The following is a 71,627-nucleotide window of genomic DNA, read 5'->3' as shown; positions in this document are numbered from 1 at the left end:
AAAGTAGTTGAATGGGGTTTTTAATGAGTGTACGGTTAGTTGGAAGTTTGTATTTTTTTCGCTCTCTATACCCCTTTTTCCATTTTGTATCACAAAGTACAGAATAATGGCATTCTCTATAGTCCAGTTGGGGGCGATAATGCAACATATTGGATGCCAACCGTCTAAACCCAATAGAAGAAGAGCGTCAGGTTGAGATTGACAGAGTTTGAGGGAGGCAGAAAGTTTCCAATGCTGAGGCAGTGAAGAGAGTAGAGGATAGTCCGAGGGGGAGTGAGTCGACTGAGAGGCCCCCGGGTGTGACCTTTAACCAAAATGTGCAATACGACCTCCGACCTGCAGTACGCAACACAGCATCTAGTCTGCCCGAAAACCACATTAATAAGTACTCCGCTCATTGCTGCTGAGAAGACCAGCTCGTCAGCTAGCATTTTGATTGAATGACTGGCACCGCTTATTCTAGCTAGCTAATTCGTTTGGGAAGGAAAAAATGGAATGGCGTATCAACGAAAACAATGTAGCTCGCTCGTGTTGAATTAAGTTAGAACATATTTTACTTCCCAGGCAAGCTAGCTCGCTCGCTACAGTGGATTCCAAAAGCCACGCTAAGACTTGTCATGAATCATTAAATTGGCTAACGTTCGCTTGCTAGCAACCTCTCAAATTATGTTTTTCATTGCTACTGTAACGTAAGCTAATATTAGTTAGCAATGCCAGCAACAGCCATTTCACCAAATGCATGTACCGTTACCCAACTAGCTACCGCGGGGCAAAATGTGCTTTCTGTCCTCTAGTTGTTGTTGAGTGAGCGATTTATCAGGTGGGGTGTATTCATTACATCGATTCTGTTGCAAGACGTTTTGCAACAAACAGTTTACTCCAACGGAAAATGTTTTGCAATGAAAACGATAGTTTCTATTGGACAAATTCAGGTAAGTAGGTTCCTCACCGTTTCGTTTCGTTTGCTCTGTTTTCTTCCGTTTGGTTCTTAAACTGTAAACTTTTTCTGTTGCAAGACGTAATGAATACATCCCTTTTATCGATCCGCTATCGTCTATTTAAATATTCATTGGGTCGGATGGCTAGTCAAGTTACCTAGGACTGGCTTTCTGGATGTATGGCGTTTATCTTTGTAACTTAGTTAGCTAGCTAACTAAGTTATCTACTTGTTTATGTGTATGTATGATAACAAACTGCCAGCTATGGACTTGAAACGTAATTAAGTTAGCCTGCTAGACCTGCTTCTCCTTTTATGGGAACTCATTATGGGAACCTAGTGATGTCAGTGTTGATGGACTGCCTTCAATTACAAAGTTAACGTTAAAGTGATCTTTGACAAGTCTCATTTACAGTGCTATGTTTTTCATTGCCAATATTATGAGATTGTTAATGAAATATGGGGAGGAGAAAGAGAGCAGCAACTGCTTTGCGTGTATGATTTATTGTAAGAATTGGGAAAGTGCATACAAATTCAATGCATGCAGGACATCTGGAGGTCTAGTTAGTGCCTTCAGAAAGTATTCACACCCTTTGACTTTTGACATTATGTTGTTACAGCCTGAATTTCACATGGATTACATTGAGATTATGTGTGACTGGCCTACATGCTATACTCCATAATGTCAAAGTGGAATTGTTTTTAGACATTTTTACAAATTAATAAAAAATGTAAAGCTGAAATGTTTTGATTCAACTCCTTTGTTATGGCAAACTTAAATAAGTTCAGGAGTTAAACTTTGCTTAACAAGTCACATAAATTGTATGGACTCACTCTTGAATGACTACCGCATTTCTGTACCCCATACATACACAGATTCATACATACACAGATTCAACCACAAAGACCAGGGAGGATGTCCAGTGCCTTGTGAAGAAGGGCACCTATTGGTAGATGGGTAAAAAAAGCAGACATTTAATATTTTGAGCATGGTGAAGTTATTAATTACACTTTGGATGTTGTTTCAATACAAAGATACAGGCGTCCTTTCTAACTCAGTTGCTAGAAAGGAAGGAAACCGCTCAGGGATTTCATCATGAGGCCAATGGTGACTTTAAAACAATTGCAGAGTTTAATGGCTGTGATAGAAAAATGAGGATGGTTCAACATTGTAGTTACTCCACAATACGAATGTTATTGACAGAGTGAAAAGAAGGAAGCCTGTACAGAAGAAAAAATATATATATAAAAATGCATCCTGATTGCAACAAGGCACTAAAGTAATATTGCAAAACATGTGGGAAAACGATTAAACTTTTTGTCCTGAATACAGTGTTATGTTTGAGGCGAATCCAATACAACACATTAGTGAGTACAACTCTCCATATTTTCAGCCTACAGTGGTTCCTCCTTTAAAAGTTGCGTCATACTGTGGCACACCCTGCGTGCTGCCACAGCATTCTGTGGCACGTCATTTAATAATCAGCCATTTCTTCTGTTACTGCAAGTTAGTGCTAGTTTGACCACCAGAGGCAACTTTGAGAAGCATTTGATAGTCTCCCATATTAGCATTACTAGAGAATTTAAAACCTTTTTTGTAATAACATAGCACATGGGATTGATTTTAAGAAATGTGGCTTAATTTGATTAATATAATGCTGTTTCTATTCCCGAGGAAAAACAAAACCCTCTGGGTTTCCGTTAGGATGGAATGGAAAATATTGCGCTGTATAACGTGACGGTCGGGAGTAGGCTACAGCATAAGATGATTGGAGGATTCTAAATTAATATCTAAGGGACATAATATTTCCACACCCTAAATATAGTGTAACCAATACTCATTTCGCCTATGGTAGGCCTACAGTATATCTAAAAATATTTTTTTCAATGATGTGACTCCGTCAATAATTACATTTATAAGATTGGAGTATTTTAAATTATTATCTAAGGAGGATTTTCCGTTAGGATCTGTGAGGGGCTTTTATATAAATACATTTTATTATAATAATCTATTTTTATAAAGTAACTATTTTGGAGATTTAATTTTCATTTAGTGAGTGTGTGAGGAAAAAGGCAATTCTTGAACATGGGCTGAGACATTCTCACTAATTTGTAAATAAAGCCAGTTCGTTATTTAGAATGATTTATTTCTGTTTTTAGAGGGAGAAAAAACTAAAACCTACAGTCATCTCATGGGTTTCTCAGTCGTGGCCAGCATCTGTAGCAGTGCAAGCTGTGTTGCTATGCAGTGTCTTAGACCGTTGCGACACTCAGGCGCTGTACAACGTGACCGGTCGGGAGTGGCCTACAGTAAGTTCAAAATAAAATAATAAAACCCTTAGTCTAACAACATTTTCAGTAAGTAATACTGAAGTCGTGCACAATTATCAGTTTCTATATAGGATTATGTTGCCCATTCATTGTCAGTTAGAGACACAGTAGGACCCAAAAGCATAATCAGTGCTCTAACTCTCCCTTACGCTGGTCTGGAGCAATGAAGTGGTGATGCAGGGTACTGTACTAAACCACAAATTACCTCTAAATCCCGCAGCATAATCACAAAACTTTTAGTGGAGCAACCACTGTAGTGGTGGATGCATCATGTTCTGGGTTTGCTTGTAATAGTTAAGGACTCGGGAGTTTTTCACGATAAAGAAACACTAAGCACAGGCAACATCCTGAGAGGAAAACCTGGTTCAGTCTCCATTCCACCAGACACTAGGAGACAAATTCACCTTTAAGCAGGAGAATAACCTAAAACACAAGGCCAAATCTACACTGGAGTTGCTTACCAAGAAGACGGTGAATGTTCCTGAGTGGCGGAGTTACAATTTTGACTTAAATCTACTTGAAAATCTATGGGAAGACCTAAAAATGGTTGTCTAGCAATGATCAACAACAAATTTGACAGAATTTTGAAAATAACAATGGGCAATTGTTGCACAATCCAGGTGTGGAAAGCTCTTAGACTTGCCCAGTAAGAATCACAGCTGTAATTGCTGCCAAAGTTGCTTGTTTTCACTCAGGGGTGTGAACACTTACACTTCATGACCAAAAGTATCAAAATCATGGGCATTAATATGGAGGTGGTCCCCCCCCTTGCTGCTATTAAAGCGTCCAGTTTCTGGGAAGGCTTTCCCCTAAATGTTGGAACATCGCTTCTGGGACTTGTTTCCATTCAGCCACGAGCATTAGTGAGGTCGGGCACTGACGTTAGGAGATTAGGCTCGCAGTCGGCGTTTCAATTCATCTCAAAGGTGTTAGATGGGTTTGAGGTCAGGGCTCTGTACAGGCCAGTCAAGTTCTTCCACACCGATCTCGACAAACCATTTCTGTATGGACCTCGCTTTGTGCACTGAGTTATTGTTATGCTGAAACATGAAATGGCCTTCCCCAACTGTTGCCACAAAGTTGGAAGCACAGAATTGTCTAGAATGTCATTGTGTGCTGTAGGGTTAAGATTAGAGGTCGACCGATTATGATTTTTCAACGCCGATACCGATTATTGGAGAACCAAAAAAAGCCGATACCAATTAATCGGGCGATTTTTATTTATTTGTAATAATGATAATTACAACAATACTGAATGAACACTTATTTTAACTTAATATAATACATCAATAAAATCAATTTAGCCTCAAATAAATAATGAAACATGTTCAATTTGGTTTAAATAATGCAAAAACAAAGTGTTGGAGAAGAAAGTAAAAGTGCAATATGTGCCATGTAAGAAAGCTAACGTTTAAGTTCCTTGCTCAGAACATGAGAACATGAAAGCTGGTGGTTCCTTTTAACATGAGTCTTCAATATTCCCAGGTAAGAAGTTTTAGGTTGTAGTTATTATAGGAATTATAGGACTATTTCTCTCTATATGATTGGATGTTCTTATAGGCACTTTAGTATTGCCAGTGTAACAGTATAGCTTTCGTCCCTCTCCTCGCTCCTACCTGGGCTCGAACCAGGAACACATCGACAACAGCCACCCTCGAAGCAGCGTTACCCATGTAGAGCAAGGGGAACAACTACTCCAAGTCTCAGAGCGAGTGATGTTTGAAATGCTATTAGCATGCACCCGGCTAACTAGCTAGCCATTTCACATCGGTTACACCAGCCTAATCTCGGGAGTTGATAGGCTTGAAGTCATAAACAGCGCAATGAAGAGCACAGTGAAGAGCACAGCGAAGAGCTGCTGGCAAAACGCACGAAAGTGCTGTTTGAATGAATGCTTACGAGCCTGCTGCTGGCTACCACCGCTCAGTCCGACTTCTCTATCAAATCATAGACTTAATTATAACATAATAACACACAGAAATACGAGGCTTAGGTCATTAATATGGTCGAATCCGGAAACTATCATCTGAAAAACAAAACGTTTTTCCTTTCAGTGAAATACGGAACCGTTCCGTATTTTATCTAACGGATGGCACCCCTAAGTCTAAATATTGCTGTTACATTGCACAACCTTCAATGTTATGTCATAATAACGTAAAAATCTGGCAAATTAGTTCGCAACGAGCCAGGCGGCCCAAACTGTTGCATATACCCTGACTCTGCGTACAATGAACGCAAGAGAAGTGACACAATTTCACCTGGTTAATATTGCCTACTAACCTGGATTTCTTTTAGCTAAATATGCAGGTTTAAAAATATATACTTCTGTGTATTGATTTTAAGAAAGGCATTGATGTTTATGGTTAGGTACAGTCGTGCAACGATTGTGCTTTTTTCGCAAATGCGCTTTTGTTAAATCATCCCACGTTTGGCGAAGTCTGCTGTCTTTGTTAGGAAGAAATAGTCTTCACAGTTCGCAACGAGCCAGGTGGTCCAAACTGCTGCATATACCCTGACTCTGTTGCAAGAGAAGTGACACATTTTCCCTAGTTAAATGAAATTCATGTTAGCAGGCAATGTTAACTGTTGGGGCTAGGGGGCAGTATTTGCACGGCCGGATAAAAAACGTACCCGATTTAATCTGGTTACTACTCCTGCCCAGTAACTAGAATATGCATATCATTAGTATATTTGGATAGAAAACACTCTAAAGTTTCCAAAACTGTTTGAATGGTGTCTGTGAGTATAACAGAACTCATATGGCAGGCCAAAACCTGAGAAGATTCCATGCAGGAAGTGGAAATCTGATTTGTGGAATCACCTTCAACACTTTGCCTATGAAACACACCGTGAGTTAGGATTCATTTAGCACTTCCTAAGGCTTCCACTAGTCTTTACAAAGTGGTTTGAGTCTTCTCCGGTAAAAACTGACAGAACGAGAGGCCTGGAAAGTTGGCCATAGGGGGAGGGCCTTTACTACTATGACGCGGGCGCCCGTGGGTACCCTCTCGTTCCGAAACGTTTAGTAAGACAATGCAATCGTCCGCCTTGAATATTATTGAAGCTCTGATTGAAAAAGGCCCTAAAGATTTATGTTATTTGCACATTCGTGACGACAAGTCCCGCGCGCCTCGTACATTATGAGTGGCCTTCGGAACGCGCTAACAAGAAGGAGCTATTGGGACATAAATTATTCACTTTTTCGAACAAAACTACATTTGTTGTGGACCTGGGATTCCTGGAAGTGCCTTCTGATGAAGATAATCAAAGGTAAGGGAATATTTACAATAGTATATTTGATTTTAGATGGTTCCAAGATGGCGCTAACCTGTATCGCCTAGCCTATTTTTCTGAGCATAGCACCTCGTTTATTGCAAAGTGTGATTTCCCAGTAAAGTTATTTTTAAATCTGGCAATGCGGTTGCATTCACGAGATGTTAATCTATAATTCTTTGAATGACAATATTACATTATAACAATGTTTTCGAATAGTAATTTTGTAAATTGTAGTGCTGATTCACCGGAAGCATTTGAAGGAAAATATTTTCTGAACGTCACGCGCCGATGTAAAATGCTGTTTTTATACACTGCTCAAAAAAATAAAGGGAACACTTAAACAACACATCCTAGATCTGAATGAAAGAAATAATCTTATTAAATTCTTTTTTCTTTACATAGTTGAATGTGCTGACAACAAAATCACACAAAAATAATCAATGGAAATCCAATTTATCAACCCATGGAGGTCTGGATTTGGAGTCACACTCAAAATTAAAGTGGAAAACCACACTATAGGCTGATCCAACTTTGATGTAATGTCCTTAAAACAAGTCAAAATGAGGCTCAGTAGTGTGTGTGGCCTCCACTTGCCTGTATGACCTCCCTACAACGCCTGGGCATGCTCCTGATGAGGTGGCGGATGGTCTCCTGAGGGATCTCCTCCCAGACCTGGACTAAAGCATCCGCCAACTCCTGGACAGTCTGTGGTGCAACGTGGCGTTGGTGATTGGAGCGAGACATGATGTCCCAGATGTGCTCAATTGGATTCAGGTCTGGAGAACGGGCGGGCCAGTCCATAGCATCAATGCCTTCCTCTTGCAGGAACTGCTGACACACTCCAGCCACATGAGGTCTAGCCTTGTCTTGCATTAGGAGGAACCCAGGGCCAACCGCACCAGCATATGGTCTCACAAGGGGTCTGAGGATCTCATCTCGGTACCTAATGACAGTCAGGCTACCGCTGGTGAGCATATGGAGGGCTGTGCGGCCCCCCAAAGAAATGCCACCCCACACCATGACTGACCCACCGCCAAACCGGTCATGCTGGAGGATGTTGCAGGCAGCAGAACGTTCTCCACGGCGTCTCCAGACTCTGTCACGTCTGTCACGTGCTCAGTGTGAACCTGCTTTCATCTGTGAAGAGCACAGGGCGCCAGTGGCGAATTTGCCAATCTTGGTGTTCTCTGGCAAATGCCAAACGTCCTGCACGGTGTTGGGCTGTAAGCACAACCCCCACCTGTGGACGTCGGACCCTCATACCACCCTCGTGGAGTCTGTTTCTGACCGTTTGAGCAGACACATGCACATTTGTGGCCTGCTGGAGGTCATTTTGCAGGGCTCTGGCAGTGCTCCTCCTGCTCCTCCTTGCACAAAGGCGGAGGTAGTGGTCCTGCTGCTGGGTTGTTGCCCTCCTACGGCCTCCTCCACGTCTCCTGATGTACTGGCCTGTCTCCTGGTAGCGCCTCCATGCTCTGGACACTACGCTGACAGACACAGCAAACCTTCTTGCCACAGCTCGCATTGATGTGCCATCCTGGATGAGCTGCACTACCTGAGCCACTTGTGTGGGTTGTAGACACCGTCTCATGCTACCACTAGAGTGAAAGCACCGCCAGCATTCAAAAGTGACCAAAACATCAGCCAGGAAGCATAACAACTGAGAAGTGGTCTGTGGTCACCACCTGCCGAACCACTCCTTTATTGGGGGTGTCTTGCTAATTGCCTATAATTTTCACCTGTTGTCTATTCCATTTGCACAACAGCATGTGAAATGTATTGTCAATCAGTGTTGCTTCCTAAGTGGACAGTTTGATTTCACAGAAGTGTGATTGACTTGGAGTTACATTGTGTTGTTTAAGTGTTCCCTTTATTTTTTTGAGCTGTGTATATTTTAGGTTCTTCAAATAAGTGCATCGACGACGTCGTCCCCACAGTGACCGTACGTACATATCCCAACCAGAAGCCATGGATAACAGGCAACATCCGTACTGAGCTAAAGGCTAGAAGCCTGGAGTTTTATTTTTCTAGGCATAAAGATATTTCAGCTAGTCCAAGCAATAATAGGCTACACTGATAACTAGAGCTTGGTTCCCAAGTTTCTAAACCATCTCTGGTATAGTGTCGCCATAATATTTGAATTGAGAATGTGTGATCATAATCATTAGGATATTTTAGCAATCTGCAGTAAATGTGAGCTAAACAGCACACTTGCACTTGATATGCGTTGTTAGGCTATGAATGAGAAAGTGTATGTGTCATTTACGAATGTTTAGCTCAGTTTTATGCTGCTTTGCAATCTATTAACAGCAAGTGTTGCATTAAATGGGTGCACAATTTTTTTATGATGGATTTGGAGATGTTCAATTAATTCGCGCAAAATGTATAAACATAAGTATTCGCTGTGAAAGTTAATCTTGAGCATCTGATCCCGTTAGCGGGATCAAAATCCAGCGAAAAATCATATCGCCAATTAGCATTAAAAAATTATCATAATTTTTTACAAAAATTAAAAATATTTTTTTTTTTTATAGATACACCTCTCCTGAATCGACCCACGTCGTCCGATTTCAAAAAGGTTTTACAGGAAAAGCAAATCATTAGATTATATTAGATGAGTCCATCGTAAAAAGCAGCTTCATAGCCATTTTCCGACCAACCACTTCCATCACATATTATCAATAAACAGCTAAATGTAGCACTAACCTTTTACAAACTTCATCAGATGGCACCCCTAGGACATCATGTTATACAATGCATGCATTCTTTTGTTCAATAAAGGTCATATTTATATATAAAAACAGCATTTTACATCTCTGTCTGACGTTGACTACCTAATTTCCCCTCAAAAGCGTCCCGGTAAACAATGCTACGTTTCAATAAATTGCTATACTATAACGATTTTTTAAATGTATATTGTCAATCTAACATTTATAGATGAATATCTCTTGAGAACACCCGTCATACCAGATTTTAAATTAACTTTACTGGGTAATCACACTTTGCGATAAAAGGAGATGCGATACTCAGAAAATCAGCTAATATACAGTGCTCGGCGCCATCTTGGATGCAACAGTATGAACCATCTCATCTTCAATAATATTGTCAATAATCGCCTACCTTTAGTTGTCTTCATCAGAAAGCATCCCAGGTCCACAACAGATGTATTTTCGGTCAAAAAGTCCATACTTCACGTTCCATTAGCCTGATGTTGGTAGCGCGTCCTATGGCTCTCTCCAAACGCAGCTCTGCACTTCATACTGAAAGCAATCCTCGCGCATGTAGGTTCGTTCAAACATGTCAAACGTTGTATAAAATAAATGTTCAGGGCCACTAACACCAAGAGAGCCAATAAGATTCGAGGGGGATGATTTCACTGCCTTTAAAACCGTTTCCAAAGGTGGGGGCAGACATGGCCGCCGGCGTCATAATGGTGATGGCCCATCCCCTGTGACCAATTTCAAACTCCTGTCATTCACTGAGTTTTGACTCTATAAGGCTCAAACCACTGTGAAAGGACTGGCGACATCTAGTGGAAGCAATAGGAAGTGCCAAAATATTCCTAAACCCCTGTGTTTTTCAATGGGATAGGTTAGAACTCAATACAACACATCAGGTATCCACTTCCTGTCAGAAAATGTCTCAGGGTTTTGCCTGCCAAATGAGTTCTGTTATACTCACAGACACCATTCAAACAGTTTTAGAAACTTTAGAGTGTTTTCTATCCATATATAATAAGTATATGCATGCCCTATCTTCTGAGTTTGATTAGTAGGCCGTTGAAAATGGGAACGATTTTTTTTCAAAATGCGCTGTGGCGCCCCCTATCCTAGGGTATCCTCAAGAGGTTAATACATGTAGGCCCTTCATATATAGGCTATGCGCAGCAGTTCAGTTGATCAAATCAGTTATTGTTTGCTTGATCAGTCTCCTGAGGGGGAATAGGCTTTGTCGCGTCCTCTTCATGACTGTCTTGGTGTGTTTGGACCATGTTAGTTTGTTGGTGATGTGGACACCAAGGAACTTGAAGATCTCAACCTACTCCACTACAGCCCCGTCGATGAGAATGGGGGCGTGCTCGATCCTCCTTTTTCCTGTTGTCCACAATCATCTCCTTTGTCTTGATCACGTTGAGGGAGAGGTCGGTATCCTGGCAAAACACGACCAGGTCTCTGACATCGTCTCATCGTTGTCGGTGATCAGGCCTACCACTGTTGTGTCATCGGCAAACTTAATGATGGTGTTGGAGTCATGCATGGCAATGCAGTCATGAGTGACCAGGGAGTACAGGAGGGGACTGAGCACGCATCCCCTGAAGAGCCCCCGTGTTGAGGATTGATGTGGCGGATGTGTTGTTACCTACCCTTACCACCTGGGGGCGGCCTGCCAGAAAGTCCATGATCCAGTTGCAGAGGGAGGTCTTTAGTCCCAGGGTCCTTAGCTTCGTGATGAGCTTTGAGGGCACTATGGTGTTGAATGCTGAGCTTTAGTCAATGAACAGCATTCTCACATAGGTGTTCCTTTTGTCCAGGTGGGAAAGGGCAGTGTAGAGTGCAACAGAGATTGCATCATCTGTGGATCTGTTGAGGCGGTATGCAAATTGGAGTGGGTCTAGGGTTTCTGGGATAATGGTGTTGTGAGCCATGACCAGCCTTTCAAAGCATTTCATGGCTACAGACGTGAGTGTTATGGGTCGGTAGTCATTTAGGCAGGTTGCCGTAGTGTTTTTGGGCACAGAGACTATGGTGTTCTGCTTGAAACATGTTGGTATTGCAGACTCAGTCAGGGACAGGTTGAAAATGTCAGTGAAGACACTTGCCAGTTGGTCAGTGCATGCTTGGAGTACACATCCTGGTAATCAGTCTGGCCCTGTGGCCTTGTGAATGTTGACCTGTTCAAAGGTCTTACTTACATCGGCTACAGAGGGCGTGATCACACAGTCGTCCGGAACAGCTGATGCTCTCATGCATGCTGAGGCTCTCATGCATTTTTCATTGTTGCTTTGCCTCGAAGCGAGTATAGAAATAATTTAGCTCATCTGGTAGGCTTGTGTCACTGGGATGCTCGCGGCAGTGCTTCCCTTTGTAGTCTGTAATAGTTTGCAAGCCCTGCCAAATCCGACGAGCTTTGGAGCCGGTGTAGTACAATTCAATCTTAGTCCTGTACTGATGCTTTGCCTGTTTGATGGTTCGTCTGAGGTTATAGTGGGATTTTTATAAGCTTCCGGGTTAGAGTCCCGCTCTTTGAAAGCGGCAGCTCTACCCTTTAGCTCAGTACGAATGTTGCCTGTAATCCATGGCTTCTGGTTGGGGTATGTGCGTACAGTCACTGTGGGGACGACTCCTCAAATCCATCAGAAGAATCCAGGAACATATTCCAGTCTGTGCTAGCAAAACATTCCCATAGCTTAGCATCTGCATCATCTGACCACTTTTTTATTGACCGAGTAACTAGTGCTTCCTGCTTTAGTTTTTGCTCGTAAGCAGGAATCAGGAGGATAGAATTATGGTCAGAATTGCCATATGGAGGGTGAGGGAGAGCTTTATATGCGTCTCTGTGTGTGGAGTAAAGGTGGTCTAGAGTTTTTTTTCTTCCTCTGGTTGCACATTTAACATGCTGGTAGAAATGAGGTAAAACAGACTTATGTTTCCCTGCATTAAAGTCCCCGGGCCACTAGGAGCGCCACCACTAGATGAGCGTTTTCCTGTTTGCTTATGGCCGTATTGTCCCTAACCCTTCAGTGTTGGTAGATCTGAAGGGTCTGGATAGGTATAAGCAGTGTAGTGGAGGAGCTTCCATCATATTTCTTCCACCTTACAGATATGCTAACATTGAAGTGGGGAAGGTGTAGGGAATACATTTTGTCTGACTCTCCATCACGTTGCCCCTCTGGCCTTCATGCTCCCGATTTTTACTTCCCATCTCTCTCTCTCTCCTTCCTTCTCTTAGCTGGTGATGGAATATTGTTTGGGTTCGGCCTCCGACCTATTGGAAGGTGAGTAGAAAAAGCAGGGGGTTCAAGTTTACCATCAACATTTTTTGCAGAACATGTACTTTATGTATGTAACGTGATGTTTTTACATGTTGAGGAAGACTGGGGTGGTGGAAGTAAACCGTGGTTGTGTTCATTAGGCATGAAATGGTAGAAAATAGACTGAAACAGGGAGGGACTACCTGGAGTTGTCGGCCAATAAGAGATCATTTTCGTTCTCTGTTGCAAAATGTTTTCTGTTGTGTTCTTCAAAGAATTTGCGGTTGTTATGTAAACATAGTTATGTACAAGTTGTGCATGGTGTTGAATTCATATAACCACCCAAAAGAGGGATAATAAACAATGTTTTGTAATTTTCTCTGAATTCAAAAATAATGTGTATAACTGTTGACTTTTTCTCCCTCTGTGTGCGTAGTCCTCAAGAAGCCCCTCGAGGAACAGGAGATAGCAGCTATCACCCACGGTGTATTGCAGGGCCTGGTGTACCTTCATTCTCACAACATGATTCACAGGTGAGTCAAGAAGCCCCTCGAGGAACAGGAGATAGCAGCTATCACCCACGGTGTATTGCAGGGCCTGGTGTACCTTCATTCTCACAACATGATTCACAGGTGAGTCAAGAAGCCCCTCGAGGAACAGGAGATAGCAGCTATCACCCACGGTGTATTGCAGGGCCTGGTGTACCTTCATTCTCACAACATAATTCACAGGTGAGTGAACCTCTCTCCTCCACCACACTTTGGGAAGGGAAAGAAAGGAAATCTAAACAAAGGCTCTCATTGTTGAAGGAGAGGTATGTGTCATGGATGTTGTAAACCTCTTTCGAACTCTCTTTCTTTTGGTGTCCTCTTTTACTTTTACTCTTCCTCTTTTTCTATTTATCTCTTGCACTCTCTCTCTCCCTTACCTTCTCCCTGTTTCTCTCCTTTCCCTACCCCACCTCCCTCTTTCTGTCTCTCCCTTCAATTAAAAATGCTTTATTGATATAGAAAGTGTTATCACATACATTGCCAAAGCAAACATACAGAAACATATTGACAGAGATAAATAATTACCACAATACTCAATGAATAATCCCCCCCTCAAGGATGTGAAGGCTGGTAATATCTTGCTGACGGAGCCTGGCCAGGTGAAACTGGGCGATTTTGGCTCCGCCTCCCATCATTGCCCCGGCCAACTCGTTCGTGGGAACGCCCTACTGGTGAGACACTGATCTCCTCTGTTGTTTCTGTGGTCATTATTGTAAGATTGTCAACTCTATTGAGAACAACAGTTATATGATCCACAAGTAGGCCAAAGGCCCAAGGTTGTGTCCCAAATGGCACCCTATTCCCTATGTAGTGCACTACATTTGACCATCGGCCCTGGTCAAAAGTAGTGCGCAATATAGGGAATAGGGTGCCATTTGGTACGAACCCAAACTCAATTTGTTGGTAAACCTATCCTTTCCGGTAAGGCTGGGCGATATGTAAAATACATTTGTATTTATGTTTTAGCAATATTCCAAACGCCTGTATCATTGATCATTGAGAGTATCTCTACCGCTCCTGCTGTCTCTAGAGAGTTGAAAACAGCAGGTCTGGGACAGGTAGCACGTCTGGTGAACAGGTCAGGGTTCCATAGCCGCAGGCAGAACAGTTGAAACTGGAGCAGCAGCACGGCCATGTGGACTGGGGACAGCAAGGAGTCATCATGTCAGGTAGTCCTGAGGCATGGTCCTAGGGCTCAGGTCCTCCGAGAGAGAGAAAGAGAGAATTAGAGAGAGCATACTTAAATTCACACAGGACACCGGATAAGACAGGAGAAATACTCCAGATATAACAGACTGACCCTAGCCCCCTGACACAGCAACTACTGCAGCATTATATTCTCCTACATTAATTTCACATTTCCACAAACTTCAAAGTGTTTCCTTTCAAATGGTATCAGGAATATGCATATCCTTGCTTCAGGTCCTGAGCTACAGGCAGTTAGATTTGGGTATGTCATTTTAGGTGAAAAAACTAAACACAAAAAAAAGGGTCTGAACCTTAAGACATGAAGGTCAGTCAATGCAGAACATTTCAAGAAGTTTGAAAGTTCCTTCAAGTGCAGTTGCAAAAACCATCAAGTGCTATGATGAAACTGGCTCTCATGAAGGCCGCCACAGGAAAGAAAGACCCAGAGTTACCTCTGCTGCAGAGAATAAGTTCATTAGAGTTACCAGCCTCAGAAATTACAGTCCAAATAAATGCTTCACAGAGTTCAAGTAACAGACATCTCAACATCAACTGTTCAGAGGAGAATGCGTGAATCAGGCCTTCATGGTCGAATTGCTGCAAAGAAACCACTACTGAAGGACACCAATGAAAAGAAGAGACTTGCTTGGGCCAAGAAACATGAGCAATGGTCATTAGACCGGTGGAAATCTGTCCTTTGGTCTAATGAGTCCAAATTTGAGATGTTTGTTTCCATCCGCCGTGTCTTTGTGAGACGCAGACTAGGTGAACGGATGATTTTCGCATGTGTGGTTCCCATTGTGAAGCATGGAGGAGGAGGTGTGATGGTGTGGGGGTGCTTTGCTGGTGACACTGTCTGTGATTTATTTATAATTGAAGGCACACTTAACCAGCATGGCTACCACAGCATTCTGCAGCAATACGCCATCCCATCTGGTTTGCGCTTAGTGGGACTATCATTTGTTTTTCAACAGGACAATGACCCAACACACCTCCAGGCTGTGTAAGGCCTATTTGACCAAGAAGGAGAGTGATGGTGCTGCGTCAGATGACGTGGACTCCGCAATCACCCGACCTCATCCCAATTGAGATGGTTTGGGATGAGTTGGACCACAGAGTAAAGGAACACTGTTGTTCCTCATTAAGCTGGTTGAGAGAATGCCAAGAGTGTGCAAAGCTTTCATCAAGGCAATGGGAGGCTACTTTGACGTATCTCAAATATAAAATATATTTTGATTTGTGTAACACTTTTTTGGTTACTACATCATTCCATGTGTTATTTCATAGTTTTTATGTCTTCACTATTATTCTACAATGCAGAAAATAGTAAAAATAAAGAAAATCCCTTGAATGTGTAGGTGTGTCCAAACTTTTGACTGGTACTGTGTGTGTGTGTGTGTGCATATACATAAATATATATAATGTGTGTTTTTTTAAAACATTTTTACCCTACCTAATTAGAGTAAACTAATGGACAACAACTCTTAGGCTTCTAGTTCCAGCTTATAAATACTATACACATTTTACGGACACAATGTATTTTACAATAGTTCATCCCATCCTTTAGCTACCATCAAGACCATCCAGTTGTAATTTGCCGTATTTTTAACTGTGATCAGTGATTCTTTTTTTTGATGAAGATATACTGTATATCATGAATAGCCCATATAAGTAAAAAATAAATAATCTAGGTATTATTTTTAGGCCATATCATCCAGCCCTACCTACACGGACAGCTGACATAGAATAGAATGGCCATTGAGAAAAGGAATCAAAGGAAGATGCCTGCTAGTTTCGAACGCATTCCCAAATTACCCTCTATTCCGTATATAGTGCACTACTTTTTACCAGGGCCCATAAGGCTCAGTGCAATACTTTTGACCAATGTTGGGAATAAGGTGCCATTTGGGATACAGACAGTGTCTCATGCTCGCTCCATTTCATTTTTCCTTCGTACAGGATGGCTCCTGAGGTGATCCTGGCCATGGACGAGGGACAGTATGACGGCAAGGTGGATGTGTGGTCACTGGGCATTACTGCCATAGAGCTGGGTAATCTAAGCACAGCCCATATAATACACATTCATACAGGCTTTTAAGGTGTATGTATCCCTAGTCAGATATCATATTTTAGCCTTATATCCCTAGCAGACCGGAGTTCAAATAGTATTTTTTTCTGTGCTTGATTGAGCTTGCCTGGCACGATGGAACCAATGGCATAGTCCCACATGTTCCAAACCCGCCCATTTGGCACTCTGGTCAGGCTCAATCAAATGCTCAATGTATATATGTACAATACAGTGTCATGGTTGTTTTTATGTATTTTATGTTGGAAATCTGGTCTCGGCTCTATTTGATGATCTATGTCTCCTAAACTTTGTCTCTGTCTTTTTCTCTGTGCAGCGGAGAGGAAGCCGCCTCTGTTCAATATGAATGCAATGAGTGCCTTATACCACATTGCCCAGAACGAGAGTCCCGTTCTGCAGTCCAATCACTGGTGAGCAAGGGTCTGAACAAGAGGGACTTTTTTGTGTCAATATACTTTCTGGGTAACCTGGTCCCAGATATGTTTGCTTTGTATAGCCGACTATGACAATAGCCTTAGGACTTGGCTATACAGTGCACACAGATCTGGTACCAGGGTACTTTTTGGGGACATTTGACCTCCATTCTCGGCACCAGTTTTTCCCAATCCTGATCCTGCCCTAGCACTCACAAACCTGATATAAATCAAAGGCTTGATAATGAGTTGATTCAAGTGTGTGAGTGCTAGGGCAAAAACAAATATGTGCACCCCTTTGGATCCCCCTGACCAGGATTAAGAAACACTGATTTATTCTACAATGACCTATTCTACACCAATATGAGCCATTGGTGTAGAATAGATGGATAACTACCATAGTAAAGTGTGACTGTGAACAGTTTCTCATTGTTTGGTCTCAATGTCCTATCCAGGTCGGATTATTTCCATAACTTTGTGGACTCGTGTCTGCAGAAGATCCACCAGGACAGACCTTCCTCTGACGTGCTGCTGAAGGTAAAAGCTGTCCCTCTGTCCCCGTTCCCTCTGGGGAAATAAAGTATAAAGTACAACAGACAAACTGTTGTGTAGTGCCTCATTTAGAAACCAAGGAATGGTCATGCACTCTTTAGCCATGAATAATATTGGAGGTGGCCCAAAGAGGTGCTGTGTCCTTATTCTCATAATGGCAAAGAAGCATCTCTTCAATGGCTCCAGGTTAAAGTGAAGCTTAACTCGCAAATAGCTCCAAGCGGGACCATCTAGTTGAAATTATGTCCTTAACCAGATTACAACCAGAATTGGTATAATATATATTTTTTACCTTTATTTAAGTAGGCAAATCAGTTAATTAAGAACAAATTCTTATTTTCAATGACGGCCTAGGAACAGTGGGGTAACTGCCTTGCTCAAAACGACAGATTTTTACCTTGTCAGCTCGGGGATTCAATCTTGCAACCTTTCAGGTACTAGTCCAACGCTCTAACCACTAGGCTACCTGGCGCTACCTGTTGTAGTCTCGTTTCAAAGATGGTTAATGCATAAAAAAAGATGGCATTTGTTGACATGGCGTCATTACAACCAGAAACTGGGTAAAATTATGTAATTCCAATATCATTCTGACCAATTTTTCCTGCTGGGATAACCTTACCGCCCATTCTACCTTTCTCTCCCCCAGCACAATTTCCTATGCAGAGAGCGTCCCCACACAATGGTGATGGACCTGATTGCACGCACCAAGGTTGCAGTGCGGGAGCTTGACAACCTGCAGTACCGAAAAATGAAGAAAATCCTCTTCCACGAGGCCCTTAACGGGCCACAGCCCGATGGAGGGGAGGAGGAGACAGCGGTACGGACTGAAGGGGGGAGGGGGTATGAGGGAGAAGGGTGTTGATAAGAAGGGGGGAGGGAGGAGAGGAGGAGGTACGGACTGCAGGGGGGTAGTGGTAAGAGTTGGATGGAGGGGAGAAGGGGGGTGATGGGGGAGGTGGTAGAAAGAAGGGAGGAGAAGATAAAAGCAGATTGAGAGAAGAGAATGGGAGGAGAGGGAAGGAGGGAGGCAGGTGGAGGGAGGGAGGAGGAGAGAAATTGCATATAAAAAGGAGGTAACAAGGGAGAGGGAAGTAAGTGAACTGGGAGGAGAGGAGGTAGAAAGGGACGAATATGTGTGAGAAAATAGCAGTGGGGGAGCGATAAACTGGGGTGGACATGGAGAAGTTAAAGAGAGTCGAGAAAATGAGACGGCAGTATAGAGGAAGGGGGAGAGTAGTAGGAGTTGGCCACATGGAGTCGAGGATGATGTAGGACCAGAACCAAAATAAAAAAAGGAGATGAGTTGAGTGAGGAGGGGGAAGACAGAGACTAGAGAACGCACTGGCCTTCATTTAGAGGAAGAGGAGTGGGCCGTGCACCACTCACTTCAGGAAGACTGCTGGCATTAGCATCCATCCTGTCTTTGTATAGCACACATCACCACGGTGTAGTCCAACATTATGTGCCTCGACACATTGTGTGACTTCTCATCCCCTTCCTCCCAGTACAAAGGACTTTGATCCCTTCAGGATCTAATTGTGTTCCCCCAGTGCCTTGCATACGAATCAAAGGAATGCCTTGTTATGAATGCATTGTGTGACTGTTTAAAATGCATCTGAGAGATGTTGGTGTATTTGTTCTTTAGGTGTGCGTGTACATACACACACACACAAACCTTGAATGTGTACACACACACTTGGTATGTGTTTGTGTGTGTTTTGGTGTTGATGTGTATAGGTTTATATAAGTATTGATAACACTACCTAAGTGTATGTAGGCTAGCTATACATTTGTGTGTGTGTGTGCATACATTGTCAGTCAAAAGTTTGGACACACCTACTCATTCCAGGGTTTTTCTTTATTTGTACTATTTTCTACATTGTAGAATAATAGTGAATGCATCAAAATTATGAAATAACACATGCATTCATGTAGTAACCAAAAAAGTGTTAAACAAATCAAAATATATTTTATATTCCAGATATTTCAATGAAGCCACCCTTGATGACAGATTTGCACAATCTTGACATTCTCTCAACCAGCTTCATCTGGAATGCTTTTCCAACAGTCTTGAAGGAGTTCCCACATATGCTGAGCACTTGTTGGCTGCTTTTCGTTCACCCTGCAGTCCAACTCATCCCAAACCATCTCAATTTGGTTGAGGTCGGGTGATTGTGGAAGCCAGGTCATTTGATGCAGCACTCCATCACTCTCCTTCTTGGTAAAATAGCCCTTACACAGCCTGGAGGTGTGTTGTGTCATTGTCCTGTTGAAAAACAAATGATAGTCCCACTGAGCCCAAACCAGATGGGATGGCGTATCACTGCAGAATGCTGTGGTAGCCATGCTGGTTAATTGTGCATTGAATTCTAAATAAATTTGACAGTTTCACCAGCAAAGCACCCCCACACCACCACCTCCATGCTTCACGGTGGGAACCACACATGCTGAGATCATCCGTTCACCTAGTCTGCGTCTCACAAAGACACAGTGGTTGAAACCAGAAATCTCAAATGTCCATTGTTCGTGTTTCTTGGCCCAAGCAAGTCTCTTCTTATTGGTGTCCTTTAGTAGTGGTTTCTTTGCAGCGATTCACACAGTCTCTGAACAGTTGATGTTGAGATAAGTCTGTTACTTGAACTCTGTGAAGCATTTATTTGGGCTGCAGTTTCTGAGGCTGTTAACTCTAATGAACTTATCCTCTGCAGCAGAGGTAACTCTGGGTCTTCCTTTCCTGTGGCGGTCCTCATGAGAGCCAGTTTCATCATAGCACTTGATGGTTTTTGCGACTGCACTTGAAGGAACTTTCAAAGTTCTTGAAATGTTCCGTATTGACTGACCTTCATGTCTTAAAGTAATGATGGACTGTCATTTCTCTTTGCTTATTTGAGCTGTTCAGCAAGATAAAACAGCACACTCCAGTAAGGCAAGGGGGGGGGGGGGGTCTGTGCATATTTGTAAACAACAGCTGGTGCATGAAATCTAAGGATGTCTCTAGATTTTGCTCACCTGAAGTAGAGTATCTTGGATGCTGGCACTAAGACCGCACTCAGTCAGCTGTATAAGGACCTAAGCAAACAGGAAACCACTCACCCAGAGGCGGCACTCCTAGTGGCCAGAGACTTCAATGCAGGGAAACAAATCAGTTCTACCTACTTTCTATCAACATGTTAAATGTGCAACCAGAGGGAAATAAATTCTAGATCACCTGTACTCCACACACAGAGACGTGTACAAAGCTCTCCCTCACCCTCCATTTGGTAAATCCGACCACAATTCTATCCTCCTGATTCCTGCTTACAAGCAAAAATTAAAGCATGAAGCACCAGTGACTCGGTCTATAAAAAAATGGTCAGATGAAGTAGATGCTAAACTACAGGACTGTTTTTCAATCACAGACTGGAACATGTTCTGGGATTCTTCCAATGGCATTGAGGAGTACACCACATCAGTCACTGGCTTTATCAATAAATGCATCGAGGACGTCGTCCCCACAGTGACTACATCATACCCCACCCAGAAGCCATGGATTACAGGCAACATTCGCACTGAGCTAAAGGGTAGAGCTACCGCTTTCACGGTGCGGGACTCTAACCCGGAATCTTATAAGAAATCCTGCTATGCCCTCCGACAAACCATCAAACAGGCAAAGCGTTAATACAGGGCTAAGATTGAATCTTACTACACCGGCTCTGACGCTCATCTTATGTGGCAGGGTTTGCAAACTATTACAGACTACAAAGGAAAGCACAGCCACGAGCTGCCCAGTGACACAAGCCTACCAGACAAGCTAAATCACTTCTATGCTCGCTTCGAGGCAAGCAACACTGAGGCATGCATGAGAGCATCAGCTGTTCCAGACAACTGTGTGATCACGCTCTCCGTAGCCAATGTGAGTAAGACCTTTAAACAGGTAAACATTCACAAGGCCGCACAGCATTCCTTGTCCACAACCTCGAGGACCCCATACCAGTCAACAGTCTCATCTGGGAGGGGAAAGGAATTTGTTGAGAGCCAGGATCTAAATCGGCAAGTTTTCTGTACACTTTTCTGGTACACATATTTTAAAAATAACTTTGGTATCGCTTAACCTTAAGCATACAGATGTTGGATCTTAATTTGATCACCCTGTTGCAGGAAAACTTATCTGCAATGCAGGACATTTTTGACTTGTACAAACCGAGGTTTGAAGTTTGTAATTTCCACTTTGGAATTGATTTCCCCGACAAAAATGTAGATGTATTATAATCCACATAACAATTCACATTTCCTGTTACTGCAGGATTATTTTCCTGCTATAGCAAACTGACTCAAATTAAAAGCGGCGCAGGACCGTTATTTAATTGTTGAATCACAGATCTACAGTACATTTGAATAGTTATTTCAAATAAAATGGTACATACTATAATTCTGGTTGAATTGGCTTGTACTCCTTGGACTCCAGCCTTGTCAAACCCCTTTGACTGTGAAGCTGCAGGTTTGCCTAGATGTCGCAAAATTTGGCTGCTAACCTTGTGTGACAGCATAAGCCTTTTCTTTTTGGACAAAAATTGCAAGAATATGGAGAGTTATGAAAACTGGGTGTTTTGCAAATGTTGAATTTACAATATGGCTACTAATACTGGGAAAAGCTAAATCAAAGTCCAAGTATACAGATTTGACGTTATTTTTGCAGAAAAATGTAATGTATATGTAAATGTGTACTTCACGATTTGCCCAAATGTACTTGGGGGAATTCACACTAAATGTCATGTAGTTCGCTCACGGCCTTCCCTGTGGCTCAGTTGGTAGAGCATGGTGTGTGCAACGCCAGGGTTGTGTGGTTCGATTCCCACGGGGGGCCAGTACCAAAATAATAATAATAATAATAAAATAATGTATGAAATGTATGCATTCACTACTGTAAGTCGCTCTGGATAAGAGCTCTTGTGGACACCATCGGAATTACAACCAGAGTGATGACTAGATTAAGGACCTTTCTGTTGCATTTCAAAGATGGTGGTAGAAAGAAAATACAAAAAAATGGTTGGTATTTTCTTCTACCAGATCTATTGTGTTATATTTTCCTACCATCAATTCACATTTCCACAAACTTTAAAGTCTTTCCTTTCAAATGGTACCAAGAATATGCCTGGGATGGTTAGTGTTGGACTAGCAATCAAAAGGTTGCCAGATCAAATCCCTGAGGTGAAAATCTGTCGTTTTGCCCCTGAACAAAGCAGTTAACCCACTAGGCTGTCATTGAAAATAAGAATTTGTTCTTAACCGACTTGCCTAGTTAAAAAAGATCCTTGCTACAGGCAGTTAGATTTGGGTATATCATTTTAGGTGAAATTTGAAAAAAAAGGGGGCTATCCCTGTAACCACTAAAATTCACAGTTAGAGTTCTGGTTTCAAGGGCTGACATTTGATTTATAAAAACGCATGTGGTAGCTGTGCCATGTTGGTTTACATTGTTGATATTAAAGTTCTGGATCACTGGTAGAAGCTTGGAATAATGTGTACACTTGATTTTCCTTCTCTAAACCCTTATTTCTGTAAATGTTTAGATAAAACAGGTGGACATGGCAGAGTTCCATATATGGCCGTGGCTGCCAAGAAGGTGGTCATTGAAGTAGAGGGCATGCCAGCTGGGATAGAGTTTATAAAGCCCTCCCACTATGGCATGGACCAACTATCTACCATTTTGGAGGCAGGTCATGGCATCAAGTTCACAATAAGTAAGATGCAATGCACTCTACAATGTTTCAATGCAGAACTGTAATGTCTTGGTTATTGAGATGAACAACATTGACATGTACAGTACAGGCAGTGACTTGACCCATTACTTTAGACAATCAGGACATTCCTTTTTAACAGATACCCATTGCAGCCACTGCTCTCACTAAAGGTCAACGGTGGGCTTAACTTGTTATGGATAGGGGGCAGTATTTTCACGGCCGGATAAAAAAACGTACCCAATTTAATCTGGTTATTACTCCTGCCCAGAAACTAGAATATGCATATAATTAGTAGCTTTGGATAGAAAACACTAAAAAGTTTCTAAAACTGTTTGAATGGTGTCTGAGTATAACAGAACTCAAATGGCAGGCCAAAACCTGAAAAGATTCTGTACAGGAAGTACCCTGTCTGACCATTTCTTGGCCTTCTTTGTCATCTCTATCCAAAACAGAGGATCTCTGCTGTAACGTGACACTTTCTAAGGCTCCCATAGGCTCTCAGAAGGCGCCAGAACGTTGAATGATGACTCTGCAGTCTCTGGCTGAAAAACAGTAGCGCATTTGGATAGTGGTCGATCTGAGAACAATGAGACGGGCGTGCACGTGAAGAGGCCATTTTACATTTTCAGTCTTTGAACGAAAACAACGACTCCCGGTCGGAATATTATCGCTATTTTCCGAGAAAAATCGCATAAAAATTGATTTTAAACAGCGTTTGACATGCTTCGAAGTACGGTAATGGAATATTTTGAAATTTTTTGTCACGATACACGTCTGCGCGTCACCCTTCGTTACCCTTCGGATAGTGTCTTGAACGCACGAACAAAACGCCGCCATTTGGATATAACTATGGATTATTTGGAACCAAACCAACATTTGTTGTTGAAGTAGAAGTCCTGGGAGTGCATTCTGATGAAGAACAGCAAAGGTAATCCAATTTTTCTTATAGTAAATCTGAGTTTGTTGAGTACCAAAATTGGTGGTTGTCAAAATAGCTAGCCTGTGATGGCCGGGCTATCTACTCAGAATATTGCAAAATGTGCTTTCACCGAAAAGCTATTTTAAAATCGGACACCGCGATTGCATAAAGGAGTTCTGTATAATTCTTAAAAGTTTTAGGATTTCCGAGGAGTTTGTATTTCGCGCCACGCCCTTTCATTGGATATTGGAGCGGTGTTCCGCTAGCGGAACGTCTAGATGTAAGAGGTTAACTACAGCTGAAGTCGGAAGTTTACATACACCTTAGCCAAATACATTTAAAAACTTTTTCACAATTCCTGAAATTTAATCCTAGTAAAAATTCCCTGTCTCACCACTTTATTTTAAGAATGTGAAATGTCAGAATAATAGTAGAGAGTGATTTATTTCAGCTTTTATTTCTTTCATCACATTCCCAGTGGGTCAGAAGTTTACATACATTCAATTAGTATTTGGTAGCATTGCCTTTAAATTGTTTAACCTGGGTCAAACATTTTGGGTAGCCTTCCACAAGCTTTCCACAGTAAGTTGGGTGAAATTTTGGCCCATTCCTAATGAGAGCTGGAGTAACTGAGTCAGGTTTGTAGGCCTTGCTCGCACACGCTTTTTCAGTTCTGCCCACAAATATTCTATAGGATTGAGGTCAGGGCTTTGTGATGGCCACTCCAATACCTTGACTTTGTTGTCCTTAAGCCATTTTTCCACAACTTTGGATGTATGCTTGGGGTCATTTTCCATTTGGAAGACCCATTTGCAACCAAGCTTTAACTTCCTGACTGATGTCTTGAGATGTTTCTTCAATATATACACATCATTTTCCTCCCTCATGATGCCATCTATTTTGTGAAGTGCACCAGTCCCTCCTGCAGCAAAGCACCCCCACAACATGATGCTGCCACCCCCGTGCTTCATGGTTGGAATGGTGTTCTTCGGCTTGCAATGGCCAAACAGTTCTATTTTTGTTTCATCAGAACAGAGGACATTTCTCCAAAAAGTACGATCTTTGTCCCCATGTGCAGTTGCAAACCGTAGTTTGGCTTTTTTATTGCGGTTTTGGAACAGTGGCTTCTTCCTTGCTGAGCGGCCTTTCAGGTTATGTCGATATAGGACTCGTTTTACTGTGGATATAGATACTTTTGTACCCGTTTCCTCCAACATCTTCACAAGGTCCTTTGCTGTTGTTCTGGGATTGATTTGCACTTCTCGCACCAAAGTACGTTCATCTCTAGGAGACAGAACGCGTCTCCTTCCTGAGTGGTATGCTTGTGTACTATTGTTTGTACAGATGAACTTGGTACCTTCAGCTGTTTGGAAATTGCTCCCAAGGATGAATCAGACTTGTGGAGGTCTACAATTTTTTTTCTGAGGTCCTGGCTTATTTCCTTTGATTTTCCCATGATGTCAAGCTGATGCACTGAGTTTGAAGGTAAGCCTTGAAATACATCCACAGGCACACCTCCAATTGAATTAAATGATGTCAATTAGCCAATCAGAAGCTGCTAAATCCATGACATCATTTTCTGGAATTTTCCAAGCTGTTTAAAGGCACAGTCAACTTAGTGTATTTAAACTTCTGACCCACTGGAATTGTGATACAGTGAATTAAACTGTCTGTAAACAATTGTTGGAAAAATTACTTGTGTCATGCACAAAGTAGATGTCCTAATCGACTTGCCAAAACTATAGTTTGTTAACAAGACATTTGTGGAGTGGTTGAAAAACAAGTTTTAATGACTCCAACCTAAGTGTATGTAAACTTCCGACTTCAACTGTAGCTAGAAATGGCAATCATGTTAGCATATTTCGTTCTGAGATAACTGTTCTAAACCATGTTCTTGGGTTTAAAATAACCACACTGAAAATTTCAGATGAAGTTTGTGAGTGAATTAAACATGTTCAATTGCTTTCATGGGCTTATTCTCTCACTGCCCTGAGTGTAATACAAGGGTTTAGCCATATTGGAATTAAGAACAAATCCAATAACTTTATTTTCAAGAATCTAATTCCTTCCGAACTTTATGCTTAATGAGAAACATAACAAATAGCACTGCCAATAACCTTTTTGAGTTATAGAACTTTCTTCATAAGACTATAGTTTAAAAAAAATGGCAGTTAAGAAGAAATGTCTTAAGGTTTTGTGAATCTCGGCCCTGCTCTTTCCATGACTTTCAGTAGACTGACCAGGTGAAAGCTATGATCCCTTATGGACGTCACTTGTTAAATACATTTAAATCAGTGTAGTTGAAGGGGAGGAGACTGGTTAAAGGATTTATAAGCCTTGAGACAATTGAGACATGGATTGTGTGCCCTTCAGAAGGGTGAATGGGCAAGACAAATGATTTAAATGACTTTGAACGGGTTCTGGTAGTAGGTGCCAGGCGCACCGTTGTGTCAAGAACTGCAACGCTGCTGAGTTTTTCACACTCAACAGTTTCACATGCGTGTCAAGAATGGTCCACCACCCAAAGGACATCCACACAACTTCACACAACTGTGGGAAGCATTAGAGTCAACATGGGCCAGCATCCCAGTGGAACGCTTCGACACATTGTAGAGTCAAATCAAATTGTATTTGTCACATGCGCCGAATACAACAGGTGTAAACTTGACCATGAAATACTTACTTACAAGCCCTTATACAACAATGCAGTTAAGAAAATTGCATTTACTAAATAAAGTTTAAAAAAGTAACAATTAAATAATGATACAGAGGCTATATACAGGGGGTACCGGTACTGAGTCAATGTGTGGGGGTACAGGTCCATTACCTGACGATTTGAGGCTGTTCTGAAAAACAATTTTTAGAAATGGATATGAAAATCTTGAAGTTTGAAATCTTCCATATAGTTCAAAACACCTGGGTGAATGAGACATAGATAACAACAGCAGTGATATGCCAGGGTGTAATGCAGTGTTCAACAACACGGAATTGGCTGCCGTACCAGGCAACAGTAGAATGACCGCTCCAGGACCAGCCTATGGATTGTAGCCAGCAGACAGAGAGTCTTCGTAGTCTGCAGACTTTCCAAAATTGCTGCACAGTTTTGAAGAGACCAGCGTACAATCCGGTTTCTCTTCTCCATGGCCTTCAGACTTTTCTCCAGGCTGAAACGTGAACATTTATGTTAAAAGGTTTAAAGCCTATATCGACAAGCCCCAATACAGTGGGACAAATATGGAGACAACATCCTAAAAAAGCAATTTACTTTTCAAGCTGAGTAGTCAACTGAGCGTTCCCATCATCGGTGATTGCCAGTAGTACATCTATATATTTTTCTTTTTTGGGGGGGGTTAGGAGGATTACTTTATCCTATCCCAGGTATTCCTTAAAGAGGTGGGGTTTCAGGTGTCTACAGAAGGTGGTGATTGACTCCGCTGTCCTGGCGTCGTGAGGGAGCTTGTTCCACCATTGGGGTGCCAGAGCAGCGAACAGTTTTGACTGGGCTGAGCGGGAACTGTGCTTCTGCAGAGGTAGGGGGGCCAGCAGGCCAGAGGTGGATGATGGCAGTTCTTTTGTTTGGGTGTAGGGCCTGATCAGAGCATGAAGGTACGGAGGTGCCGTTCCCCTCACAGCTCCGTAGGCAAGCACCATGGTCTTGTAGCAGATGCGAGCTTCAACTGGACGTCACTTGGAGTGTGCGGAGGAGCGGGGTGACGTGAGAAAACTTGGGAAGGTTGAACACCAGACGGGCTGCGGCGTTCTGGATGAGTTGTAGGGGTTTAATGGCACAGGCAGGGAGCCCCGCCAACAGTGAGTTGCAGTAATCCAGACAGGAGATGACAAGTGTCTGTATTAGGACCTGCGCCGCTTCCTGTGTAAGGCAGGGTCGTACTCTGCGAATGTTGTAGAGCATGAACCTACAGGACCGGGTCACCGCCTTGATGTTAGCGGAGAACGACAGGGTGTTGTCCAGGGTCACGCCAAGGCTCTTAGCACTCTGGGAGGAGGACACAATGGAGTTGTCCACCGTGATGGCAAGATCATGGAAAGGGCAGTCCTTCCCCGGGAGGAAGAGCAGCTCCGTCTTGCCGAGGTTCAGCTTGAGGTGGTGATCCGTCATCCACACTGATATGTCTGCCAGACATGCAGAGATGCGATTCGCCACCTGGTTATCAGAAGGGGGAAAGGAGAAGATTAATTGTGTGTCGTCTGCGTAGCAATGATAGGAGAGACCATGTGAGGATATGACAGAGCCAAGTGACTTGGTGTATAGCGAGAATAGGAGAGGACCTAGAACTGAGCCCTGGGGGACACCAGTGGTGAGAGCACGTGGTGCAGAGACGGATTCTCGCCACGCCACCTGGTAGGAGCGACCTGTCAGGTAGGATGCAATCCAAGAGTGAGCAGCGCCGGAGATGCCCAACTCGGAGAGGGTGGAGAGGAGGATCTGATGGTTCACAGTATCAAAGGCAGCAGATAGGTCTAGAAGGATGAGAGCAGAGGAGAGAGAGTTAGCTTTAGCAGTGCGGAGAGCCTCCGTGACACAGAGAAGAGCAGTCTCAGTTGAATGACCAGCCTTGAAACCTGACTGATTTGGATCAAGAAGGTCATTCTGAGAGAGATAGCAAGAGAGCTGGCCCAGGACGGCACGTTCAAGAGTTTTGGAGAGAAAAGAAAGAAGGGATACTGGTCTGTAGTTGTTGACATTGGAGGGATCGAGTGTAGGTTTTTTGAGAAGGGGTGCAACTCTCACACTCTTGAAGACGGAAGGGACGTAGCCAGCGGTCAAGGATGAGTTGATGAGCGAGGTGAGGTAAGGGAGAAGGTCTCCGGAAATGGTCTGGAGAAGAGAGGAGGGGATAGGGTCAAGCGGGCAGGTTTTTGGGCGGCCAGCCATCACAAGACGCAAGATTTCATCTGGAGAGAGAGGGGAGAAAGAGGTCAAAGCATAGGGTAGGGCAATGTGAGCAGGACCAGCGGTGTCGTTTGACTTAACAAACGAGGATCGGATGTCGTCGACCTTCTTTTCAAAATGGTTGACAAAGTCATCCGCAGAGAGGGGGGGGGGGGGGAGAAGGTGGCAAAGAGCTTCCTAGGGTTAGAGGCAGATGCTTGGAAGTTAGAGTGGTAGAAAGTGGCTTTAGCAGCAGAAACAGAGGAGGAAAATGTAGAGAGGAGGGAGTGAAAAGATGCCAGGTCCGCAGGGAGGCTAGTTTTCCTCCATTTCCGCTCGGCTGCCCGGAGCCCTGTTCTGTGAGCTCGCAATGAGTCGTCAAGCCACGGAGCAGGAGGGGAGGACCGAGCCGGCCGGGAGGATAGGGGACATAGAGAGTCAAAGGATGCAGAAAGGGAGAAGAGGAGGGTTGAGGAGGCAGAATCAGGAGATTGGTTGGAGAAGGGTTGAGCAGAGGGAAGAGATGATAGGATGGAAGAGGAGAGAGTAGCAGGAGAGAGAGAGAGCGAAGGTTGCGACGGCGCAATACATCATGTCAGACCTTGAAAATATTATACAAATATATAAGTGACAATATAAACAGTATGAAAGCATCTCAACATAAAACTAACCAGTTAGAAAGGCAAAATCCATTTGAGTGTAGAGTGGATTATGCAGCGTGAAGTGTTGGTACTTCATGTACAATAGATTAAAGCATTACTCATGTTTCTGGGATATGTAGTGGAAAGGGTCAGGTGAAAGCAGGAGGTGGTGATAAGAGTATAAAGTAACAGGAAGTAGCTATGCAGATCCAAGAGATGGTGAGACTAGGACACAGAACACAGGAACATGGCAGTCATGACTGGTAGGGCTAAGCCAGACAGAAAGGGGTGTTTAGAGATGGGATAAAACCTTAGGTCAGAGATGTGGCAACTACTTACACGACTTACTGTTGTTCTGTGTGAGTTCCCATGCGTCTCTCCTGCCAGGTAAGGAACAACGTCCTCTTGGCTGTGAGAGTCTGCTTTATCTGACTGGTCCAAACTTCCACGTCCGACTTTGTGCTGCCTATGACATAATCAAGGGCCTAATTAAATATAATGCAGAACAAAATAAATCACACCGGCAGTTGTGCTGAGTCCTACATGTGCAATGCTCTCAGGTTAGAGATAAATATCTTATGGACAATGTTAGGAATTTTACTAAAATATCAAATTGTCAGTGAAACCACAACAAGGATTTCATCATCAAATCAAATGTATCAGCAATTGTAAAACAGCATCACAAAGTGCTTTACAGATACCCTGCCTAAAAACACCAAAGAGCAAGCAATGCAGAGTCAGAAGCACAATACAAGCAGTTCTTGGTGTGCATGCTTGTCAGACAGATGGATAATCAGAACGGCATAGAGCTGGTACTGGTCAGACACCGTGTTATGCGGTAAAGCGCACGGTGTCCCAAGTACGCGTGGAGAGCCCGGTGCGCTACATCTCAGCTCCTAACATCTGCCGGGGGAGGTTGGGCATCGAGCCGGGACGGGTTGTGCAGGCCGTGCGCTCAAGACCTCCAGTGCGTCTTCAGGACCCGGTCTATCCTGTGCCTGCGCCCAGGACTAGGCCTCCAGTGGGTCTCCCCATCCTGGTTAAGCCTGTGCCTCCTCCTCGGACCAGGCCTCCAGTGGGTCTCCCCATCCTGGTCTGTCCTGTGCCTGCTCCACGGACCAGGCCTCCAGTGGGTCTCCCCATCCTGGTCAGTCCTGTGCCTCCTCCTAGGACCAGGCCACCAGTGGGTCTCCCCATCCTGGACCATCCTGTGCCACCTCCCAGGACTAGGCCTCCAGTGGGTCTAGCCAGTCCGGAGCGGCCAGAGCCGCCCGCCAGTCTGGAGCCGCCCGCCAGTCAGGAGCCGCCCGCCAGTCCGGAGCCGCCCGCCAGTCCGGAGCCGCCCGCCAGTCCGGAGCCGCCAGAGCGGCCCGCCAGTCCGGAGCCGCCAGAGCGGCCCGCCAGTCCGGAGCCGCCAGAGCGGCCGCCAGTCCGGAGCCGCCAGAGCGGCCCGCCTGTCCGGATCTGCCAGAATGGCTGGCCAGCCAGCCGGGCGCAGCCAGGGTTGTCCGCCAGCCGGGCGCAGCCATCGCCGCCCGCCAGCCGGGCGAAGTCAGGGTCGTCTGCAACAAGGGTCGCCCGCTAGCCGGGCGAAAGTCAGGGTCGCCCGCTAGCCGGGCGAAGTCAGGTCGCCCACCAGACCTTCGGGCGTGGCCAGGTGCGCCACCTAAGAGGGCGATGCCAAGGGTGGAACAGAGGCCACGTCCCACACCTGAGCCGCCGCCGTAAGAAGGCCCACCCGGACCCTCCCCTTCAGTGTCAGGTTTTGCGGCCGGAGTCCGCACCTTGGGGGGGTGGGGTACTGTAACGTCCTGGCCATAGAGAGGGGTTTTTGTTCTTTATTTTGGTTAGGCCAGGGTGTTACATTGGGTGGGCGTTCTATGTTCTTTTTCTATGTTTTTGTATTTCTTTGTTTTGGGCCGTGTGTGGAGTCACACATAAGGAGGATGTGTTTCCTTTGGGTTTTGTGGGGGGATTGTTTCTGTTTAGTGTTTTGCACCTGACCGGACTGTTTGGCTGTCGGTTTCCTTGTTTTGTTTTTGTATAGTGTTCTTGCTTAATTAAATTCAAAGATGAACACTAACTCCGCTGCGTATTGGTCCACGTTCTCAGACGATGACTTCTCTGTTTCGTCTGACGAAGAAGACAGCCGTTACACAGACACCAGACCAGGCCCAGATTCCCATGATTCGCTGGAGAAGGAAACTGATAAGGGTGCCTTGTGAGGATCAGGCAATGAGTGGCTAATCTGCCCTTGCTTTCCGTCCTGCTAGCTAATATTCAATCGCTGGAAAATAAATGGGACGAGCTGAAAGCACGTATATCCTACCAACGCGAGATTAAAAACTGTAATATCTTATGTTTCACCGAGTCGTGGCTGAACAACGACATTAAGAACATACAGCTGGCGGGTTATACACTATTGGCAGGACAGACCAGCAGCCTCTGGTAAGACACGGGGCGGGGGCCTATGCATATATGTGAACAACAGCTGGTGGGCGATATCTAAGGAAGTCTCAAGGTTTTGCTCGCCTGAGGTAGAGTATCTCATGATAAGTTGTAGACCACACCATCTACCTGGAGTTTATCTGTATTTTTCGTAGCTGTCTACATACCACCACAGACCAATGCTGCCAGTAAAACTGCGCTCAATGAGCTGTATATGACCATAAGCAAGAGTGCCCAGAGTCGGCACTCCTAGTGGTCAGGGACTTTAATGCAGGGAAACACTAATGCAGGGAAACTTAACCTGTTATGGCTAGGGGGCAGTATTTTCACGGCTGGATAAAAAACGTACCCGATTTAATCTGGTTACTACTCCTGCCCAGTAACTAGAATATGCATATAATTATTGGCTTTGGATAGAAAACACCCTAACGTTTCTAAAACTGTTTGAATGGTGTCTGAGTATAACAGAACTCATATGGCAGGCAAAAACCTGAGAAGATTTCATGCAGGAAGTGGCCTGTCTGACAAGGTGTCGTTCTTCTTGTCTCTGTTTATTGAAGAGTGAGGATCTTAGCTGTCCCGTGACACTTCCTACGGCTGCCATAGGTTCTCAGAAGGCGGCAAAACGCTAAATCGTGGCTTTGCAGGCTCTGGCTGAAACAAAGTAGCGCGTTTGGGTAGTGGCTGGTTACAGTACTGTGAGACTCAGGCTCGTGCCCGCGTCGACCGAAAGCTTTGTTTTCTTTCCTCTGTTTAGCTAAATGGACATTCCTGGTCGGAATATTATCGCTTTTTTACGAGAAAAATGGCATAAAAATTGATTTTAAACAGCGGTTGACATGCTTCGAAGTACGGTAATGGAATATTTAGATTTTTTTTGTCACCAATTGCGCCATGCGCGCGACCCTTCTTTACCTTTCGGATAGTGTCTGGGACGCACGAACAAAACGCCGCTATTCGGATATAACGATGGATTATTTTGGACCAAACCAACATTTGTTATTGAAGTAGCAGTCCTGGGAGTGCATTCTGACGAAGACAACAAAAGGTAATCAAACTTTTATAATAGTAAATCTGATATTGGTGAGTGCTAAACTTGCCGGGTGTCTAAATAGCTAGCCCGTGATGCCTGGGCTATGTACTTAGAATATTGCAAAATGTGCCTTCACCAAAAAGCTATTTTAAAATCGGACATATCGAGTGCATAGAGGAGGTCTGTATCTATAATTCTTAAAATAATTGTTATGCTTTTTGTGAACGTTTATCGTGAGTAATTTAGTAAATTGTTAGCAAATTCACCGGAAGTTTGCGGGGGGTATGGTAGTTCTGAACGTCACATGCTAATGTAAAAAGCTGGTTTTTGATATAAATATGAACTTGATTGAACAAAACATGCATGTATTGTATAACATAATGTCCTAGGGTTGTCATCTGATGTGTTTACGTACAAAAGAGAGAGAAAATAAAAGCATGGGATCCCCTCGTGCACGAGCCTGAGTCTCATAGTACTGTGACTGGCCACTATCCAAACGCGCTACTGTTTTTCAATCAGGGGCTGCCTCGATATCATTCAGCTTTTTGCCGCCTTCTGAGAGCCCATGGGAGCCATAGGAAGTGTCACGTAACAGCAGAGATCCCCTGTATTGGATAGAGATAATCAAGAAGGCCAAGAAATTGTCAGACAGGGTACTTCCTGTACAGAATCTTCTCAGGTTTTGGCCTGCCAAATGAGTTCTGTTATACTCACAGACACCATTCAAACAGTTTTAGAAACTTTGGGGTGTTTTCTATCCAAAGCTAATAAGTATATGCATATTCTAGTTACTGGGCAGGAGTAGTAATCAGATTAAATTGGGTACGTTTTTTATCCGGCCGTGAAAATACTGCCCCCTAGCCATAACAGGTTAAAATCAATACACAAGTATATATTTTTAAACCTGCATAGTTAGTTAATATTGCCTCCTAACATGAATTTCTTTTAACTAGGAAAATCACTCTCTTGCAAACAGTCAGGGTATATGCAGCATTGCGCCTGGCTTGTGAAGCTATTTTCCTAACAAAGACAGCCAACTTCGCCAAACGGGGGATGATTTAACAAAAGCGCATTTGCGAAAAAAAAGCACAATCGTTGCACGACTGTACCTAACCATAAACATTAATGCCTTTCTTAAAATCAATACACAGAAGTATATATTTTTAAACCTGCATATTTAGCTAAAAGAAATCCAGGTTAGCAGGCAATATTAACCAGGTGCAATTGTGTCACTTTTCTTCCGTTCATTGCACGCAGAGTCAGGGTATATGCAACAGTTTGGGCCACCTGGCTCGTTGCGAACTAATTTGCCAGAATTTTACGTAATTATGACATAACATTGAAGGTTGTGTAATGTAACAGGAATATTTAGACTTATGGATGCCACCCGTTAGATAAAATACGGAACGGTTCCGTATTTCACTGAAAGAATAAACGTGATAGTTTCCGGATTCGACTATATTAATGACCTAAGGCTCGTGTTTCTGTGTGTTATTATGTTATAATTAAGTCTATGATTTGATAGAGCAGTCTGACTGAGCGATGGTAGGCACCAGCACGCTCGTAAGCATTCATTCAAAACATCACTTTTGTGCGTTTTGCCAGCTGCCCTTCTCAATGAATTGCGCTGTTTATGACTTCAAGCCTGTCAACTCCCAAGATTAGGCTGGTGTAACCGATGTGAAATGGCTAGCTAGTTAGCGGGTGTGCGCTAATAGCGTTTCAAACGTCACTCGCTCTGAGACTTGGAGTAGTTGTTTCTTTTGCTCTATATGGGTAACGCTGTTTCGAGGGTGGCTGTTGTCGATGTGTTCCTGGTTCGAGCCCAGGTAGGAGCGAGGAGAGGGACGGAAGCTATACTGTTACACTGGCAATACTAAAGTGCCTATAAGAACATCCAATAGTCACAAAGGTATATGAAATACAAATCATATAGAGAGAAATAGTCCTATAATTCCTATAATAACTACAACCTAAAACTTCTTACCTGGGAATATTGACGACTCATGTTAAAAGGAACCACCAGCTTTCATATGTTCTCATGTTCTGAGCAAGGAACTTAAACGTTAGCTTTCTTACATGGCACATAATGCCCTTTTACTTCTCCAACACTTTGTTTTTGCATTATTTAAACCAAATTGAACATGTTTCATTATTTATTTCAGGCTAAATTGATTTTATTGATGTATTATATTAAGTTAAAATAAGTGTTCATTCAGTATTGTTGTAATTGTCATTATTACAAATAAAAAAAATGTATATATATATTTAAAATCGGCGGATTAATCGGCATCGGCTTCTTTTGGGCCTCCAATAATCGGTATCATAATCGGCCGACCTCTACTTTCTAAGTACCCACTTTGGATATTGGTTCCTGGATATATGAATGACGTAAGCATTGGCTAGAGAGTTCAAATCCATGAGAGAAAGTGTACTAGTGCACAAAAAAAAAGTATGGAGATTTAAGACCGAGACAGGAGACGCAGCCATAGAAATTAGACCCAGCCTAGCACCGAAAACAGGAAATGACACCATGCTGCTGCTTCTTCAGTGGGGTTTCCTGTATCCCCTTCTCCCTCATACAAGATCTCAGCCTCTTTCTTTCCCCACACTGTAGCAATACTGTACATGCTCCACGGTCTCTGTTTCCTGGCAATAATCACACTTCCCTGTTGGATGCTTTCCTATAACATTTAAGGTCTTATTCAACTGGCTGTGTCCCACCCTTAATCTTGTAAAAATAACCTCTCTTCTGTCCCTTCCTGCCGTCCTCCTCTCCCTGACTTTCCTCTGTACTTGAAATAAATGCCCGCCTTTAGTATCTCTATTCCACTGCTCCTGCCATCTCTGCACCATCACTGTCCATATCAGGCTTTTTGCCTCTGCCTTGCTCATTGAAACCACAACCTCAACATCCCCACTACTAAGTGATTGTTTAGCCAGTACATTAACTGCCTCGTTCCCCTCCACCCCCACATGGACTGGGACCCAAGTAAATCTTATTTGTCTACTCCTGCAATGGGTTTGTAGCATCTCATAAAGCAGGACTTGTCTGCTACGTGATCTAAAGGACTGGAGACTGACTCAACAACACTACACATGAATCAGAGCAAATAACTACTTGTTTTGGCTTGACTTCCTCCACCCACTGCAAGGCCAACAATATGGCCATCAGCTCAGCCGTATATACAGCCAGATGATCTGTAATACGTTTCCTGACTTCCTCCACCCACTGCAAGGCCAACAGTATGGCCATTAGCTCAGCTGTATATACAGCCAGATGACCTGTAATACGTTTCCTGACTTCCTCCCCCCACTGCAAGACCAACAGTATGGCCATCAGCTCCGCCGTATATACAGCCAGATGACCTGTAATACGTTTCCTGATTGCCACCCCACATTCCTGCACTTCAAATACTGACCCAGTACATCCTGTCCTTGCATCTTTTGAACTATCTGTGTAAAAGGCCATAAAATCCTGATACACAGTATCCAGACGTCTCTTAAATAAATCAGATGGATCAACACCCTCCCTATCTTTCTGTAGTCTCTCCAACACTTCTAGATCAACTACTGGAGGCGGGAGTGGCCATAGTAGATTTACAGGAATAGCTACCGTTGGACTAAACTCCCTTTCATACAGTCCCATCTCCTTCGCCTGGGTATTACCCACCCACCCAAAGCTTGTGTTCCATAATCTTACATACGTGACATTAAAGCTATTGACCGATAGCTTGTTGGCCTCATTGTGTCCTTCCCTGGCTTCCGGAATGGTATCACTACTGCCTTCTTCCAGCTGCCTGGTAGTTTACCCCTCCTCCCACACTCTGTTGAACAACACCAATACCTTATCCAGTGCCTCATCATTAAGATGGGCCAACTTAACATAGCACACCTCATCTTTCCCAGGTGAAGTTAACCCAGCCTTAACTATTGTACTTTTCATCTCTGCCATGGTAGACGGTGCATTCAACGTATTACATCCAGGACTCCAGCATGCTCCTCTCTCATTCTCTTTCTCCCCCTCTGCCCCTCCTCTGACAAATTTGCAGAGCTATGCACTTGGACAAACACTTTGGCCATCATCTCTGCCTTCTCATCTGTTACTGCCACATCCCCTTCCCACTCGTCAACACTGGATAATCCCACTCCCTTCTGACCCCACTCATCCTCTTAATCATCCCCAACACTTCTCCCACAGGTGTCGCCCTTCCAATGGCGTCACAGAACCGACACCAACATGACCTCTTCGCCTGGTGGATAGTTCTCCCCACCAGGGCCTGCTGAATCAGACTGAGGGATAGTTCTCCCCACCAGGGCCTGCTGATACTGAATCAGACTGAGGGATAGTTCTCCTCACCAGGGCCTGGGCCTGCCGATAGTGAATCAGACTGACAGATAGTTCTCATCTCCAGGGCCTGGTTATACTGAATCAGACTGAGGGATAGTTCTCCTCACCAGGGCCTGCTGATACTGAACCAGACTGACAGATAGTTCTCCTCACCAGGGCCTGCTGATACTGTATCAGACTGACAGATAGTTCTCACAATGGGGCCTGTTTATACTGAATCAGATTGAGGGATAGTTCTCCTCACCAGGGCCTGCTGATACTGAATCAGACTGACGGATAGTTGTCCTCACCAGGGCCTGCTGATACTGAATCAGACTGAGGGATAATTCTCCTCACCAGAGCCTGCTGATACTGAATCAGACTGAGGGATAGTTCTCCTCACCAGGGCCTGCTGAAATTGAATCAGACTGAGGGATAGTTCTCCTCACCAGGGCCTGTTGATACTGAATCAGATTGAGGGATAGTTCTCCTCACCAGGGCCTGTTTATACTGAATAAGACTGAGGGATAGTTCTCCTCACCAGGGCCTGCTGATACTGAATCAGACTAACAGATAGTTCTCCTCACCAGGGCCTGCTGATACTGAATCAGACTGAGGGATAGTTCTCACCAGGGCCTGCTGATACTGAATCAGACTGAGGGATCGTTCTCCTCACCAGGGCCTGCTGATACTGAATCAGACTAACAGATAGTTCTCCTCACCAGGGCCTGCTGATACTGAATCAGACTGAGGGATAGTTCTCCTCACCAGTGCCTGCTGATACTGAATCAGACTAACAGATAGTTCTCCTCACCAGGGCCTGCTGATACTGAATCAGACTGAGGGATGGTTCTCACCAGGGCCTGCTGATACTGAATCAGACTGAGGGATCGTTCTCCTCACCAGGGCCTGCTGATACTGAATCAGACTAACAGATAGTTCTCCTCACCAGGGCCTGCTGATACTGAATCAGACTGAGGGATAGTTCTCCTCGCCAGGGCCTGCTGATACTGAATCAGATGTTGGAAGTTATGCGTCCTTTTCACTGCTCTAAATGACCTGTTTCTACTCCTCACCGCTGCCACACACGCCTCCATCCACCATGGGACTGCTTTCCTCCTCCTCCTCCCTGAACTCTTAGGTATCGCCTCAGTAACTGCCTCCACTAACGCTGTTCTCACCCAGTTATTCATAGTATCCACATCCCCTCTCCTATCCACCCTAGCCTTCACCTGCTCACTCAGCTCCTGAAACTGATCCCACTTTGCCCTTCCAAACACCCACCTGCCTACTCCATCAACCGACACCTCCTCCCCCCTCCGGCCTACTCTGCATAGTAGTGATCACTCCCTACTGTCGACTCCTCCCATACCTCCCACTCACAGATTCCTGCCTTTGCACTAGATACCAGAGTGAGGTCCAAGGCAGACTCTCTCCCTGTGGCTACATCAATCCTGGTCCCTCTGCCATCACTTATCCCAATGAGTCCAGGCGCTTTCTGTGGCTACATCAATCCTGGTCCCTCTGCCATCACTAGATCCCAGAGTGAGGTCCAAGGCAGACTCTTTCCCTGTGGCTACATCAATCCTGGTCCCTCGGGCCATCACTAGATTCCAGAGTGAGGTCCAAGGCAGACTCTTTCCCTGTGGCTACATCAATCCTGGTCCCTCGGGCCATCACTAGATCCCAGAGTGAGGTCCAAGGCAGACTCTCTCCCTGTGGCTACATCAATCCTAGTCCCTCGGGCCATCACTAGATTCCAGAGTGAGGTCCAAGGCAGACTCTCTCTCCCTGTGGCTACATCAATCCTGGTCCCTCGGGCCATCACTAGATCCCAGAGTGAGGTCCAAGGCAGACTCTCTCCCTGTGGCTACATCAATCCTGGTCCCTCTGCCATCACTAGATCCCAGAGTGAGGTCCAAGGCAGACTCTTTCCCTGTGGCTACATCAATCCTGGTCCCTCGGGCCATCACTAGATCCCAGAGTGAGGTCCAAGGCAGACTCTCTCCCTGTGGCTACATCAATCCTAGTCCCTCGGGCCATCACTAGATTCCAGAGTGAGGTCCAAGGCAGACTCTCTCCCTGTGGCTACATCAATCCTGGTCCCTCGGGCCATCACTAGATCCCAGAGTGAGGTACAAGGCAGACTCTCTCCCTGTGGCTACATCAATCCTGGTCCCTCTGCCATCACTAGATCCCAGAGTGAGGTCCAAGGCAGACTCTCTCCCTGTGGCTACATCAATCCTGGTCCCTCTGCCATCATTCAGGCACACCAGATCTGTCATTTCTATCAGATTTTCCATCACTTGCCACTCCACAGTCAATTTGAGCCATGTTTCCTGCACACAAATCACATCACGCTTAGGAGCCGTATTGCTATTATAAACTGGTTACCAATGTAATTATAGCAGTAAAACTAAATGTTTTGTCATATGATCTGATATACAATGGCCTTCAGCCAATCAGAATTCAGGGCTTAAACCACCCAGTTTATAATAACTAATTTATCATATGGTTACTTTATTTGGCAGTACCCAGTCCTTGAAGTGTAACAGAATAAACGGGCAATCTACCCTAACCCCACCCCTGTTGCTTGCAATCTTTGAACATTCTCTAGAACGCCTTTTCTCAAGTTGTCGCTTACCTCTTTAGTGCTAACACTCACAGGCACTCCTCTTATCACCCCTTTAATCCACTGTTTTCCTGCTTGATCAGTCCAGCTGCTCGACACCACCTAACACTTCCCTATTTGCTTCACTCAGAGCTTTTTCCCTTTGCGCATTGTCCTGACAGAACACCAACAAGCTCCCATCTCTTAACACTTTAGCGTTGACAATTTCCCCAATCAACTACTTTATCACAGCCGTCAACCTTATCGGACTCGTCGCCCTAACTCCCCCTTCCTCCCTAAAGTTCATCATCACTTTATGCTCCTCCTCACCTCCATGCTCCCCTCGCGATACATCTTGCCCTTCCTCTGCACTTTCTACCCCCGAACTGCCGCGGGTGTTGGAAACTATGTTGCTCTCTTCAAACTTCATTTTCTGCCTCCATACCTCTGGCTCCCCTTCAAACCCCTACTCACATTCTCTCCCCTTTATTTGTACCACTATGCTCCACTTTCTTCTCCAACACCTAACATCTCTGACCCAGTCACAGCAAAGCACAGCCGTGCCGAAACGAGTAAAGTTATTGTTTGTTTCTGTCATGACACCATGCCACCGCTCCCCGGAAATTTAAGCTGAAGAGACTGCTAATGCAAAATTGCACATCTTTTTAAATTGATTATATATTCGAATCGAATTGTACTCAAGAGATGTTCTTCCCTACTTATATATTCATATCGAATTGTTCTCAAGAAATGTTCTTCCCTGCTATGGGTCATATTAGCGGGCTATCACCGGGTCAAAGCACTTTTTAAAATCCATTACATTAGCTTTGTAAATCACAGTAAAAAAAAATTAACAAGAACGCGAATACGTACCTTTGGCGAAGGGAAAGGACGTCAGATCTTCTAGTTTAAATTACAGCACAATAAAATCTGTCATTACCGCCACCAACGTAATTACCGCCACCTGGGCACGAACCAGGGACTCTCTGCACACATCGACAACAGCCACCCTCGAAGCATCGCTCCACAAAAGCCGCGGCCCTTGCTGAACAAGTGACGTCACCGATTGAAACGCTGTTAGCGCGCACCACCACTAACTAGCCATTTCACATCCGTTACATATGGAGTGTTTTGTAAGAGCCCAAAGCATTATATATTTATACGTTAAACACTATCATTCTACTATTACTGCAGATATATTATGACATTATAATGCAACAATTCGACATAATGCTTCTTTAACACAGGCTTAGGATATCTTATTTGTTGTGTTTTATGAAATAATAGCAGTCAGTTTACATTAACTTTATGAGATGTATGTGTTTTTTATTATTATTACCAAACAACTTCCAACATGAAATAAAAGTGATGTTAGCTAATGAAGTTGATCTAATAGAACAAATACGATATCCTATATCTGTGTTTCCCACAGACCTTATTTTCGGTGTTTATCCAAAATCCTACAAATACGCCATTAATTTTCCTCATAGGCTTTGTCCAACGAACATGGCGGAGTTAGGGCCTACAAAAAGACTCCATTAATATTTCTCTCTATAGCAACGGCAGAGATCTATTTATGATGGTCTGAAAAATACTGTAGTGCAATATCTGTCGGCCAAAAACACGAGTAGGAGGGGGCAGAAGGGATATGCTCCAATGAGGGAGAGAGAAATTAAAGAGGGCGCCCAACGAATATAAATGATATCCCTTTAAGAGCAACTGGGACATAGCGGTGCAAGAAAAGGAGAGGAGGGGGAGAAGAAAGAGGATTTAAAAATAAAAGGAAGAAAGATACATGGAGGGAGGAGGGAGAGCGAGCAATAAAAAAAGAAAGATGACATCCTCGCAATTGAACAGCCGAGGTGGAGCGATAGGCTGCGTCCCGGCGCGATCGCTCTTAGCTAGGGTCAGGGCTTGAATCAAACAACGAGGCTTCGACAAACAAGCGATTGGCCTGTTGGAGGAAAATCGGAAGAATAGATTCATAAATTAAAATAATGAACTGCTACTCTTTCAAATGCGTTTATTGTAACACTGATAGTAGTTGTCATTGTGCGTAATGCATTACTTTTCATTTTAAGATCGAGCTATTACTATATGACTACGGCTTTATAAATAACATTGATTTTGTGCGTTCAGATATTTGGTTTCAAAGTCATTAATGCCAAGAGATATGCGTTCCTTATGCTTTGATAAAATTAAAGTTAGAAACCAAAGTCAAAGATAAATAGGCCACTATTGGAGCTGGCAATTCCACTCAGGCAGTCAGCCTAGTCGAAACGCCTGCGTGAATTTGAATAGCTTGAATACTCCTGTTAGATAAATATTTTTACAAAGTACATTTTTGATAGTTGCATGTCCCTTTCGGATGATCAATAGCATACTTTTCTTGCTGCATTTGAATACTGTCAACATAGATCTTCTCGCCACAATCATTAACAGTGCGATTAAATATTATGCCAACGGTTTACAGTCGAATCGCCATCAGGATAACTTAGCTGATTTTATACTCTTCATCGCTTTGGTGCAAAATGGATGCTGCTTGGAGCAATTTTCTCTTCCAGGTAAGTTTTAATTGACCTTCTTTCTAGTCGTGTGTGCGCTTTTCTGATGAATGGCTGTTGAATATTTTTTTTGTCTGCAGGGGCCTGGCCATTTAGGTAAACGAAGTAGCATTTACTCTAAACCAGTGGTTCCCAAACTTTTTATCGTCCCGTTACCCCTTCAAACATTCAACCTCCAGCTGCGTAACCCCTCTAGCACCAGGGTCAGCGCACTCTGAAACGTTGTTTTTTGCCATCATCGTAAGCCTGCCACACACACAACGCGTCTTTCTTTTCCCCAACGCAGTTAAGCCAGAACCACGCCCCGTTATTCGGAGAGGCGTTCTACAACGCTTTGAGCGCTCTCCAAGTCCGGAAGTGAATATCACCTAGCGCCAAATTTCAGTCACTGATTCATAACATTTGCCCTTATATTTCAAGATTGAAAAATATAATAACATAATGTGGACAGAGCTATCCATTAACGTCCTTTAATGCGCGAAGACAGATTCAATGGCTGTAGCATAGCGTAATTCGACTGAATGATTAGCTAACATATTTGAGAAATTATGAATAAGCATATGCTTTTACCTGATAATAGACTACTAATGATAATATAGCAACTTTAAATACTGACCTAGTAACGTTTAGTAGCCTAGGTTAACTTAGCTGACCTTCAATGGAGGGAATTCAGCAGAGTTCTGAGCTATTTTTACAAGTAATTGACACTAAAAATAAATACATGGGCAAATGTTACCAAACATGATAATAATAGTCCTGCATTATGGTAGGCAGCTAATTGATTAAATTACACTTTCCATCCTTACCTTGGAAGGCCACTGTCTTTGCGCTGATCGCCTGTGAGTGAGACAACGTTAGCTAGCCAATGGGAGCGTAGTAGAACGTCCCTCTAAATAATGGGGCGTAGTTTTGGCTTAACTGCATTGGGAAAAAGAAAGACACGTAAGATACATTTATTAAACATAAGAATGAGTGTGTTTTTGTCACAACCCGACTTGTGGGAAGTGACAAAGAGCTCTTATAGGACCAGGGCACAAATAATAATATTATAATAGTCAATCATTTTTCTCTTACATATACAACTTTTTGTTCCTCGAAGATTGTGAATAATTAAACACAGGGTAATGAGAAGGGTGTGCTTGAAAGGTTGCACATAACTCTGCAATGTTGGGTTGTATTGGAGAGAGTCTCAGTCTTAAATCATTTCCCACACAGTCTGTGCCTGTATTTAGTTTTCATGCTAGTGCGGGCATAGAATCCACTCTCGCATAGGTCCGTGGTTGGAAAGGGCGTCAGTGTCTTAAACGGCGCGATTTACCAAGGCAGGATACTCTGTGCGCAGCCCAATCCAGAAATCTGGCAGTGGCTTCTGATTCAATTCAATTTTCACAGAACCACTTGTTGCAATTTCGATGAGGCTCTCTTGTTCAGATATCGGTAAGTGGACTGGAGGCAGGGCATGAAAGGGATAAAGAATCCAGTTGTTTGTGCCATCCGTTTCGGGAAAGTACCTGCCTAATTGCGCACCCAACTCACTCAGGTACTTCGCTATATCTCATATGACATTGTCCGTAAGCTTGAGTTCATTTGCACACACAAAAATCATACAATGATGGAAAGACCTGTGTGTTGTCCTTGTTAATGCAGACAGAGAAGAGCTCCAACTTCTTAATCATAGCCTCAATTTTGTCCCGAGCATTGAATATAGTTGCGGAGAGTCCCTGTAATCCTAGATTCAGATCAGTCAGGTGAGAAAAACATCACCCAGGTAGGCCAGTCTTGTGAGGAACTCGTCATCATGCAAGCGGTCAGACAAGTGAAAATTATGGTCAGTGAAGAAAACTAAGCTCGTCTCTCAATAAAAAAAAAATGCGTGTCAATACTTTGCCCCTTGATAACCAGCGCACTTCTGTATGTTGTAAAAGCATAACATGGTCGCTGCCAATATCATTGCATAGTGCAGAAAATATACGGGAGTTCAGGGACTTTGCTTTAACAAAGTTAACCATTTTCACTGTAGTGTCCAAAACGTCTTTCAAGCTGTCAGGCATTCCTTTGGCAGCAAGAGTCTCTTGGTGGATGCTGCAGTGTACCCAAGTGGCGTCGGGAGCAACTGCTTGCACGCGCGTTACCACTCCACTATGTCTCCCTGTCATCGCTTTTGTGCAATCAGTACTGATACCAACACATCTTGACCACCAAAGTCTATTTGATGTCACAAAGCTGTCCAGTACTTTAAAAATATCCTCTCCTGTTGTTCTGGTTTCCAGTGGTTTGCAGAAGAGGATGTCTTCCTTAATTGACCCCCCATAAATGTGACGGACATATACCAGGAGCTGTGCCAGGCCCGCCACGTCTGTTGACTCATCCAGCTGTAACGCATAGAATTCACTGGCTTGTATACGAAGCAGTATTTGTTTCAAAACATCTCCCGCCATGTCACTGATGCGTCGTGAAACAGTGTTGTTTGATGGAGATTTTGTCTGTATAGTTATTTTGGCCTTTTCCCCCAGCATTGTCCCAGCCATATCCGCGGCAGTAGGAAGAATTAAGTCCCCCACAATAGTATGGGGCATGCCTATCCTAGCCACTTGGTAGCTTACCATATAAGATGCTTCTATCTCCTTATTAATGGTATCTGTTGCTTTTATACATGTCTTACTACTCGAAAGTTGGCTTAATTCTCGCTCCAAAAACTCCCGTGGCTTATTTTTCAAATTGGTCTGTTTTGTTTCTAAATGTCTGCTTAAGAGTGAATGTTTCATCGAGTTGTGAGATAGTACTTTTGCACATATAACACAATGTGGCTGAGGAAAGGCACTACTCCCAATATAAGTGAAACCCAATCAATGTAGTTCTCATCATATTTGCGCCTCTTCGATGGTCCAACGTCCCTGTCTGTTGTTCGGTGCTTTCCCGGGTAAGGGGGCAGTAGCTCTTCGGTTGCATCAGATTCATAACTGTCAGTTTCCATGCTAGTTGGCCTAACAACAAATGTAGAATTACTGATGCTAGCATTGGATGTGCTCATGGAAGCAGAACAACTTTTGTCATCGACAGGTGCAGGTGTAGTTCTGCTGGTAGTGGCAGTACTACCAGTAGAGCTGGTATGTGTCTCTATGGCCTTACTTTTTTTAACCATTTATCAATTTTTGAGCAAATGGAATGAGCAGCAGCTACGTACTGACCATTTGTGGAATTCCCACAAGAGTAACGGTTAATGTGATTGGATGTTAATTATTTGACTAGGCTAGCTGTATTTCACATTGTGTTGTTGTTTCGCTGAACACTAGATGGTTTAATTTTATTTTTGCAGTGAAACGAGGCTACTCAGTCGAGAAAAAAAACTCACCCAAATATATTGCCCCGTTGGAAAATATAAATGTTTTGAAAATGTGAAGAATGTTTTTTTATATATATATATTTTTTTAATTATAAAAAAAAAAAAAGTGAATCACATTTTTATTTGGTGTACCCCGACGGCATTGTGCGTACTCCTGGGGGTACCCCAGTTTGGGAATACCTGCCCTAGACAATGCAGTGACTTTCTGCTGATGGCTGTGTTTATTTCTCCAGACTACTCCCACCCAAAACCAAGTGGAGGGGACCCTCCAATCCGAACTCTTACCAGTCCATATGGCCTCTCCTCAGACCCCTCCCACAGAGCACATAGTCCATCCTCCTTCCACGGTGGACACTGCTGCCCTCAATGAAGAACCCTTACCTGGTGAGAGAATCATGGGTTGTGAAATACCATTGCTTCTTCAGCTGTTATCAGCAATTGAGTGGAAAAGGAAGTAATGTAGATTGCCAAACAAGTGGTCTGTTATCCTGTTATAAGCATAATGTGTTAGTCTTCATACTATTATATTTTGAATTGATAGGGATACTATTATTAATGTGCATTTCCTCTCTCTGTCTTCCTCTCTCATCCCCTCTCTTCTTCCGGTCTTCCGTCCTACAGTGAAGACGGTGTCCCGGCCTGCCCGTGTGCCCCACATCTGTGCCATATGCAGCAAGCAGTTCAAGAACAACTACAACCTGCGGCGGCACCAGTCGGTCCACACCGGGGTACGCATGAAGCGAGCAGGGGAGCAGGAGGAGGGGGCAAAGGAGGGTGGCAATGGTGCCGGCCCAGCGCAGGTGGTGTCGGGAGGTAGGACGGAGAGGTACACGGTCCCCCTCACCCTGCTCCACCTCTCCGTTCCTCCCCCTCTCCCCCCTCCCAGCGTGCTGGCGTCCCAGCAGCCAGCTGTGGGTAGTCAGGATGGCGAAGAGGTTGCCATGGCAAGCGTAGTGGCTAGCGTTAACCCCCATGCTCCTCCTGCAGCTGTTGACATGGGGGCGGGGGCGACAGTACAGGTGGGTCAGGGTGCTTCTGTAGGTTGTTGTTGTTGTCGTCCGTGAAAAGGAAAACTAGACTTTAGGTTTGTCTTGCATGGTCTTTATGGAAATTGTGGAAAAGCCTTATTTTCAATAGAGGGAATTCAGCATTTTATGCAATCGGTGCAGAGAAATGATCTAGGTGTAGCGAGCCATGTGTGTCTGCGTGGTTCGGAAAGACACAGAGAATCGACAATATGATATGTAAATAATCAACAAGGCATGTGTAATAGTCATGTCCGACAATGCATAAAAAACGATGTTTGTACTCCTCACAAACAATGTTTGTTCTCCTCACCCCCTCCCCCCCAGCGGCCATCGAACCCGAACCCTGTGCGGAAGAATCACGCTTGTGAAACGTGCGGGAAGGCCTTCCGAGACGTCTACCACCTTAACCGACACCGTCTCTCCCACTCGGATGAGAAACCCTTCTCCTGCCCCATCTGCCAGCAGAGGTTCAAGAGGAAGGACCGCATGAGCCACCACGTGCGCTCTCACCAAGGTGGTGTGGAGAAACCCTACGTGTGCCCCCACTGTGCCAAGGCTTTCTCCAGGTGAGAATGGCACGCTATAGGCCAGAGAGCAGGGTTGTGTTCATTAGGGCAGGCAACAGAAAAGGTTTTCACATATTGCCTCTCCCTCTCTCTGTATTTCAAGCCGCTTTCTTACGCTTTGTGTCTGTGATACACTCCAATGAGTTTGTCAGATGTTTTAGACCTCAAAAGTAGTCAAGAAGAGTCCACATCCCATGCCATTAGTTGTGTAGATGCAGCTGTAAGGCTCAACCCAAAATGAATGGAACATTTAAGCACCACAAATCTTTTATCTTTTTCATTCATATTGGGTTGTGGCATTTAGCTGTATCGACACAACACACGCCCTGGATCTCAAAAGACAGCTGACAAAGTTTTAATTTGGAAGTTCACATTTTCAGCAGGAGAAAGTGTATAACAAGGTATTGTGGTCTCAACCCTTCCTGTCTCCCTTCTTTCAGGCCCGACCATCTCAACAGTCATGTCAGACAAGTCCACTCTTCTGAACGACCCTTCAAGTGTCCGGTACTTGATGTTTGTGCTACTTTATATCCTTTTACACCACTCAAATCCCAGTACAGTCATTGTTAACCATGAATTTGCTTCTCTGTACCTTAAATCCTTCGTACCATAACTATCCATTGTAACAAAATTGGGGTTGGGATCAATTCCATTTAAATTCAGTCAATTCAGGAGGTGAATTGGAATTTGAGTTTACTTCCTTAATTGACTGAATTGAAATGGAATTGACTCCAACCCTGAATTAAATAAAATGAAAGATCGTTTTGCTATTAACCCTGAGCCTACAATTTCCGCTTCCCCGCGGAATGGTAATTAACATAATACAAAAATCACCATCAAAATCCATCTGTTTAAGCTAAAAAAAATGTTTTGCGTGGGCTGTGCATCCGCTGATATCGCCCTTCCGCATCTACGGTGGTGGCAGAGCTAGAGCGGTGTTTGTCAGACCATGAGACATCCCAAAATTGCTGTTGTCATAAAAAAGTCCGACCGGTTTGGCCGACAAAGTATTAAGACCAATCTGTTGAAAGATGACTCTCACGAACGTGGTGGTGTTCTCCCTCATTATGGGGTATAAATTGATGCTGAAAAAAAATGTATTGTGTACATTTTAGAATAAGGCTGTAACATAACAAAATGTGGAAAAAGTGAAAGGGTCTGAATACTTTCTGAATGCACTGTATTTATTGAGATAGTTTAGTGCCTAAAATAAGGGGTTAAATATATGTTACATTTTTTTTTTAAGTTTGCTGATCTTCCTTATCTCTCAGATATAGGAGAGATGCTTCAGAACAAACTTCCTTTAGATTTTTGTGGGGACTCTGTTGATTCCATTGAATCTGTTATTCAATGCTAATAGCAGTAATGCCAAATTCATCCAATAATGTTTTTATACATTTCTTGGATACATTAGGCGGTCTTAAAATAAAAAACTGCCCGGCTTAGACAGGGCTTAAACTCTAGAGGGTTAAACTACTGCTTTCTCTGTATCTTTATTGATAACCAGTCGTTCCTCATGTGATGATGTGTTTAGACGTGCGAATCCAGCTTCGCCACGAGGGACCGGCTACGTGCCCATATGATCCGCCACGAGGAGAAGGTCCCGTGCCACATATGCGGCAAGCTCCTGTCTGCTGCCTACATCACCGATCACATGAGGGTCCACAACCAATCGCAGCACCACGCCTGCCATCTCTGTAACCGCAGTGAGTGTCTGTCAACACCCCAGATTGTTTGATGGGTTCACGAAAAGTTGATGTTAATAAACGTTTCGAGTTTATAAGTGGTTTATCTGATCTTAATAAACATTCAAAGTTTATAAATGGTTTATTTAGAAGTAATAAACATTTGTCAAGTCCTGGTACACACACATGCTTGGTATATAATCAATAAACATTTAAATGGGCTATCAGCAGTTACTACATCCATTTTTGTACATATACACTGAACAAAAATATATATAAACGCAACATGTAAACTGTTGTTCCCATGTTTAATGAGATGAAAACTCCCAGAAATGTTCCATATGCACAAAAAGCTTTTTTTGTACACAAATTTGTTTATATCCCTGTTAGTGAGCATTTCTCCTTTGCCAAGATAATCCATCCACCTGACAGGTGTGGCATATCAAGAAGCTGATTAAACACCACGATCATTACACAGATAGACCTTGTGCTGGGGACAATAAAAGGCCACTTTAAAGTGTGTGTGTGGAGGGGAGGGGGGGGGGGGTGCTGAGGAGTAGTTATGTCTGTAATGAAGCCCTTTTGTGGAGGAAAAACTCATTCTGATTGGCTGGGCCTGGCTCACAAGTGGATGGGCCTATGTCCTCCCAGACCCACCCATGGCTGCACCCCTGCCCAGTCATGAAATCCATAGATTAGGGCCTAATTCAATTGACTGATTTCCTTATATGAACTGTAACGCAGTAAAATCTTTAAAGTTGTTGCATGTTTAATTTATATTTTTGGTTCAGTGGAAATTAATGACATATAAACTCAGCAAAAAAAGAAACTTTTTTCAGGACCCTGTCTTTGAAAGATAATTCGTAAAATTCCAAATAACTTCACAGATCTTCATTGTAAAGGGTTTAAATACTGTTTCCCATGCTTGTTCAAAGAATCAAATCAAATGTATTTATATAGCCCTTCATACATCAGCTGATATCTCAAAGTGCTGTACAGAAACCCCAAACAGCAAGCAATGCAGGTGTAGAAGCACGGTGGCTAGGAAAAACTCCCTAGAAAGGCCAACACCTAGGAAGAAACCTAGAGAGGAACCAGGCTATGAGGGGTGGCCAGTCCTCTTCTGGCTGTGCCGGGTGGAGATTATAACAGCACATGGCCTAGATGTTCAAATGTTCATAAATGACCAGCATTGTCAAATAATAATAATCATAGTAGTTGTCGAGGGTGCAACAAGTCAGCAACACAAGAGTAAGTGTCAGTTGGCTTTTTCATAGCCGATCTTTGACAGTATCTCTACCGCTCCTGCTGTCTCTAGAGAGTTGAAAACAGCAGGTCTGGGACAGGTAGCACGTCCGGTGAATAGGTCAGGGTTCCAGCAGGTCTGGGACAACAGGTCTGGGACAGGTAGCACGTCCGGTGAACAGGTCAGGGTTCCATAGCTGCAGGCAGAACAGTTGGAACTGGAGCAGCAGCACGGCCAGGTGAACTGGGGACAGCAAGGAGTCATCAAGCCAGGTAGTCCTGAGGCATGGTCCTAGGGCTCAGGTCCTCCGAGAGAGAGAAAGAAAGAAGGAGAAAGAGAGAATTAGAGAGAGCATATTTAAATTCACACAGGACACCGGAAAAGACAAGAGAAATACTCCAGATGTGACAGACTGACCCTAGCCCCCCGACACAAACTACTGCAGCATAAATACTGGAGGCTGAGACAGGAGGGGTCAGGAGACACTGTGGCCCCATCCGATGAAACCCCTGGACAGGGCCAAACAGGTAGGATATAACCCCACCCACTTTGCCAAAGCACAGCCTCCACACCACTGGAGGGATATCTCCAACCACCAACATACCATCCCGGGACAAGGCCGAGTATAGCCCACAAAGATCTCCGCCACGGCACAGCCCAAGGGGGAGCACCAACCCAGACAGGAAGACCACGTCAGTGACTCAACCCACTCAAGTGACGCACCCCTCCCAGGGACGGCATGGAAGAACACCAGTAAGCCAGTGACTCAGCCCCCGTAATAGGGGTAGAGGCAGAGAATCCCAGTGGAAAGAGGGGAACCGGCCAGGCAGAGACAGCAAGGGCGGTTCGTTGCTCCAGCCTTTCCGTTCACCTTCACACCCCTGGGCCAGACTACACTTAATCATAGGACCTACTGAAGAGATATGTCTTCAGTAAAGACTTAAAGGTTGAGACTGAGTCTACGTCTCTCACATGGGTAGGCAGACTATTCCATAAAAATGGAGCTCTATAGGAGAAAGCCCTGCCTCCAGCTGTTTGCTTAGAAATTCTAGGAACAATTAGGAGGCTCGCGTCTTGTGACCGTACCGTACGTGTAGGTATGTACGGCAGGACCAAATCGGAAAGATAGGTAGGCGCAAGCCCATGTAATGGTTTGTAGGTTAGCAGTAAAACCTTGAAATCAGCCCTTGCCTTAACAGGAAGCCAGTGTAGGGGGGCTAGCACTGAAGTAATATGATCACATTTTTTGGTTCTAGTCAGGATTTTAGCAGTCGTATTTAGCACTAACTGAAGTTTATTTAGTGCTTTATCCGGGTAGCCGGAAAGTAGAGCATTGCAGTAGTCCAACCTAGAAGTAACAAAGGCATGGATTAATTTTTCTGCGTCATTTTTGGACAGAAAGTTTCTGATTTTTGCAATGTTACGTGGATGGAAAAAAGCTGTCCTTGAAACAGTCTTGATATGTTCTTCAAAAGAGAGATCAGGGTCCAGAGTAACGCCGAGGTCCTTCACAGTTTTATTTGAGACGACTGTACAACCATCAAGATTAATTGTCAGATTCAACAGAAGATCTCTTTGTTTCTTGGGACCTAGAACAAGCATCTCTGTTTTGTCTGAGTTTAAGAGTAGAAAGTTTGCAGCCATCCACTTCCTTATGTATGAGACACAGGCTTCTAGCGAGGGCAATTTTGTGGCTTCACCATGTTTCATTGAAATGTACAGCTGTGTGTCATCCGCATAGCAGTGAAATTTAACATTATGTTTTCGAATGACATCCCCAAGAGGTAAAATATATAGTGAAAACAATAGTGGTCCTAAAACGGAACCTTGAGGAACACTGAAATTTACAGTTGATTTGTCAGAGGACAAACCATTCACAGAGACAAACTGATATCTTTCCGACAGAACTTGTCCATGTAGACCAATTTGGGTTTCCAATCTCTCAAAAAAGAATGTGGTGATCGATGGTATCAAAAGCAGCACTAAGATCTAGGAGCACGAGGACAGACGCAGAACCTCGGTCTGACGTCATTAAAAGGTCATTTACCACCTTCACAAGTGCAGTCTCAGTGCTATGATGGGGTCTAAAACCAGACTGAAGCGTTTCGTATAAATTGTTTGTCTTCAGGAAGGCAGTGAGTTGCTGTGCAACAGCTTTTTCAATTTTTTTTGAGAGGAATGGAAGATTCGATATAGGCTGATAGTTTTTTATATTTTCTGGGTCAAGGTTTGGCTTTTTCAAGAAAGGCTTTATTACTGCCACTTTTAGTGAGCTTGGTACACATCCGGTGGATAGAGAGCCGTTTATTATGTTCAACATAGGAGGGCCAAGCACAGGAAGCAGCTCTTTCAGTAGTTTAGTTGGAATAGGGTCCAGTATGCAGCTTGAGGGTTTGGAGGCCATGATTTTTTTCATCATTGTGTCAAGAGATATAGTACTAAAACACTTTAGTGTCTCCCTTGATCCTAGGTCCTGGCAGGGTTGTGCAGACTCAGGACAACGGAGCTTTGGAGGAATACGCAGATTTAACCTCTCTAGGGTAGGGGGCAGTATTTGCACGGCCGGATAAAAAACGTACCCGATTTAATCTGGTTATTACTACTGCCCAGAAACTAGAATATGCATATAATTGTTTGATTTGGATAGAAAATTTGATTTGGATAAAGTTTCTAAAACTGTTTGAATGGTGTCTGTGAGTATAAAAGAACTCATATGGCAGGCAAAAACCTGAGAAGATTCCTTACAGGAAGTGCCCTCTCAGACCATTTCTTGGCCTTCTACACTCTCTTTATTGAAAACTGAGGATCTCTGCTGTAACGTGACACTTCCTACGGCTCCCATAGGCTCTCAGAAGGCGGCAAAACGTTGAATGATGACTTTGGAGCCCCTGGCTGAAAAACAGTAGCGCATTTGGATAGTGGTCGATCAGAGAACAATGCGACTGGGGGCGGTGCACGAGCCGACACCATGTTTTTATTTTTTTGTCTTTGAACGAAAACAGGGTTTCGAAACGCGTCGTGCGCGTCACCCTTCTTTACCCTTTCGGATAGTGTCTTGAACGAACGAACAAAACGCCCCTATTTGGATATAACTATGGATTATTTTGAACCAAACCAACATTTGTTATTGAAGTAGAAGTCCTGGGAGTGCATTCTGACGAAGAACAGCAAAGGTAATAACATTTTTCTTATAGTAAATCTGACTTTGGTGAGGGCTAAACTTGGTGGGTGTCTAAATAGCTAGCCCTGTGATGCCGGGCTATCTACTCAGAATATTGCAAAATGTGCTTTCACCGAAAAGCTATTTTAAAATCGGACATAGCGAGTGCATAAAGGAGTTCTGTATCTATAATTCTTAAAATAATTGTTATGTTTTTTGTGAACGTTTATCGTGAGTAATTTAGTAAATTCACCGGAAGTTTGCGGTGGGTATGCTAGTTCTGAACGTCACATGCTAATGTAAAAAGCTGGTTTTTGATATAAATATGAACTTGATTGAACAAAACATGCATGTATTGTATAACATAATGTCCTAGGATTGTCATCTGATGAAGATCATCAAAGGTTAGTGCTGCATTTCGCTGTGGTTTGGGTTTATGTGACATTATATGCTAGCTTGAAAAATGGGTGTCTGATTATTTCTGGCTGGGTACTCTGCTGACATAATCTAATGTTTTGCTTTTGTTGTAAAGCCTTTTTGAAATCGGACAGTGTGGTTAGATTAACGAGAGTCTTGTCTTTAAAATGGTGTAAAATAGTCATATGTTTGAGAAATTGAAGTAATAGCATTTCTAAGGTATTTGAATATCGCGCCACGGGATTACACTGGCTGTTGCGTAGGTGGGACGATTTCATCCCACCTAGCCCAGAGAGGTTAATGGTTCTTGGTTGGGGTCTGAGCAGATTATTTGTTGCGATTGCGAACGTAATAAAATGGTGGTCCGAAAGTCCAGGGTTATGAGGAAAAACATTAAGATCCACAACATTTATTCCATGGGACAAAACTAGGTCCAGAGTATGACTGTGGCAGTGAGTAGGTCCAGAGACATGTTGGACAAAACCCACTGAGTCGATGATGGCTCCGAAAGCCTTTTGGAGTGGGTCTGTGGACTTTTCCATGTGAATATTAAAGTCACCAAGAATTAGAATATTATCTGCGATGACTACAAGGTCCGATAGGAATTCAAGGAACTCAGTGAGGAACGCTGCATATGGCCCAGGAGGCCTGTAAACAGTAGCTATAAAAAGTGATTGAGTAGGCTGCATAGATTTCATGACTAGAAGCTCAAAAGACGAAAACATCGTTGTTTTTTGGGGGTAAATTTAAATTTGCTATCATAAATGTTAGCAACACCTCCGCCTTTGCGGGATGCACGGGGGATATGGTCACTAGTGTAACCGGGGGGTGAGGCCTCATTTAACACAGTAAATTCATCAGGCTTAAGCCATGTTTCAGTCAGGCCAATCACATCAAGATTATGATCCGTGATTAGTTCATTGACTATAACTGCCTTTGAAGTGAGGGATCTAACATTAAGTAGCCCTATTTTGAGATGTGAGGTATCACAATCGCTTTCAATAATGGCAGGGATGGAGGAGGTCTTTATACTAGTGAGATTTCTAAAGCGAACACCGCCATCTTAAATTTTGCCCAACCTAGATCGAGGCACAGACACGGTCTCAATGGGGATAGCTGAGCTGACTACACTGACTGTGATAGTGGCAGACTCCACTGAGCTGGCAGGCTGGCTAACAGCCTGCTGCCTGGCCTTCACCCTATTTCATTGTGGAGCTAGGGGAGTTAGAGCCCTGTCTATGTTCGTAGATAAGATGAGAGCACCCCTCCAGCTAGGATGGAGTCCATCACTCCTCAACAGGCCAGGCCTGGTCCTGTTTGTGGGTGAGTCCCAGAAAGAGGGCCAATTATCTACAAATTCTATCTTTTGGGAGGGGCAGAACACAGTTTTCAACCAGCGATTGAGTTGTGAGACTCTGCTGTAGAGCTCATCACTCACCCTAACTGGGAGGGGGCCAGAGACAATTAATCGATGCCGACACATCTTTCTAGCTGATTTACACGCTGAAGCTATGTTGCGCTTGGTGACCTCTGACTGTTTCATCCTAACATCGTTGGTGCAGACGTGGATAACAATATCTCTATACTCTCTACACTCGCCAGTTTTAGCTTTAGCCAGCACCGTCTTTAGATTAGCCTTAACGTCGGTAGACCTGCCCCCTGGTAAACAGTGTATGATCGCTGGATGATTCGTTTTTAGTCTAATACTGCGGGTAATGGAGTCACCAATGACTAGGGTTTTCAATTTGTCAGAGCTAAAGGTGAGAGTCTTCGGCGTCTCAGACCCCACAGCGGGAGGAGCAGAGACCAGAGAAGTTTCGGCCTCCGACTCGCTTAATGGGGAGTACCGGTTGAAAGTTTCTGTCGGCTGAATAAGTGACACCGGTTGAGCATTCCTACAGCGTTTCCCTCCAGAAGCCATGAGAAAGTTGTCCGGCTGCGGGGACCGTGCGAGGGGGTTTATACTAACATTACTATCTGTACTTACTGGTGCCACAGATGCTGTTTCATCATTTCCTACACCGAAATTGCCCTTGCCTAACGATTGCGTCTGAAGCTGGGCTTGCAGCATAGCTATCCTCGCCATAAGGCGATCGTTCTCCTGTATATTATAAGTACAACGACTGCAATTAGAAGGCATCATGTTAATGTTACTTAGCTTCGGCTGTTTGAAGTCCTGACGAACCATGTCCAGATAAAAACTTCCGGGGTGAAAAAGTTGAATGAAAAAAGTTGAGTGAGGGAAAAGCAAAAAATATACGGTAATGAAAAAGTAAAAACCGTGAAGTAGTCAGGTAGCAAAGACAGTCCCCTATAGGCTGCTGTAAACTCACTGTTAATCAGAGACAGTCCCCTATAGGCTGCTGTGTTTGGGTAGGGACCATAAACAATTAATGAACATGCACCTGTGGAACGGTCGTTAAGACGCTAACAGCTTACAGACGGTAGGTAATTAAGGTCACAGTTATGAAAGCTTAGGACACTAAAGAGGCCTTTCTACTGACTCTGAAAAACACAAAAGAAAGATGCCCAGGGTCCTTGCTCATCTGAGTGAATGTGCCTTAGGCATGCTGCAAGGAGGCATGAGGACTGCAGATGGGGCCAGGGCAATAAATTGCAATGTCCGTACTGTGAGACGCCTAAGACAGCGCTACAGGGAGACAGGACGGACAGCTGATCGTCCTCGCAGTTGCAGACCACGTATAACAACACCTGCACAGGATCGGTACATCCGAATATCACCTGCGGGACAGGTACAGGATGGCAACAACAACTGCCCGAGTTACACCAGGAACGCACAATCCCTCCGTCAGTGCTTAGACTGTCCACAATAGGCTGAGAGAGGCTGGACTGAGGGCTTGTAGGCCTGTTGTAAGGCAGGTCCTCACCAGACATCACCGGCAACAACGTCCCCTATGGGCACAAACCCACTGTCGCTGGACCAGACAGGACTGGCAAAAAGTGCGCTTCACTGACGAGTCGCGGTTTTGTCTCACCTGGGGTGATGGTCGGATTTGCGTTTATCGTTGAAGGAATGAGCATTACACCGAGGCCTGTACTCTGGATCGCCCCACACCGCCCCAGACCATCGGACTGAGCTTGTTGTCATTGCAAGCAATCTCAACGCTGTGCGTTACAGAGAAGACATTCTCCTCCCTCATGTGGTACCCTTCCTGCAGGCTTATGCTGACATGACCCTCCAGCATGACAATGCCACCAGCCATCAGCCATTCTCCTTGTTCTGTGCGTGATTTCCTGCAAGACAGGAATGTCAGTGTTCTGCCATGGCCAGCGAAGAGCCCAGATCTCAATCCCATTGACCACGTCTGGGAACTTTTGGATCGGAGAGTGAAGGCTAGGACCATTCCCCCCAGAAATGTCCGGGAACTTGCAGGTGCCTTGGTGGAAGAGTGGGGTAACATCTCACAGCATGAACTGGCAAAACTAGTACAGTCCATAAGGAGGAGATGCATTGCAGTAGGGATCCCTTCACCCCCATTCCCGCTCGGATCCCGTTAACGGGATTGATTTGACAACATCCAGTGAAATTGCAGCGCGCCAAATTCAAAAACATAAATACTCATAATAAGAATTCATTAAACATACAAGTGTTATACATCAAAATATAGCTTAACTTCTTGTTAATCCAGTGTCAGATTTCAAAAAGGCTTTACGGCGAAAGCAGACCATGCGATTATCTGAGGACAGCACCCCGCATACAAACACAAGAAAATACTATTTCAGCCAGCCAGGTGCGACACAAAAATCAGAAATAACAATATAATTCATGCCTTACCTTTGAAGATCTTCTTATGTTGGCACGCCAAAATGTCCCAGAACCATCACAAATGGTCCTTTTGTTCGATAAATTTCTTCTTTATATCCCCAAAATGTCAATTTATTTGGCGCGTTTGATTCAGAAATACACCGGTTTCAACTCACCCAACATGCCTACAAAGTATCTAATAAGTTACCTGTAAACTTGGTCCAAACATTTCAAACAACTTTCCTAATCAAACCTTAGGTTTCCTAAAACGTAAATAATCTATAAAATTTAAGACGGGATAAACTGTGTTCAATACCGGACGAAAACAAAGTAAAGCACGTTCCAGGTCGTGCGCACCAAAAGACTTGAGTCCCTCCTGAGTGACACATGGAAATAACAGGGCTACTTCTTCATTTCTCAAAAGAAAAACCATCAACCAATTTCTAAAGACTGATGACATCTAGTGGAAGCCATACGAACTGCAAGCAAATTCCTATTAAAAAGAGCTTCCCATAGAAAATTAATAGAAAACACATTGACCTCCAAAAAAAATTTCCCTGGGTGGATTGTGCTCGGGGTTTCGCCTGCCAAATCAGTTCTGTTATACTCACAGACATTATTCAAACAGTTTTAGAAACTTCAGAGTGTTTTCTATCCAAATCTACTACTAATATGCAAATTCCAGCTTCTGGGCCTGAATATCAGGCATTTTACTTTGGGCACGCTTTTCATTCGGACGTCAAAATACTGCCTCCTAGCCTTAAGAAGTTTTAATGCAGCTGGATACTGACTGTTACTTTTCATTTTAACCCCCCCCCCCCATTGTTCAGGGACACTTTATTCCATTTCTGTTAGTCACATGTCTGTGGAAGTTGTTTTCTTTATATATATATATATATATATATCATTGATTCTTGAAGAACATAACGTAAAAATGGCTCATGAGCTTAATTCAGCTGTCACACCCCTTTGGAAGCCAAAATATAAACTTGTATTACTCCAATGTTCATAAACAAACACTGTATAGACCCAAAACATGGTTAAAACAATACTTTTGATATCATGGATGGTCAGTCCTTTCATCCATAGCTCTGTCTATGAATTAGAGAGTGGTTATGTTCAGCTTTTTACCAAAACAGAGAGGGGTTGGTCAGTTTATTTTTTTGGACTGCGGATTGGCCCTTTTAAAGGAACACATTTTCATTCTAGCCCGCCTACCCTACCTTATAAAGCAGGGATCATCAACTAGATTCAGCCGCGGGCCGATTTATTTCTTGAGTGGATGGTCAGGTGGCCGAAACAAAGTTACAAATATTTTGAAGACTGCAAAATGACAGCAAGAAGCCCAAACAGATATAATATTTGAAAAAAACATAATTTCAAACCTTACTTGAACCTTACTTGAGGTTACAACAAACTTAATAGTCAAAGTACAAGTCTGTCAGAAGCTCTGAAGGGGTGCTCATGCACAAACTAGGCATCTCTGCTCTTCTAGGCGTTGGGCCAAAGTAACAATGTGTTCCCTTATTTCTGTTCTTCTATTAGTCCTTTCCCTGAGAGTGAAGTCACAGAACATCCTACCACAATAACAAGAAACAATACGCTACATGTAGTAACACATTTGCAGAGACACAGAGGACACAACAATGTCCACTACAATACGATCACATGCAGTCAAAAGTTTGGACACCTACTCACTCTAGGGTTTTTATTTATTTTTACTATTTTCAGACATCAAAACTAGGAAGTAACATGTAGTAACCAAAAAAAGTGATAAACAAATCAAAATATATTTGAGATTCTTCAAAGTAGCCACAATTTGCCTTGATGACAGTTTTGCACACTCTTGGCATTCTCTCAACCAGCTTCATGAGGTAGTCACCTGGAATGCGTTTAAATTAACAGGTGTCTTGTTAAGTTAATTTTTGGAATTTCTTTCCTTCATAATGCCTTTGAGCCAATCAGTTGTGTTGTGACAAGGTAGGGTTGGTATACAGAAGATGGCTCCATTTGGTAAAAGACCAAGGCCATATTATGGCAATTACAGGCCAAACAAGCAAAGATAAATTGAAGACATGAAGGTCAGTCAATCTGGAAAATTTCAAGAACTTTGAAAGTTTCTTCAAGTGCAGTCACAATTAACATCAAGCACTATGATGAAACTGGCTCTCATAAGGACCACAACAGGAAAGGAAGACCCAGAGTTACCTCTGCTGCAGAGGATAAGTTCATTAGAGTTACCAGCCTCAGAAATTGCAGCCCAAATATATGCTTCACGGAGTTCAAATAACAGACACATCTCAACATCAACTGTTCAGAGGTGACTGCATGAATCAGGCCTTCATGGTCGAATTGCTGAAGAGAAACCACTACTTAAGGACACCAATAAGAAGAAATGACATGCTTGGGCCAAGAAACTCGAGTAATGGACATTAGACCGGTGGAAATCTGTCCTTTGGTCTGATGAGTCCAAATTTGAGATTTTCCAACCGCCGTGTCTTTGTGAGACGCAGACTAGGTGAACCGATGATCTCTGCTTGTGTGTTTCCCACCATGAAGCATGGAGGAGGAGGTGTGATGGTGTGGGGGTTCTTTGCTGGTGACACTGTCAGTGATTTATTTAGAATTCAAGGCACACTTAACCAGCATGGCTACCACAGCATTCTGCAGCGATACGCCATCCCATCTAGTTTGCATTTAGTGGGACTATCATTTGTTTTTCAACAGGACAATGACCCAACACACCTCCATGCTGTGTAAGGGCTATTTGACCAAGGAGAGTGATGCAGTGCTGCATCAGATAACCTGGCCTCCACAATCACCTAACCTCAACCCAATTGAGATGGGTTGGGATGAGTTGGACCACAGAGTGAAGGAAAAGCAGTCAACGTGCTCGGCATATGTGGGAACTCCTTCAAGACTGTTGGAAAAGCATTCCAGGTGAAGCTGGTTGAGAGAATGCCAAAAGTGTGCAAAGCTGTCATTAAGGCAAAGGGTGGCTACTTTGAAGAATCTAAAATATATTTTGATTTATTTAACAATTTTTTTGGTTACTACATGATTCCATATGTGTTATTTTATAGATTTGATGTCTTCAATATTATTGTACAATGTAGATAATAGTAAAAATAAAGAAAAACCCTTGAATGAGTAGGTGTGTCCAAACCTTTGACGGGTACTGTATATCTCTTTATCATGCGTGGGAATAATTTGGAACAGATTTCTAAAATCAAAATCACTTGGAGCAGATTTGCTGTTGTTTTTACAGTCTTAGTCCAACAATGTTTTTTTGTTTTGCTCCAAAAACTTGCGGGGCCAAGTAAAATCACCTGCCTTTTGGGGAGCCGCGCTATAAAGCATTACTTGTAAAGCCTTGAAATGATTCTAACTGCTAACTCTCTGCGTCTCCTCCAGGCTTCACCACTCTGACCTACCTGCGCGTCCACGCCCAGAAGCACCACGGCCAGGAGTGGAAGGAGAGTGCTGGTGTCTTCGGCGGCACGGGCTCCGGTGGTGTCCTTGTGTGCCAGCTGTGCGGGGTGCACTGCAAGACCCCCACCCAGCTGCAGGGCCACATGGGCACCCACAACACAGGGGGCCAAGGGGGATCTCCCGGCCCTGTCACCTCTAGTGGGGCATCCAGCTCCTCCGTGTCCCTTGGCAACATGGTGTCCGCCCCAAACTTCTACGTCAGCGGCAACACGGTGGTGGACCTGCTAGTGTCGGATTGTTCCAGCATCCAGCCTCAGTCCCACAGTTAGCAGAGTGGAGCCTCCGTTGAACCACAGCCCCTTGAGTCCCTAAGTCCTATAGTGAGAGGTTAGGAGGACAAAGGGGGCTTGCTTATGGGAGAGCCACAGTAAAGAATATAGCTACTCGAAATCCCATAGCTAGTGGAAAAGGGGGAAAGGGCCAGAGCGGGCTGGCTTAGGGGAGAGAAAGAGGCAGGGAGAAAGTATGCGAGAACAGTTAGGAGAATGTGGCGAAAGGGGGAGACATATGTCCTGTACGCTGCTGATTCGATGACACTAGATAACGACAAATACGAAAGTGAGTGTCCCCAACGTGGCTGAACTTTCTTGCACTTTCAGGACTCCTATGACACTGTGGTCTTGTGTGCATCTACTCTATCCCTCTCCCTCCCTCCTTCCACCCTTTGTCTCCCTCAGTCCCTGCAACTACTCCTCTCTGCTAGTAATGTACCATATTTTGTAACTGTATGTCAGAAACACTTTCCTTTTGCCTCCATTTTGTCGTTCTCTTTTCCGAGCCTTCAAAAGAAAGGCTTGTAGTAAGAAGTTGGGGGGTGATATAAAAGAGTAACAGGGAAATTATATTACAAAAGGGTGCGTATAAGAGGATATTCTGAAAGAGAATGAATGGTTGAGGGGGAGAATAGCACATAAGTCAGGGGCTGCTACCTTCCAGAAATGGAGAGGAGTAGACACGGTGTATAAATTGTGTTATCATAGAGTATATGGATGTAGTCTGTTTTAAATAGGGCCAACGCTGTATCTGGAGGTTAGCCCATACTGTAATGGTGATTATGAACAGTGTACTTTATCTATTTGTTTCAGGTACAGTAGAGAGAAAAAAACATTGGCAAAGTTGAGTTAAGGAGTATCAAGCACCTTACAAATGTTGACTTTTAATTTCCCCCAAGGTTCAGACAGGTATTTACTCTGCGTCTTCCTCTCTGGGACGGCCACATTTTAATACACAATGGAGATGCTCATGACTGCTACTGTACAGCCAGGCGCATGACACAGTTCACTTGCACCTAAAACACAATTTGCATGAAAGTGAAACTAAGACAACTTTACTTTTCCTAAAAGCAAGAAGTTATCATGCTACAAGAACATTAGCAGCAGTCCCCCTTACACTACAGATCAAGTGGCCATTGATTCAGTCAAATGAATTGAACCCATGTCTGCCATTTTCTTTGTTTGTAACTGTCTCCTTTGTTTTGTTCCTTGTACGAGTTCACCGTATTAAAACTCATTCATTCGAATTCTAGACACCACCATGTATAGTGCACAGCGTTCTGATCACAACTCATATTATGACTTACCGCTCCCCATGAATCTGAGAAAGATCACTTGTCCTCAGATCATTTTGGTTGTTAGACTTTTTCAGTGGTTAAGGTGTGATGTCATGGAAGGGCTTTAAAGGTCAAAGGTCAGGTTGAGATAAGTATATCCAGGTACTACTAGTGTTCTATGCCCCACCCCTAGTATGCTTTCAACAAGTCCTGGTTTTGTACTGAAGTGCTTAATTTCATCTGTTTAGTGTTGGCATGTTAGCTTGAAAAAAATTTGTAGAATTATTTAATTTTGAGACTTGTTCTTCCTGTTAAGAAATGTAGTGATTTAATCAAAGTTATTTTAGGGTTCCCGCATTAAGCAAAACAAATTATATTTTTTAACTATATTCTATAAACCTGTACAGCTCTTGCGATACATCTTAATGCCTTATTGTACTCAACTGCGTTTTAATTATTTTATTCTGAACTATTTAAAATCTTAGTCATGGATTTATTAAGGACATTAATGGGATGTATTTATATTTTTATATTTCAACAGTATGCATGTCTATGAACAGTTGTTGGAGCCAAACAATTTTTGACGCTTACCACGATCATGAATATTAAGTTATTATTTTGTAGATGAAGTAGAGATCATGTTATTTTGTAATTTTTACTATTAAAAGTAAAACGACTAAACAGATGAGGTCAGGGGTGTCCATTATTTATTTGGTGTTTGTGTGTGTCACACACATGCTTGAGATAGAAAGTGTAAGGATTTTTTGTCAATGTCAGATAAGTTGTAATGAGAATGGTGGGCGGTGGCATGCAACTGGTAACAACATTTGTATGGTGGTATCTCTGACTAGTAAAATATATTAAGTGTGAGATGAGCATTTTTTTATTTGCACCAAAGAAAACAAGTGATAGACAACAATACAGATAAAAACATTTTTACTTTTTTTAAAACATGTGCAGGTGTGGTTGGAAACCCAAGGGCTTGTATAAAAAAAAACACCACAAAAATAAATACAATACATAAGTACAAAAATAAAAAAGGTTTGTTAAAACAGATTAAAAAAACTAATAATTATAAATGAATTGATCAGTAATTAAGAAAATATATTTGTTTTCTTTAAATGTACAGTTGAAGTCAGAAGTTTACATACACTTAGGTTGAAGTCATTAAAACTCATTTTACAACCACTCCACAAATTTCTTGTTAACAAACTATAGTTTTGGCAAGTCGGTTAGGACATCTAATTTGTCCATGACAAGTAATTTTTCCAACAATTGTTTACAGACAGATTATTTCACTTATATTTCACTGTGTCACAATTCCAGTGGGTCAGAAGTTTACATACACTAAGTTGACTGCCTTTAAACAGCTTTGAAAATTCCAGAAAATTATGTCATGGCTTTGGAAGCTTCTGATAGGCTAATTGACATAATTTCAGTCAATTGGAGGTGTACCTGTGGATGTATTTCAAGGCCTACTTTCAACCTCAGTGCCTCTTTGCTTGACACCATGGGAAAATCAAAATAAAATCAGCCAAGGCCTCAGAAAAAATATTGTAAACCTCCACAAGTCTGGTTCATCCATGGGAGAAATTTCCAAACACCTGAAGGTACCACGTTCATCTGTACAAACAATAGTACGCAACTATAAACACCATGGGACCACGCAGCCGTCATACCACTCAGGAAGAAGACGCGTTCTGTCTCCTAGAGATGAACGTACTTTGGTGCGAAAAGTGCTAATTAATCTCAGAACAACAGCAAAGGACCTTGTGAAGATGCTGGAGGAAACAGGTGCAAAAGTATCTATATCCACATTAAAACGAGACCTATATCGACATAACCTGAAAGGCCGCTCAGCAAGGAAGAAGCCACTGCACCAAAACTGCCATAAAAAAGCCAGACTATGGTTTGTAACTACACATGGTGACAAAGATCGTACATGTTGGAGAAATGTCCTCTGGTCTGATGAAACAAAAATAGAACTGTTTGGCCATAATGACCATCATTATGTTTGGAGGAAAAAGGGGGAGGCTTGCAAACCGAAGAACACCATACCAACCGTGAAGCACGGGGATGGCAGCATCATGTTGTGGGGATGCTTTGCTGCAGGAGGGACTGGGGGACTTCACAAAATAGATGGCGTCATGAGGATGGAAAATTATGTGGATATATTGAAGCAACATCTCAAGACATCAGTTAGGAAGTTAAAGCTTTGTCGCAAATGGGTCTTCCAAATGGAAAATGACCCCAAGCATACTTCCAAAGTTGTGGCAAAATTGCTTAAGGACAAAGTCAAGGTATTGGAGTGGCCATCACAAAGCCCTGACCTCAATCCTGTAGAAAATGTGTGGGCAGAACTGAAAAAGTGTGTGCGAGCAAGGAGGCCTACAAACCTGACTCAGTTACACCAGCTCTGTCAGGAGGAATGGGCCATAATTCACCCAACGTTTTGTGGGAATTTAAAATAAAGTGATCCTATCTGACCTAAGACAGGGAATTTTTACTAGGATTAAATGTCAGGAATTGTGAAAAACTGAGTTTAAATGTATTTGGCTAAGGTCAAATCAAATCAAAAGTATTTATATAGCCCTTCTTACATCAGCTGATATATCAAAGTGCTGTACAGAAACCCAGCATAAAACCCCAAACAGCATGCAATGCAGGTGTAGAAGCACGGTGGCTAGGAAAAACTCCATAGAAAGGCCAAAACCTAGGAAGAAAGCTAATGAGGAACCAGGCTATGAGGGGTGGCCAGTCCTCTTCTGGCTGTGCCTGGTGGAGATTATAACAGAACATGACCAAAATGTTCAAATGTTCATAAATGACAAGCATGGTCAAATAATTGTAATCACAGTGAACAGGTCAGGGTTCCATAGCCGCAGGCAGAACAGTTGAAACTGGAGCAGCAGCAAGGCCAGGTGGACTGGGGACAACAAGGAGTCATCATGCCAGGTAGTCCTGAGGCATGGTCCTAGGGCTCAGGTCCTCCGAGAGAGAGAAAGAAAGAGAGAAAGAGTGAATTAGAGAGAGCATACTTAAATTCACACAGGACACCGGATGAGACAGGAGAAATACTCCAGATATAACAGACTGACCCTAGCCCCCCGACACATAAACTGCTGCAGCATAAATACTGGAGGCTGAGACAGGAGGGGTCAGGAGACACTGTGGCCCCATCCGATGATAACCCCGGACAGGGCCAAACAGGCAGGATATAACCCCACCCACTTTGCCAAAGCACAGCCCCCACACCACTAGAGGAATACTTCAACCACCAACTTACCATCCTGAGACAAGGCCGAGTATAGCCCACAAAGATCTCCGCCACGGCACAACCCAAGGGGGGGGGGCGCCAATCCAGACAGGAAAACCACGTCAGTGACTCAACCCACTCAAGTGACGCACCCCTCCTAGGGACAGCATGGAAGAGCACCAGTAAGCCAGTGACTCAGCACCTGTAATAGGGTTAGAGGCTGAGAATCCCAGTGGAGAGAGGGGAATAGGCCAGACAGAGACAGCAAGGGCGGTTCGTTGCTCCAGTGCCTTTCCGTTCACCTTCACACTCCTGGGCCAGACTACACTCAATCATAGGACCTACTGAAGAGATGAGTCTTCAATAAAGACTTAAAGGTTGAGACCGACGCTGCGTCTCTCACATGGGTAGGCAGACCATTCCATAAAAATGGAGCTCTATTGGAGAAAGCCCTGCCTCCAGCTGTTTGCTTAGAAATTCTAGGGACAATTAGGAGACCTGCGTCTTGTGACCGTAGCGTACATGTCGATATGTATGGCAGGACCAAATTGGAAAGATAGGTAGGAGCAAGCCCATGTAATGCTTTGTAGGTTAGCAGTAAAACCTTGAAATCAGCCCTTGCCTTAACAGGAAGCCAGTGTAGGGAGGAGTAATAAGATCACATTTTTTGGTTCTAGTCAGGATTCTAGCAGCCGTATTTAGCACCAACTGAAGTACAACCATCAAGATTAATTTTCAGATTCAACAGAAGATCTCTTTGTTTCTTGGGACCTAAAATAAGCATCTCTGTTTTGTCCGAGTTTAAAAGTAGAAAGTTTGCAGCCATCCACTTCCTTATGTCTGAAACACAGGCTTCCAACGAGGGCAATTTTGGGGCTTCACCATGTTTCATTGAAATGAACAGCTGTGTGTCATCCGCATAGCAGTGAATGTTAACATTATCTTTTCGAATGACATCCCCAAGAGGTAAAATATATAGTGAAAACAATAGTGGTCCTAAAACAGAACCTTGAGGAACACTGAAATTTACAGTTGATTTGTCAGAGGACAAACCATTCACAGAGACAAACTGATATCTTTCCGTCAGTTAAGATCTAAACCAGGCCAGAACTTGTCCGTGTAGACCAATTTGGGTTTCCAATCTCAGGTGTATGTAAACTTCCGACTTCAACTGTATGTGTGCATGTGAGTTTGTGAGAGAGAGGCTATATGGAAAAGATTACTGGGTAGTTTGGTTCATCAGGCTGACCCTCAGTATTCGCTTGAAGTTATTGAGGGATGATGATGTTTTGGCATTATGAAGATAAGAATTCCAGAAGATGATACCTGTAAATCTGATAGAGAATTTACTCTGTGAGGTGCAAGAGTGGGGGTTGTCAATGTTATCGCAGTGTCTGGTGTTATATAGTTGGATTTCAGAATTAATGTGGCAGAATCCATTGAAGGGTTTAAGTAAACTGTACATAACTGGCTGTCACGATTACCAGGATCAGTAGAGAGGCAGAGTCAGGTGCAGGAGACAGAGGTCCGGAGTAATAGTGGGTTTTAATAGAAAATCCGGGAACAACACAAGAAGCCGAAAGGCACAGGGTGCACATAAATTCAACTCGGGAAAACACGTTCCCAAAACAAAAGACGCACGGGGCGCAGCCCGGTAAATATAATTAGCAACGAGCGCAGCACTCACTCACAATTGTCCAGAGTTGACATAAAATAATCCCGCACGAGAACCCAAACTGAAAATACACACTAAATAACCCCCCACTAATGACAGACACGAAACAGGTGCGGGATAGACAGACAAAACCAAAAGACACAGAAACATAAATCGGTGGCAGCTAATAGGCCGGCGACGACGACCGCCGAGCGCCGCCCGACCGAGGAGGGGCACCACCTTCGTTGGATACTGTGACACTGGCGCACATTAATGTTGTAATTAGACAAGATATTGAGTTTCTTAAACAAAGGTGCAGATGGAGCCAGGTAATTAGAGGTGGCTAGTCTTGCTAGTGTCTTTTGTATGATCAGTAATTTATGTAGGTAGGAGGCATACAGTATATACTGGGCCAGACAATATTACAGTGAATGAGATATGGATAAATTCAGCTTTAGTATAGTTAGGAAGCAAGCTCGATGAACCAAACCACTAAACTTTCTGATGATACCAACAGATTTCATCACTATGCTACAGACAAATGAAGTATGATGTTTCCAGGATAACTTTCATTAATTAGAACTCAGAGGAATCTACTGGATGTTCCACTTCATTATCACCAATTAAGATTATGGCTCTTTTTTTTCTTTTTTACAATACTTATTTTTATTACTAATGAATACAATAAAGTTACATTTGTTAACATTTAAAGATAATTGTTTATCTGGAACCATTCAAATAATTTGGCCATGCCTGAGTTGGCTTCATTAGTTAGTGAATACAAATTATTGTGTGATAAAATCAAATTGTTGTCATCAGCAAAGAGAATGGCAAGTATAGTAGAATGCACAGCAGCAAGGTCATTGATATAGATTAGGAATAAAAAGGTTCAATTATCGAACCCTGTGGCAGGATATCTTGGCCCTGGTAGGTGCACAGATGTTTGTATAAACAAATTGTTCTCTATCACAAACATAAAGTTATAGCCAATTATATGGATAATCATGAAAACTGTAATAATGCAATTCAATAAATAATATTTCATGATCAACCGTGTCAAACGCTTTGGATAAATCTAAAAAATGCCAAGTGCGTATTCGTTGTTGTTCAGGACTGTAAAGATTTTATCCACAAGTTGCAAAAGAGACATATCTGTGGAGTAGTTTTTACGAAAACCATATTGGTGCTCATATTGAATAAAGTGTTGATTTAAATGTTTCAACATTCTCTTATACACCAATTTTTCTAGGGTTTTAGTAAAACGTGTTAGTACAGATATTAGGTGATAATGTGTAAAATATCTGGGATCCCCAGATTTATAGAGGGGGATACCTTTGGCAATTTTCAAATCTTTAGGAACAATAAAAGTGTGCATTGATTTGGTGAAGATTAACAGGACCAGTCAAAAGTTTGGACACACGTACTCATTCAAGAGTTTTCCTTAATTTTTTACTATTTTTTACATTGTGGAATAATAGTGAAGACATCAAAACTGAAATAACACATATGGAATCATGTAGTAACCAAAAAAAGAGTTAAATAAATCAAAATCTATTTTAAATTTGAGATTCTTCAAAGTAGCCACCCTTTACCTTGATGACAGCTTTGCACACTCTTGACATTCTCTCAACCAGCTTTATGAGGTAGTCACCTGGAATGCATTTCAATTAACAGGTGTGCCTTGTTAAAAGTTAATTTGTGGAATTTCTTTCCACATTTCTTTGGCATTTGAGCCAATCAGAAGATAGCCCTATTTGGTAAAAGAACAAGTGGCAAGAACAGCTCAAACAAGCAAAGAGAAACAACAGTCCATCATTACTTAAAAACATTATGGTCAGTCAATCAGAAAAATTTCAAGAACTTTGAAAGTTTCTTCAAAGTTACCTCTGCTGCAGAGGATAAGTTCATTAGAGTTACCAGACTCAGAAAATGCAGCCCTAATAAGTGCTTCACAGAGTTCAAGTAACAGACACATCTCAACATCTACTGTTCAGAGGAGACTGCGTGAATTAGGCTTTCATGGTTGAATTGCTGTAAAGAAACCACTACTAAATGACACCAATAAGAATAAGAAACTTGCTTGGGCCAAGAAACATGAGCAATGGACATTAGACCGGTGGAAATCTGTCCTGATGAGTCTGATGAGTCCAAATTTGAGATTTTTGCTTCCAACCTCCGTGTCTTTGTGAGACAGAGAGTAGGTGAACGGATGATCTCCAGATGTATGGTTCCCACCGTGAAGCATGGAGGAGGAAGTGTGATGGTGTGGGGGTTCTTTGCTGGTGACACTGTCAGTGATTTATTTAGAATTCAAGGTACACTTAACCAGCATGGCTACCACAGCATTCTGCAGCGATACGCCATCCTATCTGGTTTGTGCTTAGTGGGACTATCATTTGTTTTTCAACAGTACAATGACTCAACACACCTCCAGGCTGTGTAAGGGCTATTTGACCAAGGAGAGTGATGGAGTGCTGCATCAGATGATCTGGCCTCCACAATCACCCGACCTCAACCCAATTGAGATGGTGCGGGATGAGTTGGACCGCAGAGTGAAGAAAAAGCAGCCAACAAGTGCTAGGCAAATGTGGAAACTCCTTTAATGGTGTTGGAAAAGCATTCCTCATGAAACTGGTTGAGAGAAGCCAAGAGTGTGCAATCTCTATTGACTCCACACGGCCCTATCCCACCTGGACAAAAGGAACAGCTATGTGAGAATGCTATTCATTGACTACAGCTCAGAGTTCAGCACCATAGTACCCTCAAAGCTCATCACTAAACTAAGGACCCTGGGACTAAACACCTCCCTCTGCAGCTGGATCCTGGACTTCCTGAAGGGTCGCCCCCAGGTGGTAAGGGTAGGTAACAACACATCCGCCACGCTGATCCTCAACACGGGGGCCCCTCAGGGGTGCGTGCTCAATCTCCTCCTGTACTCCCTGCTCACTCATGACTGCACGACCAGGCACGACTCCAACACCATCATTAAGATTGCTGAAGACACAACAGTGGTAGGCCTGATCACTGACAACGATGAGACAGCCTATAGGGAGGAGGTCAGAGACCTGACCGTGTGGCGCAAGGACAACAATCTCTCCCTCAACGTGATCAAGACCAAGGAGATGATTGTGGCTGTAGTGGAGCAGGTTGAGAGCTTTACGTTCCTTGACGTCCACATCACCAACAAACTAACATGGTCCAAGCACACCAAGACAGTCGTGAAGAGGGCACGACAAAACCTATTCCCCCTCGGGAGACTGAAAAGATTTGGCGTGGGTCCTCAGATCCTCAAAAGGTTTTACAGCTACGCCATCGAGACCATCCTGACGGGTTGCATCACTGCCTGGTATGGCAACTGCTCTGCCTCCGACCACAAGCTACCTCAGAGGGTAGTGCGTAAGGCCTAGTACATCACCGGGGCCAAGCTTCCTGCCATCCAGGACCTCTATACCAGGCGGTGTCAGAGGAAGGCCCTAAAAATTGTCAAAGACTCCAGCCACCCTAGTCATAGCCTGTTCTCTTTGCTACCGCACGCAAGCGGTACTGGAGCGCCAAGTCTAGGTCCAAGAGTACATCATCATTACCTAAATTACCTCGACACCGGTGCCACCCGTATATTGATAAATTGACTCAGTACCAGTACCCCGTGTATATAGCCCCGCTTTTGTTATTTACTGCTGCTCTTTAATTATTTGTTATTTTTATCTCTTACTTTTACTGCTGCTCTTTAATTATTTGTTATTCTTATCTCTTACTTTTTTAGGGATTTTCTTAAAACTGTATTGTTGGTTAAGTGCTTGTAAGTAAGCATTTCACTGTAATGTCTACACCTGTGTCTTTGTAGTGACTGGGTGTATTGAAACACCATCCAAAGTGTAATTACTAACTTCACCATGCTCAAAGGGATATTCAGTGTTTGTTTAGTTTTTTTACACATAGGTGGTGTCGTGTCTTTGGGGGTACCATTAAACTGAAGATATGTTTATCAATTAGCTCCCTG

At 43.5% G+C, this 71,627-nt stretch overlaps 1 protein-coding gene and 1 long non-coding RNA gene across 3 annotated transcripts; one reads left to right on the top strand and one right to left on the bottom strand.

Moving 5' to 3' along the window:
• Window positions 1-28,685: 28,685 nt before the first annotated feature.
• LOC106578333 (uncharacterized) lies at window positions 28,686-41,551 on the bottom strand. The gene is made up of 3 exons (XR_006760658.1): window positions 40,775-41,551; window positions 29,819-29,945; window positions 28,686-28,784 (listed from the first exon to the last, which is right to left on the bottom strand). It is a non-coding gene; the product is annotated as an uncharacterized lncRNA (long non-coding RNA).
• An 87-nt stretch (window positions 41,552-41,638) lies between these two features.
• LOC106578332 (myc-associated zinc finger protein) lies at window positions 41,639-63,587 on the top strand. Of its 2 annotated transcripts, none has more exons than XM_014157031.2 (7): window positions 41,639-42,465; window positions 46,042-46,192; window positions 46,430-46,827; window positions 47,161-47,402; window positions 47,843-47,906; window positions 48,937-49,108; window positions 61,091-63,587. In XM_014157031.2, the coding sequence occupies exons 1-7, from the start codon at window positions 42,433-42,435 to the stop codon at window positions 61,435-61,437; spliced, it is 1,407 nt and encodes a 468-aa protein (XP_014012506.2). In that variant the 5' UTR covers window positions 41,639-42,432; the 3' UTR covers window positions 61,438-63,587. The 2 variants fall into 2 exon arrangements, with proteins under 2 accessions (XP_014012506.2, XP_014012505.2); XM_014157030.2 differs by having other exon boundaries at window positions 47,843-47,915.
• The last annotated feature ends 8,040 nt before the right edge of the window (window positions 63,588-71,627 follow it).

The sequence above is a fragment of the Salmo salar genome, chromosome ssa19 (assembly GCF_905237065.1).
Source record: "Salmo salar chromosome ssa19, Ssal_v3.1, whole genome shotgun sequence".
Taxonomy (NCBI): domain Eukaryota; kingdom Metazoa; phylum Chordata; class Actinopteri; order Salmoniformes; family Salmonidae; genus Salmo; species Salmo salar.
This window is presented reverse-complemented; position numbering and strand designations above follow the sequence as displayed.

Excerpts from the sequence above, each read along its gene's own strand:
- LOC106578332 (XM_014157030.2), top strand. The coding sequence starts at position 42,433 with ATGGATGCTGCTTGGAGCAATTTTCTCTTCCAG. Across the intron at positions 42,466-46,041 it reads GGAGCAATTTTCTCTTCCAG|ACTACTCCCACCCAAAACCA; the intron begins GTAAGTTTTAAT and ends TTATTTCTCCAG. Across the intron at positions 47,916-48,936 it reads TCAAGTGTCCGGTACTTGAT|ACGTGCGAATCCAGCTTCGC; the intron begins GTTTGTGCTACT and ends TGATGTGTTTAG.